The sequence below is a fragment of the Salvelinus fontinalis genome, chromosome 18 (genome assembly GCF_029448725.1).
Source record: "Salvelinus fontinalis isolate EN_2023a chromosome 18, ASM2944872v1, whole genome shotgun sequence".
Taxonomy (NCBI): Eukaryota; Metazoa; Chordata; class Actinopteri; order Salmoniformes; family Salmonidae; genus Salvelinus; species Salvelinus fontinalis.
The window spans coordinates 14,470,458-14,542,546 of record NC_074682.1 but is presented as its reverse complement, the minus strand read 5'-3'; the positions used below and the strand labels follow the sequence as shown (position 1 = coordinate 14,542,546).

Below are 72,089 nucleotides of genomic sequence, written 5' to 3'. Positions count from 1 at the left end.
TGATGAGCTGTCCGTCCTGTCTCCCTGTAGCGCTGTCTTAGGCATCTCACAGTACGGACATCGCAATTTATTGCCCTGGCCACATCTGCAGTCCTCAAGCCTCCTGGCAGCATGCCTAAGGCAAGTTCACGCAGATGAGCAGGGACCCTGGGCATCTTTCTTTTGGTGTTTTTCAGAGTCATTAGAAAGGCCTCTTTAGTGTCCTAAGTTTCATAACTGTGACCTTAATTGCCTACCGTCTTTAAGCTGTTAGTGTCGTAACGACCTTTCCACACGTGCATGTTCATGAATTGTTTGTGGTTCATTGAACAAGCATGGGAAACAGTGTTTAACCCTTTACAATGAAGATCTGTGAAGTTATTTGCATTTTACAAATTATCTTTGAAAGACAGGGACATTTCTTTTTCAGGACCTTGTTTCTTCTTCATTAGAAAGAATACTATATTTCCCTTGATTGAGTGATACTGATACTAATATGATAAAAAATACACTACACAAAAAGTATTTGGACACCTGCTCATCGAACATCTCATTCCTGAATCTTGGGCATTAATATGGAGTTGGTCCCCCCTTTGCTGCGATAACAGGCTCCTCTCTTCTGGGAAGGCTTTCCACTAGATGTTGAACCATTGCTGCGGGGACGTGCTTCCATTCAGTCACAAGAGCATTAGTGAGGTCGGGCACTGATGATGGGCGATTAGGCCTGGCTCGCATTTGGCGTTCCAATTCATCCCAAAGGTATTCGATGGGGTTGAGGTCAGGGCTCTGTGAAGGCCAGTCAAGTTCCTTCACACCAATCTCGTCAAACCATATATATGTTTTTACCCCCCTTTTTCTCCCCAATTTCATCATATCCATTTTTGATCTTGTCTCATCGCTGCAACTCCCCAATGGGAAAGAGGCGAAGGTCGAGTCATCCGTCCTCCAAAACATGACCCGCCAAACCGCGCTCCTTAACACCCGGAAGCCCGCAGCACCAATGTGTCAGAAGAAACACTGTTCAGCTGACGACCGAGATCAGCCTGCTGGCGCCCGGGCCGCCACAAAGAGTCGCTAGAGTGCTTTGAACCACTGCACCACTCAGGAGGCTCAACAAGCCATTTTAGGATGGACCTCGCTTTATACACGGGGTCATTGTTATGCTGAAACAGGAAAGGGCCTTCCCCAAACAGCTGCCACAAAGTTGGAAGCACAGAACTGTCTAGAATGTTATTGTATGCTCTAGCATTAAGATTTCCCCTCACTTGAAGTAAGGGGCCTAGCCCTAACCATGAAAAACTTTACAGTTGGCACTATGCATTGGGGCAGGTAGCATTCTCCTGGCATCCACCAAAACAAGACTAGTCCGTCGGACTGCCAGATGGGGAAGCGTGATTCATCACTCCAGAGAACGCGTTTCCACTGCTCCAGAGTCCAATGGCGGCGAGCTTTACACCACTCCAGCCAACACTTGGCATTGCGCATGGTGATCTTAGGCTTATGTGCAGCTGCTCAGCTTTGGAAACCCATTTCATGAAGCTCCCGACGAACAGTTCTTGTGCTGACGTTGCTTCCAGAGGCAGTGTGGAACTCGATAGTGAGTGTTGCAACCAATGACAGATGATTTTTACGAGCAACCCGTTTCAGCACTCGACGGTCTTGTTCTGTGAGCTTTTGTGGCCTATCACCCCTTCTGAAAAAACCTACACTCGATCCCTCTGATGTCAACAACTACAGACCAGTATCCCTTCTTTCTTTTCTATCCAAAACTCTTGAACGTGCCGTCCTTGGCCAGCTCTCCTGCTGTCTCTCTCAGAATGACCTTCTTGATCCAAGACTAGTCATTCAACTGAGACTGCTCTTCTCTGTGTCACGGAGGCGCTCCGCACTGCTAAAGCTAACTCTCTCTCCTCTGCTCTCATCCTTCTAGACCAGGGGTGTCAAAGTCAAATGGACGGAGGGCCAAATAAAAAATTTAGCTACAAGCCGAGGGCCGGACTGTTCGAATGTTCATTGAAATTTTTTTAAATGACGCATATAGTCTAGTGAACCTAATTGAACCTACTGAAAACCTAACAAATATATTCCAATATGATCAGATAAATAAAGCAATATTTTCTTATGGCTCTGTCAGTAATCTTTAATTTTCAACAGACACAAAAGACAAATTTCCTTTATATAAAAATCCCCATAACATGAACATTAAATGAAAGAAACCGGTATTCAAGGCACCATCAGTAGCCTATATTTTCTATTTTAGCAAAAGTGGGCTAAATTTACTTCAAAGAAAAAAACAATAATAGCAATTTTCTATCATCCACTCAACTGAAATATTTTTAAAATATAATTGGATTGAAATACAATAAAATAAAGTGCAAAAATCTATTAATCAAAAACAACACTTTGTTTAAGGAGAAGTAACATGCAGTGAAAACAAATATTAAACTTTAACTTTTAAACTTGAACTGAGTAAAAACTCTAAATATGTGATTGCACAGTAATGTTCACTTGTTTGAGGTTGAGGGTGATACTTGGTGGTGTCCCATCTTTTCCACAAGTTCATCAATGTTCGGGGTAAGGCTCTGAGCTGAGGAAATCCTCAGAATTGAGTGGAGGTGTTCAGCAGTAAGTCGACTTCTGTGTGATGTTTTGTTCAGGTTCATCAAAGAAAACAGTTGTTCACACAGGTATGTGCTGCCAAACATAGACAACGTTTGAGCAGCCTGGATGCGCAGCTGGGGCATTGTGTCGGGGAGGAAACGGGCGAACTCCGCAGCACCCACTGCCGCATATTTTGCCCTCAGTGCATCATTGCATTGGAGGTCAATCAACTCCATTTGGAGGTTTGGTGGTGAGCTTTCCACGTCAACAGCAAATGGGTTACCGAGCAGTTCCAACCTGCTTTTTTGTGCTTCAAAGTCAGCAAATCGGCGTCGAAAGTCAGCGGCAAGCATACCTATTTTATCAGCCAACTGTGCGCTCGGGAACGCACTGGTAGAGAGCTTCTCTTTCATGGTCTGGCAGCTGGGAAAGTGGCTCAAATTTTCTTTCCGCATCTGCGTCTCCCACAGAGTCAGTTTGGTTTTAAATGCCTTCACTGTACTGTACATATCAGAGATGACATGATCCCGACCCTGCAGCTGCAAGTTCATTGCATTCAGATGACTCGTAATGTCACACAGAAAAGCCATTTCACACAGAAACATTTCGTCTCGGAGTTGTGTTGTGTCTTTCCCTTTGCTGTCCAAGAACAGACAAATCTCCTCACGAAGCTCGAAACATCTTTGAAGCACCTTTCCCTGGCTTAGCCATCGCACCTCTGTGTGATAAGGCAAATCACCATGCTCCGTTTCTAACTCCGTCAGAAATGCCTTGAACTGGCGGTGATTCAAACCTTTGGCTCTGATAAAGTTAACTGTGCGCGTGATGATGCTCATTACATGCTCCATTTTCAAGGCTTTACCGCACAACGCTTCCTGGTGTATGATACAATGATAAGCTGTCAGCTCACCTGTCGCGTTTTCCTCTTGCATCTTTTCCCGTATCTTCGCCACCAGTCCGCTCCTGTGTCCACACATCGCAGGTGCTCCGTCGGTTGTCAAACCCACGAGTTTTTCCCAAGGCAGCTCCATCTCATTTACACATCTTGACACCTCTTCATACAAATCATGCCCCGTAGTTGTGCCATGCATAGGACGTAAAGCCAAAAACTCCTCTGTCACGCTTAGGCTGGAGTCCACTCCGCGGATGAAAATTGACAACTGGGCAATGTCAGAAATGTCGGTGCTCTCATCCACAGCCAAGGAATATGCAATGAAATCTTTTCCCTTTTTCACAAGCTGCTCTTTTAGATTGATGGACAACTGGTCTACTCTCTCGGCAATGGTGTTTCTGCTCAGACTCACATTTAAAAAGAGTTGCCTTTTTTCTGGGCAAACTTCGTCACAAACTTTAATCATGCAGTTTTTGATGAAATCCCCCTCCGTAAATGGCCGGGCTGATTTAGCGATCTCTTCTGCCAAAATAAAACTGGCCTTGACAGCAGCCTGGCCTTGTGATTTGGCTTTTTTGAACAGAGCCTGTCGAGATTTGAGGCCTCGTTTTAATTCCTCTGCCTTTTGTAGCCTTTGTTCCATGTCCATATTCTTGTTTTTGTCCGCGTGTTTCGTTTCATAATGTCGTCTCAGATTATACTCTTTCAGTACCGCCACACTTTCTCCACACAGAAGACACACAGGTTTTCCAGCTACCTCCGTGAACATATACTCCGACTCCCACCTTGTTTGAAACCCCCGGTTCTCAGTGTCCACCTTCTGTTTTGCCATTTTTGATGGGTATCTGAAAGTTAATTTTACTGTGATGCTGACGACTGCTGTGCCAATAAATATTGAAATGAAGCAGCCTACTGCTCGGTGCGTCACCGTTGCATTGTGGGAAATGTAGTATTGGTGCGTGTAAAAGATCTGCGGGCTGCCGGCTTGCTGCGGTCTGCGGGCCGGTTCTAATAATAAATCAAGATCATCCCAGGGGCCGTAAAAAACCTTCTCGCGGGCCGGATGTGGCCCGCGGGCCTTGACTCTGACATATGTGTTCTAGACCTATCGGCTGCCTTTGATACTGTGAACCATCAGATCCTCCTCTCCACCCTCTCCGAGTTGGGCATCTCCGGCGCGGCCCACGCTTGGATTGCGTCCTACCTGACAGGTCGCTCCTACCAGGTGGCGTGGCGAGAATCTGTCTCCTCACCACGTGCTCTCACCACTGGTGTCCCCCAGGGCTCTGTTCTAGGCCCTCTCCTATTCTCGCTATACACCAAGTCACTTGGCTCTGTCATAACCTCACATGGTCTCTCCTATCATTGCTATGCAGACGACACACAATTAATCTTCTCCTTTCCCCCTTCTGATAACCAGGTGGCGAATCGCATCTCTGCATGTCTGGCAGACATATCAGTGTGGATGACGGATCACCACCTCAAGCTGAACCTCGGCAAGACGGAGCTGCTCTTCCTCCCGGGGAAGGACTGCCCGTTCCATGATCTCGCCATCACGGTTGACAACTCCATTGTGTCCTCCTCCCAGAGCGCTAAGAACCTTGGCGTGATCCTGGACAACACCCTGTCGTTCTCAACTAACATCAAGGCGGTGGCCCGTTCCTGTAGGTTCATGCTCTACAACATCCGCAGAGTACGACCCTGCCTCACACAGGAAGCGGCGCAGGTCCTAATCCAGGCACTTGTCATCTCCCGTCTGGATTACTGCAACTCGCTGTTGGCTGGGCTCCCTGCCTGTGCCATTAAACCCCTACAACTCATCCAGAACGCCGCAGCCCGTCTGGTGTTCAACCTTACCAAGTTCTCTCACGTCACCCCGCTCCTCCGCTTTCTCCACTGGCTTCCAGTTGAAGCTCGCATCCGCTACAAGACCATGGTGCTTGCCTACGGAGCTGTGAGGGGAACGGCACCTCAGTACCTTCAGGCTCTGATCAGGCCCTACACCCAAACAAGGGCACTGCGTTCATCCACCTCTGGCCTGCTCGCCTCCCTACCTCTGAGGAAGTACAATTCACGCTCAGCCCAGTCAAAACTGTTCGCTGCTCTGGCACCCCAATGGTGGAACAAACTCCCTCACGACGCCAGGACAGCGGAGTCAATCACCACCTTCCGGAGACACCTGAAACCCCACCTCTTTAAGGAATACCTAGGATAGGATAAAGTAATCCTTCTGACCCCCCCCCCCCCCTTAAAAGATTTAGATGCACTATTGTAAAGTGGCTGTTCCACTGGATATCTTAAGGTGAATGCACCAATTTGTAAGTCGCTCTGGATAAGAGCGTCTGCTAGATGACTTAAATGTAATGTAAATGTACCACTTCGCGGCTGAGCCGATGTTGCTCCTAGATGTTTCCACATCACAATAAAATAAAATAACATTTTATTTGTCAAATACACATGGTTAGCAGATGTTAATGCGAGTGTAGCAAAATGCTTGTGCTTCTAGTTCCGACAATGCAGTAATAACCAACAAGTAATTTAACCTAACAATTCCACAACTACTACCTTATACATACAAGTGTAAAGGGATAAAGAATATGTACATAAAGATATATGAATGAGTGATGGTACAGAACGGCATAGGCACGATGCAGTAGATGGTATAGAGTACAGTATATACATATGAGATGAGTAATGTAGGGTATGTAAACATAAAGTGGCATAGTTTAAAGTGGCTAGTGATACATGTATTACATAAAGATGGCAAGATGCAGTAGATGAAATAGAGTACAGTATATACATATACATATGAGATGAGTAATGTAGGGTATGTAAACATTATATTAAGTGGCATTGTTTAAAGTGGCTATTGGTACATTTTACATAATTTCCATCAATTCCCATTATTAAAGTGGCTGGAGTTGAGTCAGTATGTTGGCAGCGCTTAGAGTTGACTGGAGAAGCTCTAGTAGAGCAGAAATTTGATGAACTGACTTGTTGGAAAGTTGGCAGTAAGGCCATTCTACGGCCAATGTTTGTTTGTGGAGATTGCATGGCTGTATGCTCAATTTTATACACCTGTCAGCAACGGGTGTGGCTGAAATAGTCAAATCCACTCATTTGAAGGTTGTCCACATTCTTTTATATATATAGTGTATGAAAATATGAAAAGTATGTTTTTTCTTATTCAACAAAGGTGGGGGAATAAGGCTTGAAATTATTTAAATGCTTTCTAAATATACTAACAATCAAATTATATACAACTTTTATAATATTTCACCTTTCTTATAACTGTAAAATATATATGACATATATATGATTATACTTAGTGACAGTGCAAAATTAGCAACATTTCATATAACTGATGACAGAGCATTTTCTGCCCAGCGTCCTCTGAGCGACGCACAGACGCCATTCAAATGCCTGCTGAATCGTTGCTTTTCCCCGGATTTTGTCCCTCTGTGATCAAGAGAAAGTGGTCTTGTTTAAATTCTATTAAATTATTTTATATATTTATTAACTCCCCTAAATAGGGGACTTAAAGTTTAAGAGGTACTGTACCACAAGATGTTCAAGGTAACTGCATATATACAACAAGCTCTCACTGTCTCACTGCAGAATTAAATCTTCATCTATGTTCAAACGTCAAATTTCTAAGCGTTTTTGTTGCTCCTGCTGCTCTGTATCATTCCATTTCTCAAAATGTCAAATTTACAGTACAGTACAGCACAGTACAGTACAGGAATGAAAAGTAAAGAAAAGTAGAGTAGAGTTGAGTACAGTACAGTAAAGTCCTGTACAGTAGAGTAGAATAGAGTGGAGTAGAGTTCAGTACAGTGCACAGTAGAGAAGACTAAATTGACTACACTATACTGTACTGAACTATAATTTACTTTATTGTACTGTACTGAGCTTTAATCTACTTGACTATACTATACAGAACTCTACTTGAATGCTTTCTTCTGTATTATACTGTACTGTACTGTGCTTCACTGTGCTGTACTTTGATGTCCAAACTTCTGAAACATTGACGTCTATGTTTGGTTCAGATTTGGTCCGGTTTGGACCAACCAAATGTGGTCTTGTTTGGTGGCAGAGCTCATTAAAATAATAGCCCGAGTGAGAACAATACCCTAATATGCAGCGGAGGATATTGCATATTTCTACCTTGTTGTTGTCACGTTCCTGACCTGTTTTCCCTTGTTTTTGTATTTGTTTAGTATGGTCAGGGCGTGAGTTGGGGTGGGCATTCTATGTTGTGTGTCTAGTTTGTCTGTTTCTGTGTTCAGCCTAATATGGTTCTCAATCAGAGGCAGCTGTCAATCATTGTCCCTGATTGAGAATCATATATAGGTGGCTTGTTTTGTGTTGGGGATTGTGGGTGGTTGTTTCCTGTCTCTGTGTTTGTGTTCTGCACCAGATAGGACTGTCTCGGTTTTCACGTTTGTTGTTTTGTATTGTTGTAAGTGTTCACAGTTTGTTATATTAAACATGTTGAACAGTAAATGCGCTGCATTTTGGTCCACTCCTTCATCCCAGGAAGAAAGCCGTTACAGTTGTACCAATTAGGATACATCACCATGAAGAGAATGACATTCATAATTATGCATTACTGTATAGTACAGATCAGGGACCCATGATGAAATTATTTTACCGCAATTCTGTTACTGTCTGTAAATCCACTTCACTTAATGTAGTTCAATAAACAAAACCACCTGGGGGCAGCCCGTCAAGAAATCCATGATCCAATTTCAGAGGAAGGTGTTTAATCCCAGGGTCCTTAGTTTAGTGATGAGCTTGGAGGGCACTATGGTGTGGAACGCTGAGCTGAAATCAATGAACAGTATTCTCACGTAGGCATTCCTTTTGTCCAGATGGGAAAGGGCAGTGTGGAGTGTAATAAAGATTGTGTCATCTGTGGATCAGTTGGGCCGGTATGCAAATTGGAGTGTGTCCAGGGTGTCTGTGATGATGGTGTTGATGTGAGCCATGACCAGCCTTTCAAAGCATTTAATGGCTTCAGATGTGAGTGCTACGGGGTGATTTAGACAGGTTACCTTGGCGTTCTTGGGCACAGGAACTATGGTTTTCTGCTTGAAACATATTCAGGACCAGTCAAAAGTTTGGACTCACCTACTCATTCAAGGGTTTTTCTTGACAGAATGCCAAGAGTGTGCAAAGCTGTCATCAAGGCAAAGGATGGCTACTTTGAAGAATCTCAAATATAAAATATATTTGGATTTGTTTCACACTTTTTTCGTAACTACATGATTCCATATGTGTTATTTAGAAAACAGTAAATATTATGAAAACCCTTGAATGAGTAGGTGAGTCTAAACTTTTTACTGGTACTGTATATGTATATATATATATGTATATATATTTGATAAATTATTGAATTTGGCCTTCACTGCTATAGCCCATAGAAACGCATTGAATAACACATTCATAAATGGCAAAACAGACAGTCAAAAAATAAATCATAAGAAATAAGGTTTTGAAGTGTCTCCTACAGTATACAATATATAGGAGATATAAGAAAGCTCACAAAATATTTTTGTTGTCAAGAAACTACCTCCATACTTCCATTTGTTTGTATGGGTTACCTTGAGACAAGTTTGTATGGGTTACCTTGACTTGTGGGGGTCATAGATCAAAACGAAGAACACCATCGAGTTTGTGACGCTACAAAAGTTTTTGTGGGAAAACCGAAATTCGGGACGTCTCATGATCTGACAAACACTGTTGTAGCTCGGCCACCTTCCACTGCAGATTACGGATTTTGATGAGGATTTTTTTATTATGTTACTTAGATTGAAGCATTGGTGCGTCAATAGACTCTTATGGATTAAAGTCACCGGCCCCTAGAAGTGCCGCCTCTGGGTAAGCATTTTCTTGTTTGCTTGTGGCCCTATACAGCTTGTTGAGTGCGGTCTTAGTGCCAGCATATGTTTGTGGTGGTAAATAGACAGGTACGAGAAATATCTTGGTAAACCACACTATTTACAGGTTATCATGAGTTATTCTAACTCAGGCTAGCACAACCTTGAGATTTCCCTAATATTAAAGATGCTGTTGTTAACAAACACAACACGCAACATCTCCCCTGACTTTCCCCGACGCCACCGTTCTGTCCTGCCAATGTATAGAAAAAACAGCTAGATTTATATTTACCATATCCTTGTTCAGCCACGACTCTGAGAAACATAGGATATTACAGTTCTTCAGATCACATTGATAGGACAGTCTTGAACGGAACTCATTCAGTTTATTCTCCAGTGATTGGCAATTTAACCTCTCTGCGACGTAGTCTCGTCAGGTAGCCTGTAGAGCGCTGTCTCCTCTTTATTTGACTGTCGAGGATTTGGGCCTGGTTTCGCCTCCGACTCATTGAAGTAGAAGTCCTCTTCCAAATCGAGGTTAGTGATAGCAGTTCTGATGTCCAGAAGCTCTTTTCAGTCATAGGAAATTATGGTGGAAACATAATGTAAAAAAATGCACAAAATAGCACAATTGGTCAGGAGCCTGTAAAACGGCCGCTATTCCCTTTATTAACATTCTTAGACTCAAGCAATAATTATTTTAATTAGTAAAAATATATGGTGGTAAAAGCTAGCTAGCATTTCCCCATCATTCACTAATGAGCTTCATTTCTGACAGGCTGGTCAGATTACATTTCAGCCTCAGAGGCTGATAAATCAGGATTCTGTTGTGTTAGCTGTTTCATAGGTAAAGCTACTTGTAGGCAGATTAGTAGTCAGTGATTTAAAGGCTGATGCAGGGCTACCGGAAAATGTGTGGCGAGGCGCCATTTGCCACAGCACTTTTTAATCAGGTGTGGCAGTGCCACATTTTTTATTTAGTCTAATAAAATATATTGACGCAAGGTGCTAAAAAGAGGGGCAAAAACACAGCCAGATGATACAAAATGTTAAGACAATGAAGGACTTGTAAAACATTGACAATAAAACACGATCAACATTAAAAGAGCTTAGTTTCCTTAAAAAGTAGAGCCTTTGCTGTCCTTTCTTAAACATCAGTGCTGTGTATTTTCCCCAAAGTAGCTTGTGGTGATGCACAGCTAGGGTTGGGTAGGTTACTTTCTAAATGTAATCCATTATAGTTACTAGTTACCTGTCCAAAATTGTAATCAGTAACATAACTTTTGGATTAGCCAAATTCAGCAACGTAATCTGATTACATTCCGTTAGTTTTAGATTACTTTCCCCTTAAGAGGCATTAGAAAAATACAAAAATGTATGTTACCAATTGAACGACATCTATCGCAGGATAAATCAATGGTAAAGTTTACATAGCTGGCCATATATGGATGTTACATTTTACTTTATGGGTTGGTTATGTAGGCTTCTTCTAACCCATCGCTTTCTACTACATAAAACAATACGATTCAGTTATATCTTTACATTAATATATATAATTTATAAGTCCAAAAATCGATGTAGCAACTACAGATTGCCCCTTTAAGTCTATCAACAGTGTGTGCATTTGAGCATGTCTCGATTAGGCCTATAGATTATACATTTTTTATCAGCATGAATTAGATCGAGCAATAAAAGCCCCACTTTTATTCTATAGGCTGGGATCGCACTATGCAGCTGGTGCAAGATCCCATTTTTCACTGGCTGTCCACTGGTTTCAAAAACAATGATTGACTTGCAGTTTAAACTTTGTGAATTCAACCATTATTGGGTTCAAATAAACTTTTTGATTTGTGAACAGCCATCTACAACCACAATCCGTAAGCGGCAAATAGCTAAATGAAAAAGCAGCAGTGTGATTCACATCAATGCGCTATGTAGATATAAATAATAAGTGATCCGTATCGCCATAGACTACACCACTGCTGTCATCCTTCCCTCCAAGCATTTATTCAAGTTGGATAATCGTTGGATGCCGACAGCAGTCTCACCATTGGAAGACCTAGCTTGGACTGTATCCTACAAAAGCCTATTCCTGCTCTTCTCCCTCGATCCATCAAACACATTTGGTGTGTCATCATAGTGGTCTCTGACTTGTGGTCAGACTCGCTCAGATGGAACACACTTAAATTTAAGCTATTTTTCATTGCTCATTTGAATGCCATTGAGAAAACAGAAATGTCAACAACAAAAAAATTTGTTCTGAATGTTTTTTCTGAATTTAAAAGTAATCCTCTAAGTAATCATCTAGTTTTTCAAAAGTATCTGTAATCTGATTACAATTGTTGCTGGTAATGTAACAGATTACAGTTACCGGTTTTTGTAATGCCTTTACAAATCCGTTACTCCCCAACCCTGTGTACAACACCCAAATCTTTATACTCCTACACTACCTCTATGTATTGCCCCTGAACAACAGTCAGTGGGGAGGGTGTTATGTTTTCCCTACAGTCAATATGCGTTTCTTTTCTCCTTTTTTGTGTTCAGCACTAAGTGAGAGTCATCACACCACTTAACAAAGTTCTCCAAGACTGGCCCGTGCTCCTTCTCCTCATCCTGGATTAGCCTGACCAGTGCTGTGCTGTCTGCAATCTTAATCAATTGTCTTCCAGGGTAGGAGCTTTTACAGTCATTGGTATAAAGCAGCGGAGAAAGCACACACCATTGAGGAGAGACCATGCTAGAGGTGCGCTTGTCCGACATCCACTGTCCCACCTTGACCTGCTGTGTCCTATTGCTCTGGAAATCCAGGATCCACAGCACCAGGCTTCCATCCAATGATAAATTGTTTGTCAGTCTCTGAGCCAAGGTGGAGGGATGGATTGTATTAAACGCCAAAGAGAAATCAACAAATAAGACCTTAGCATGGCATTTGACCCTCTCGGTGCTTGTAGATACAATAAGGTTCAGTAGCATAAGGATGGCATCAACAACCCCCAACCCCGCCTGACTTCTCTGCTACCAGTACGCACCCTCTACAGGTTGCCAGAATTTGTAAAATTCTTTAGAGCAACCAAGAATTGTAAATTCCTGCCTGAGGTTGCTAAATGACATTGGCGCTTGGATTGGAAACAGTGCTACGGTCAGATGACATGAAAATAGAGCTCTTTGGCCACACACACCAGTGGTTGGTTTGGTGTCGAAAGAAGGATATCACATGCAGAAAACAACCTCTTACCTACTGTAAAATATGGTTGTGGATCTTTGATGTGATGGGGCTATTTTGCTTCCACTGGCCCCGGGGTCCTTTTTAAGGTCAACGGCAATTTGAACTTTACCAAGTACCAACGCATTTTAGCCAAAAACCTTGTTGCCTCTGCTAGGAGGCTAAACCTGGGCCGCAAGTGGATCTTCCAGCAAGACAATAACATCTAGAACACATCAAAGTACACTACTAAATGCTTAATTGACCCCAAAATCAACATTTTGCAATGGCCAATGGTCTCCGGACTTGAACCCAATTTGAAAACCTGTGGTTTGAATTGAAGAGGGCAGTCCATAAGCGCACACGATGGATATAGGCCTGGTATAAGCCTCATAGCCTGGTTCCTCTCTAGGTTTCTTCCTAGGTTTTGGCCTTTCTAGGGAGTTTTTCCTAGCCGCCGTGCTTCTACACCTGCATTGCTTGCTGTTTGGGGTTTTAGGCTGGGTTTCTGTACAGCACTTTGAGATATTAGCTGATGTACGAAGGGCTATATAAAATAAACTTGATATAAAGGATCTGGAAAGAAACTCCATGGAGTAATTGTCTAAGATTCCTCCCAATGTGTTCTCCAATCTCATAAAACATTTTAGAAAAAGGCTCAGGGCCGTTATCCTCGCAAGCAAAGTTTTGTGGAGTACTGAAAATGGGGGTGCAAATAATCTTTACTTCTAACGGCTGCTCGCACCCTCCTGCCCGACTAGCATCACTACTCTGGACGGTTCTGACCTAGAATATGTGGACAACTACAAATACCTAGGCGTCTGGCTAGACTGTAAACTCTCCTTCCAGACTCACATGAAGCATATCCAATCCAAAATTAAATCTAGAATCGGCTTCCTATTTCGCAACAAAGCCTCCTTTACTCATGCCGCCAAACATACCCTCATTAAACTGAATATCCTACAGATCCTTGACTTCGGCGATGTCATTTACAAAATAGCCCCCAACACACTACTCAGCAAACTGGATGAAGTCTATCACAGTGCCATCCTTTTTTTCACCAAAGCCCCATATACTACCCACCACTGCGACCTCTATGCTCCTGTTGGCTGGCCCTCACTAAAAATCCGTCGCCAAACCCATTGGCTATAGATCATCCCATTGGCTATAGATCATCGTCTTTGCTAGGTAAAGCCCCGCCTTATCTCAGCTCACTGGTCACCATAGCAACACCCACCCGTAACACGGACTCCAGCAGGTATATTGCACTTGTCATCCCGAAAGCCAACACTTCCTTTGGGCCCCTTTCCTTCCAGTTCTCTGCTGCCAATGACTGAAACAAGTTGCAAAACTCACTGAAGCTGGAGTCTCCCTATCTAACTTTAAGCATCAGCTGTCAGAGCAGCTTACCGATCACTGTACCTGTACACAACCAATCTGTAAATAGACTACCTCATTCCCATATTATTACTTAACCTCTTGCTTTTTTTCACCCCAGTATCTCTACTTGCACATCATCATCTGCACATATATCACTCCAGTATTAATGCTAAATTGCAATTATTTTTTGCCTCTATGGCCTATTTATTGCCCTCCTCCCTAATCTTCTACATTTACACACACTGTACATAGATCTTTCTATTTTTATTTGATTTGTGTTATTGACTGAAAGTTTGTTTATGTGTAACTCTGTGTTGTTGTTTTTGTTGCACTGCTATGCTTTATCTTGGCCAGGTTGCAGTTGTAAATGAGAACTTGTTCTCAACTGGCCTACCTGGTTAACTAAAAGTTAAATTAAATAAATAAATAAAAAATATCTTTGAGAATTTTTGTATTACTTGTTCAACAAAATCTATTTACCTGAGCATTTGTATTAGTATAAAATAATATAATTTTCAAAGAAAATGTTGCATTTAATATAGCTCAGTATTTTATACAGTGTTTCTTGCTCCTCGAAATCAATGGTGCCAATAATGTTGGACCTGACTATATCTATCTATTATTTTTAATGCTAGAAAGTTAACAAAAATATTTGCTATATTGTATCAATAAAACCTTTTTTTTCATAAAATGAAAAGGAAAGTAGTACATCTTCCTATATCTGAGGGGGGGGGGGGTTAACCTTCCAGACTGGAAATTGTATCAACTCGCTACTCAAGGCTTTTACTTTTATATAGTTACGTAAATGCACTAAAGACGAACACGTGCATGTTCATCCCAGAATATATTTTTTTCTACTTTCAAAGGATGAAGCTAAGCACATTAACAACTTCATAGTTAAGAACACTATAACAACATGGAAGAAAATGAAACGTATTCTCAAAAACCAATATAACACCCTAAAAACAAAACCTTATGGAGCAATCCTTGGATAGCTTTTCAGAATTCATTGATAAATTGGTCTACATGGAAAACTAAAGGAATATAAACCGGTAACAGGAAATAAATGTGTTACCATGACAGAATTAAAAAGTAATTTTGGACTGACCAATGTAGATAGTTTCAAATACATGCAACTTAAAAGTTGCATTTCATGCAATTTTGATTTTAAATCTTTTGGACGTCAGAGCAACCTTGCGGGAATCTTATTTGAATCAGAAAAGGATACTCATATGATTGTGAAGATATATAAAACCATGCAAAGAGCATATCCAACTGACAATCTCTTAGAAAAAAATATAAACTATTTGGCACCAAGACTTAAAAAGAACTGATGTTGTCACAAGATGGAGAGAAAGTTGAAGCATAACTAACACAATTACAGTTAACTAAAATGTACACTTATTCCAGTTTAAACTAACGTATTGATTTATTATACCAGAGACAAAATTCACATAATCTACAGAACAACGGCAGAGTCATATCTTACTATAAGTGCAAAACTAATAAATACTCAATTATCAATGCTTTCTGTGAATGCAATAAAGTCCAGAAGTTATGGACGGAGCTAGAAAGTTAGAATGTAAACATACTTTTAACCCTCTTACTGTGTTCCGGTCGAATTGGACCGATTTCCAAGTTTTCTCTCTGAAAAACGTAGTTCCTGTAATCTGACTGTCATAAGGTTCCATGACTTTGTCCACACAGAGCATCTGAACACACAAAATACATTTTGATGATTTTCATTACATTTTGGGTGTTTTATTTAACTTTTGTACACCTGTGGTGTTCCCAGTCAAAATGACCGGTCATTAAAAATGAATGGGTGAGACTACAATTAGTGTATACAATTGAGTTCAGGCACATGCCCATTCATCAGATGGACACACTTCCTCTCCCAGACCCCCACATGCATGTGTGTTTGAGCACACACACACACACACCTCACTCCTCTTCTTGGCTTCCATGGCAACCCCCACGGGAACCTTTCCCCAATATTATCTTTCCCCCACGGGAACCACACCTGTTGACATTCTCACAAACAATCGCAATATTGTTTCAATAATATATGGACCTTTTCTCACTGCTCTAGTATATAAAGCTTTTTTGAGGCCTTGCTCACAATTCATTCTGTGGCAGCACAATTACCAAACGATATACTGTATGTGAGGCTCTTGATCATAGCTTTGATCATGACACTGGTGAGAAGGAGAGTCTTTGTTAAACTTTGACACAAAGTAGTCTGTGATAAATAGCACAATATGTTTCATCTGAGTATTTGTTATAGTCAAAATAATCCATACATTATGCTTTTTTAACTCAAAAGTGAGTTGTATGAGCTCAGGTCAATGAGGCCTACAGCAATATATGTATTATTATGTGTGTCTGTAAGTTGGTGTATTTGTTTGTATTTGGAGTAAAAACATAAAAAAGTACGTTTTCAAAAAACATTCGATTTTACTGTCTGTCCCTCAGGTGTATGTCACCATCTTGAAAATCACTCATTACATAGATATGCAAGGACCTTGAGCATTCCCCCCAGTGGCAAACTGTTATCGGGGGAGGGGTCCATATTAAATACAATTATTAGCTTCCTTTTAGTATGTCATTACTTTGACGATTCTATTGATACTTTGGTGTGTCTACATCCAAAGTGTCACTTCGTGTTAGCCTCCCGGGTGGCGCAGTGGTATAGGGCACTGCATCGCAGTGCTAGCTGCGCCACCAGAGTCTCTGGGTTCGCGCCCAGGCTCTGTCGCAACCGGGAGGTCCGTGGGACGACGCACAATTGGCATAGCGTCTTCCGGGTTAGGGAGGGTTTTGCCGGTAGGGATATCCTTGTCTCAGTATGTAAAATGTAATAAAAATGTGTGCACTCTACTGTAAGTCGCTCTGGATAAGAGCGTCTGCTAAAATGTAAAAAAAATGTGTTCCTCAATTTATAACAAGATGGTGCCAATAGACATGGTCACCCTATTTCTAGCTCCTAGCCAACTTTGCAGTATTCTTTTAAATGTTATTGTTATTTCTTACATTATTTGCTCAGAAAGTTCCTTGTATTATTACTTACAGCCAAAAAATACTTTTGGACATTAGATTGCGGTCACTCAGAAATTCAAGCAAAAATGTTGCTTCCCTGACCAGGGTCCTATGTTTGAACTTCCAGAGGCAGCTTTATTCATCACAGGGCCTGCACCAAAACGCTGATTCCAAAGACAGTGAAGAACAAGTGGGGCCATAGTCAAAATCAAGCGGTGTGCATACCATCCACCACTTCCGAATATATTACTCGCTAACGTTCAGTCCATGGACAATAAAGTAGATGAGCTGAGAGCGAGGTTCTCCTTCCGGAGACATATCAGGGACTGTAACATACTCTGGACTATGTGCAAACTGTAAACCACATATCTCATAAATCGTATTTATTGTATCTGGGGACTTTAATAAAGGAAATCTGAGGAAAACGCTACTGAAATTCTATCAACACATCTCCTGTGCTACACACACACATCACAAATTCTTGATCAGTGCTACTCTTCCTTCCAGGATGGCTACAAGCCCTCTTTATGCCCTCCATTCGGCAAATCAGATCATGCCTCCATTCTGCTCCTCCCCACCTATAGTCAGAAACTTAAACAGGCAGCACCCTTTGTAAGGACTGTTCAACGTTGTTCTAACCAGTCGGAATCTATGATTGCACCTGGTGTATTCTACTCTTCTTACTCTCAATAGTAAGTTGAGACCCCGATTGAGTGGCCAGGGCCCTAAGAGACCGCTTATGTCGCTTATGCCTAGAACAGGCTCTGCTCATACAGTATGAGGGTGCAGAGAATTGGGAGCTGCTAGCATCTTTCTGATTAAAGCCAGGTTGCTAACTGTAAGATAATGCAGCATTCTGTGCTGCTTAATAGTGCCCATTTACCATACTCACATCCTCCTTTGATCGAAGCTCAGCCACTTCATTCCTCCCGTCAATGCTGCCCACACCCATCTCATCACATCCTGGAGAGTGGGCATGGCAAGGGAGGACACTGTTGCCCTATATGTCATTAAATGGCAGTGTGAACACTGAAGATCTGTCCTCTGTGCCCGGTGGTCTTCATCACTTTGGGAGGCTTGTCTTGCCATTTACTCCCATATGTCCTCTTCCTGGTTTCCAAAATCTTTCATCTGTGGTTTTGGAGGGCTGCTTGCTCCTCGAAGGATTTTTGCAGCATTAATTGGAGACTAAAGGGGCAGATTTTAATTACGCTCTGATAATTGCTTTTGCAGCATCTCAGCCTCTGTAGTTAGTATCTCTCCACTCCATCTCTCTTTATCACAATCTACACTGTGCCTACACCTACAGTCAAACTGATATAATGCATCATTTACCATAATGTCATAATGTAAAACACATCTTTCCATCTCCCCCGCATTACAAGTTTTCATTTTAGTTATATGGAATTATGGTAAACACCTTTGTTGTCAAAGTAAATGCTTAAGGTTTGAAATGAATATATTTTTCCAGAGCCTGTTTTTACTATATATGATGTAACATACAAATAATGACACAAGGTCTGGAAATGGTATAAAAAAATATGAGGAAAAAAGTATTTTATTTTTGCTTGCTCCTCAATATACAACATACAGTATTTGCGTGTGTAAATCACAACAAAATCAGTGATCGTTGAATGATTCTAGCAAAATAAAATAAAATATTCTGAGAATTTAAAAAGCTTTATGTCTACTTACCTAGTTATTAAACATTCATATTTCTATTGCTGGTTTATGGTATTTTCTCTGCAAACTTAAGTTCTTAATAAAAAATTACTGTTTGTTAATGTCAAAAAAGTCATTCAAATTATAGTTGATACAACATTACAGAACAATTGCTAACATTATTCAATAGACAGTATATCAAGTCTAAACTTACTTTGTCAGCTTATATTGTAGTCCATAGACAAATTGGTTTATATATTGCATTGTACAACAGTTAACACCTAAACTGTTTTATGAGAAAAAAAAATTGTATTCGCTAAGAATACTTCCAGAGAAAGAAATCAAAATGGATCCAATTCCAGCTCCAGCAAGTTGATCCAGACTGAATCCATGACAATACCCATGCTATGATATCAAAACAAGTACTCAAAATAAAGCACAATGACTACCAAGTCCTGGGAGCTAAACAAAGCTGCCATATTGACTGTCAAAAAGGGGGCAAGAGGAGAAAGGCAATACACTATTCTAAAAAGTCTGAAATATCTGTCTGTTCTTCGCCTCAAATGAGCAAAGCAGAAAACTGCAAAAAATATATTTCATATTACTGTCACACAAAGAAGCAAAATAAGTGACTTTGTGCTCCTAAAATGTGTTATTTCTGGTTTACCCCACATGTAGTAGCTTTCACCACATGTAGTAGCTCCGTGTTGTGTCCACCTGGCCTGATTTGGTCTCTGATGAGGAGGAAACCTCTTTCTCCTTCTCACTGTCCGCCTCCCACAGGTTGATGAGGGGAGGGTAGAGCTCATTGAGGGGGATGGAGGATGTTTTCTGCATGTACTTTTTCAGGGAGTGATTGTAGTTTTTCCTCTTCCACCTCTTGGAAATGTACACAGCCATAGAGGCCAGGCTGATGATGCCGAACATGGTACCCATGACCGCTGCGAGAGCGGTGTTAGTGCCTTGGTCAGATATCTCCACAGCGAAGGTAGCGTGCTTCGTTGTGACATTGACACAGGACTTCTGTGTCTGCTGGTGGATGTTGGAGACGGTGAGACATACCTCATACTCGGTGGCGGGCTGTAGGTGTGTGAGGTTATACTCATGGACATCCACTGGGACCCTGGCTGTGTAGGTGATGTGAGGGTTGTCTATCTTCATGGTGGCAGATGACCACTTGAGGTTGGAGGTCATGACATTGGAGTTCACCTTCCAGGAAACCAGAATGGAGTGGGACTCAGTCTTCTTCACGTACACTTTCATCAACTGTGTGCTGTCTAAGAGAGTACCGTTCACCCTAATAGCAGTCACCCGAGTGTCCGCCCCCTCAGCATTCTGGGCCACACAGGTATACCTGCCAGAGTCCTCGACCTGGATCTGAGAGATACGCAGTGTTCCCTCGCTACTGAGGCTGTATTTATCAGACAGGGTTTCCACCATCACCTTGTTCCCTACAGGTGTGACCCAGTAGATATCTGGCTCAGGCTGGGACATTGCACGGCAGTCCAGGTCCACAGTCATGCCTATGTCCAGGTTCAGGTGGTTGGGAAAGCTGTCGTGGGAGATCATGGGCAGACACTGCTCTGCTGAGTCCTGCTGGAGCAACTCCCTCACATGCTGACCTCTGACCTCGATTGGAAGGGCACAGAACATGGAGAGGGGTTCCATGAAGCGGATGCTGGTCTTGTTGGAGCTCATCCACTGGATGACGCAGTCACATCGCAGGGGGTTGCTGTGGATGCTGATCTCACGCAAGTTGGGCAGGGAGTCCACAGTGGACTGGTAGAGGGCGTTAAGGGCATTGTTGTTCAACATGAGGCTCTCCAGGGCAGGGACGTCACGGAAAGCTTGGCGGTTCACGTAGGAAAATTTGGGGTTATTAGTAGCCTCCAGCTTGGTAAGCTCAGGGAGGTTATCGACAGCAAAGCGGTCAATGGAGACCAGCTCCCCCATGTTGTTTATGCCCAGCTCTTTCAGCCTCAGCATGTTCTTAAAGTCCCCCTCTTGGATTTTGTGCACAGGGTTTTTGTTCAAGTCCAAGAACTTGAGGTTAGGTAGTTTCTGAAGGGCGTTCTGAGGAACTCTAATTAGCTTATTGTCGTAGAAGGAGAGACTCTCTAGGTTGTCTAGTCCCACAAAGGCATTTCCAGGGATGTCTGTTAAATCCATTCCAGCCAGAACCAAGCTCCTCAGGTTTACAAGCGGCTTGAAGTTAAAGTCCAGGATGCCAACAACAGGATTTTCCCCGATCATGAGGATCTCAAGGTTGGGCGTTGACTCAAACCAGCGACTGTCAATGGCCTTGAGCCTGTTGGAGTTGAGATGGAGCCTGAGCAGATTGTGCAGACCAGAGAGGGCGTTTGGGGAGATTATGTTGATCTGGTTATGGTTGATGTAGAGCTCTTGCAGGTTGCTGAGGTCCTGTAGGCAGTAGTCAGGCAATTCAGTAATCTGGTTCTCTTCAAGGTGCAGTGTCGTGAGCTGGGACATGTTGGTGAGGCCCACATTGTGGATGCTGCTGAAGTTGTTCTGAGACAGGTCCAGCTCGGTCAGGTTGAAGAGCTGCTCCAGCTCCTCACTGGTTCTGGCGATGTAATTGCTCTGCAGGAGGAGCACCTGAGTGTCGCTGGACAGGTTGCCTGGGATGCGTGTGAGACGGAGGTCGTTACAATCCACCGTCGTGGCTTCTCTGTAGGTGGATTGGGGGGTGAACCAGGGTCGGATCTCACACACACACAGCTGGGGACACTCATTATCTCTCTGGATGGAGGATAGTCCAACGGACGCCAGAATCAAGCCAGCCAACAACTGCCCTAGTAGACAGTAGATGAACCTCCCTCTAGCCATGCTGTCTGTCTGTGTTCACCGGTCCAAACCCACAGAGGGTTGGACACCAGAAAAGGTTGATGACCTTGGAGAGAGCTGTGTTATTGTCATTAACCAGAGGATTTGCTGACTTGTAGTTGTATCCCTATAAAATGGTCCAGGTGGGAAAAGATGTGCAGGGGGTTCCAGTGAAACAGTTCCAGAGTTACAGTGAGCCTCCCACTGTTCAGAGTGTTTCTTTCATCAAAACCTCAGTACTGCACGGTGAGTCTGTAAAACAAAGACAAAAAAGACTATGAGTTACTGTACAGTTTAGTTTAATGCATGGACAACCAGGAACACATACAGTTGAAGTCGTAAAATTACATACACCTTCGCCAAATACATTAAAACTCAGTTTTTCACAATTCCTGACATTTAATCCTAGTAAAAATTCCCTGTCTTAGGTCAGTTAGGATCACCACTTTAATTTAAGAATGTGAAATGTCAGAATAATAGTGGAGAGAATGATTTATTTCAGCTTTTCTTTCTTTCATCACATACTCAGGGGGTCAGAAGTTTACATACACTCAATTAGTATTTGGTAGCATTGCCTTTATATTGTTTAACTTGGGTCAAATGTTTCAGGTAGCCTTCCACAAGCTTCCCACAATAAGTTGGGTGAATTTTGGCTCATTCGTCCTGATAGAGCTGGTGTAACTGAGTCAGGTTTGTTTGGCCTCCTTGCTCGCACACGCTTTTTCAGTATTGCCCACACATTTTCTATACGATTGAGGTCAGGGCTTTGTGATTACCACTCCAATACCTTGACTTTGTTGTCCTTAAGCAATGTTGCCACAATTTTGGAAGTATGCTTGGTCATTGGAAGACCCATTTGTGACGAGGCCTTAACTTCCTGACTGATGTCTTGAGATGTTGCTTCACTATATCCACATAATTTTCCTGCCTCATGATGCCATCTATTTTGTGAAGTGCACAAGTCCCTCTTGCAGCAAAGCAGCCCACAACATGATGCTGCCACCCCCATGCTTCATGGTTGGGATGGTGAGTTGCCCCTTTTTCCTCCAAACATAACGATGGTCATTATGGCCAAACAGTTCCATTTTTGTTTCATCAGACCAGAGGACATTTCTCCAAAAAGTACGATATTTGTCCCCATGTGCAGTTGCAAACCGTAGTCTGGATTTTTCTATGGCGGTTTTGGAGCAGTGGCTTCTTCCTTGCTTAGTGGCCTTTCAGGTTATGCTGATATAGGATTCGTTTTACTGTGGATATAGATACTTTTGTATCTGTTTCCTCCAGAATTTTCACAAGGTCCTTTGCTGTTGCTCTGGGATTGATTTGCACTTTTCGCACCAAAGTACATTCATCTCTAGGAGACAGAACGCGTCTCCTTCCTGAGCAGTTTGACGACTGCGTGGTCCCATGGTGTTTATGGTGTACTATTGTTTGTACAGATGAACATGGTACCTTCAGGCGTTTGGAAACTGCTCCCAAGGATAAACCAGACTTGTGCAGGTCTACAATTTTTATTGAGGTCTTGGCTGATTTTTTTTGTTTTCCCATGATGTCAAGCAAAGAGGCACTGAGTTTGAAGGTAGGCCTTGAAATACATCCACATGTAAACCTCCAATTGACTCAAATGATGTAATTTAGCCTATCAGAAGCTTCTAAAGCCATGACATCATTTTCTGGAATGTTCCAAGCTGTCAAAGTCAACTTAGTGTATGTAAACGTCTGATCCACTGGAATTGTGATACAGTGAATTATAAGTGAAATAATCTGTCTGTAAACAATTGTTGGAAATATTCCTTGTGTCATGCACAAAGTAGATGTCCTTACCGACTTGCCAAAACTATAGTTTCTTTACAAGAAATTTGTGGAGTGGTTGAAAAACAAGTTTCAATGACTCCAACCTAAGTGTATGTAAACTTCCGACTTCAACTGTATAGCATAAACAATTTGATTTATGAGACAGGGAGTTGGTGAAAAGTAGTGTCTGGGTTAAATGTAAGGGTATCATACGTCTAGTCATATCATGTTAACCAAAAGTTACATGTCAGCCATGTTAAATAGAACATGAATGTAGCACAGCTCATGATGATGTTGAGAGCAAACCTTCTGTTTGGCTGTCGTTTACATCTTCATCTCCCTGAGAGATTGTTAATGTGAATTATGCAGCATCATCAGTTGAGGAAAAATGCTAAATCAGATCATTATAACGCAGGCATAATTTAAAAAATAAAAAACTTGTATATACTTGGACACAGATCAAATTCACTTGAGTGCTTTCATCTATCCAACAGGCCCATCAGCAATAGATCATTAGCTTCTCCGCACATCATTAAATACTCTGAGATATGTCAGTATTCTCCATGCCTATGAAGAAAATAAATGATGGCAAAAATATGTTCCTAGATTATTAATGAAAGAGCCACTGTGTCCTGGTTTAGGTACAGAAATATGGTGGATTTCTTTAACATATGTTGTGTATTTCTGAGAGAAGCCTTCAGTGAGCATTGCAAGTACAGTATTTTGTAAAAAGCATACATCACACTTCTCCTCAGCCGCAACAGTCAGTTATTCATCCAGAACTACTTTTGTTCAAGGACAGGGATTTCAGGAGAAGGACTTGTAAATCCAGAATCTAGTCTTGTGAGGAGCATAACAGGGGCACTGGCATCTGCCATACCATACAGTGCTGACTAAAAAATAGGCCACGATACTATTAAACCTCAAGTTAATATGTGATATCAATTAACATTGACTTTAATTGTGGTAATGTTCTTGAACATAATGATTTCACTGACAATTGAGTTGGTTCCTAGGCTTTTGCTCCCATCACTAAAGAGTGTTAGTGATTTTGCAGAGGAGAGGCAGGCACATATGCACACTTGAGCAACTACAAGGTTCTGTAATTGACTTCTGAATGTGGCAAGTGGAAATCAATAAGGACTGATTCCTCCCTGTAACTACCGGAACATTCAGACCATTTGAAATAGTGCTTAACTCTTCGAGTACCAACCTGTTCTGTATGTGTAGTAAAAGTATAGAATGTAGATGGGCTAGCTGGCTCTACCATGGTGGAATCCTGTAGGGCATTATAATCTGAGCAACACTTAAGAAATCCCGTAACCTAATTAGGTGAATTTACTAAAGGAGGTATCAATCTCAGTGAGTGAGTACTGCATTGCCATAGGCCTTCTTAACCTAACAGAGTCTGTGGTCAACACTCGCTAATAGGCTTTGTAACTAAAGAGCTGACTAATTCATCGGAGTGCAAAACTGCTTGGCAACAGAGCAAGGGTGACATGAAACAAGTTTAAGCTCTTCCTGCACAGGGGATTGTTCTCCTGGGACAGGGTGAAATAAGGGTAATTCCTTAAGGGTGTTCCTTAAGATAAAGCAGAGTAAGTGAGTGGTTAGTTAGAGGTGGAGATCAATCCAAGGAAATGTAACAGTTGAAACCCTCGGGAGATATTTTTTATTTAACTACACAAGTCAGTTAAGAACAAGTTATTATTTACAGTGGGTTAACTGCCTTGTTCAGGTGCAGAATGACATATTTTTACCTTGTTAACCCGGGGATTCGATCTAGCAACCTTTCGGTTACTGACCCAACACTCTAACCACTAGGCTACCTGCCGCCCCGAGATACAGCTCACTGTGTAACAACTTTAATTAAAAACAACTGTAGCCTATCTCATGTTATTCACTGACTATTCACAGAAAAGCAACATATTCAAACCATTCTATTGAAATGTAAGAAAACTGCTTATTATTGGACCCTTATGTCATTGCACCAATGCATTTAATGCACTACAGCATGATAGTAGTGTATGTATTCTGAACACACCATTTGAGACAAAGGTTGAGCCTGAACAGAGAGTCCTCAGACAGCCATTACTGATAGGCTTAAATAGGCTTAGAAGTAGCCCACAATGCCTCAAAAACACATACAAGTGACAAAGTTATGCAAGTTCTTAAATCCTGAAGTTGAAGGCAATAAATATGGAGCCAGAAAGGTTTCACAAGCTAAAGGATTCCCATTGATACCATTGGTTTAAATCTGATATTTCAATTTACTCCTATTGTAGTTATGCACTCTCTCATAATGCCTCCATTTATCACAATGGGGTTAATCTGAGATTCTGTTCATGACTCTGAACGACCTTAGAGATGGGACCATTTCAGTGTGAGAGGTGACATTTAAGAGGCCATCATTTCATGTAAGACTTGGCATTCCAAACAAGGGCTTCAGTTTAAATATGATCTAAAAGGTCTGAGCCAAAGATTAAACACATACACATTTTTGTTTCTTTTACTCGTAGCTTCCCTGACAACAGTCGAAACCGATGAAAACAAAACAAATATTGTTGTGTCCAGTTTGAACTGTCCGACAGAGATAACAGTGTCATTAAACATTTACAAGTATCAAAATGGTTATATTGGAAACAGTTCAGTTTTATAAGGCAGGTGGGGCGGGTGGGGGGGGGGGGGGGGGGGGGGGGGGCCATTAAAGAAATGTATATGAACGTTTAAGTGGGGTGGGTGTATCATTACTACCTGGAACCTTGACAATACAGCTGAAGAGAGCTTGTGAACTTGGCCAATGCTGTGTTAATAAACAGCTGTAAAGCCACGTTGACACTACCCTGAAACAGCCTTGACCGTGTTCTCCTGACCCAGAGGGCTCGGAGCCAGAGGAAACTCAGCCTTGACCGTGTTCTCCTGACCCAGAGGGCTCGGAGCCAGAGGAAACTCAGCCTTGACCGTGTTCTCCTGACCCAGAGGGCTCGGAGCCAGAGGAAACTCAGCCTTGACCGTGTTCTCCTGACCCAGAGGGCTCGGAGCCAGAGGAAACTCAGCCTTGACCGTGTTCTCCTGACCCAGAGGGCTCGGAGCCAGAGGAAACTCAGCCTTGAAACCTGGCCTCCACAGCCACACAGCAGGGGGGAAGAAAACAAGACTACGTGGAAGGAAAGAAAAAGCTATTCAGTTTGAATCACGACAGCCTTTGTATCTTTCAATGGGGGTACTTAACCTAAAAACAGTAGTCACAGTTAATACTATGTGATCCTATGGGTAAGTGATTTGAAGATCACCATTTTCTGTGATATTGTAGTACAGCCTGAGATGTGTATGTGTATGAATTCATATGGGTACAAAGCTACTTTAGCACATGATATGTAAGTGCAAAACTCCTTGGTATACATGATTCTTGGGCATCAGTGGTTACTGGTATGGACAGTAGTCGTAGCTTGTCTGCTATGAGCCAAAATGGCATATGACAACCACGAAAAGGATTATTTATGAGCGATACACCTGCCATTGTCTATCCAGAAAACTCTCTGTCCTTTGTCAAGAACACATGCTACTTTTACCTCGGTGCACCTGCTATAACATGTAACATCTGCTAAACTGTGTACACGACCAATAAACTTTGATTTGATTTGAATGTCAAATTGCAAAAGAGTGTCAATCAAAAATATGTTTTTCAACACCAAGTTATTGCAGTCAATGTTACTACAGTATGCTATTCTGTTTCACGTGAACGTTTCCATGTTGGCTTTCATCTGATGTACTCCATTTTAAATATAAAGAGGCTGCGACAAAATAATGACGTTCATGGGCTGACTGTGTGTCCTTGAATGGATGGTCATGGAAATAAGAGTGTCCTTGAATGGATGGTAAACTAAACAAAAGTATGTATGGGAAAATTCAACATTTGCAGTATATACAATAGTTCAAACAAACCCCAAGAGGACAACCGCACAATAAATATCTGGTACACAGACACTCAGACTACACATTATAGACACACAACACAGAGCTTTAAAAAAATCTAATATTAGCTGTACTCTTGTTATATAGTTACACATTACAATACAAATCTGTGTAATCAAATAGAAGAGACTGTGCTGGAAAATCTAATGGTTCACTTCACTACAGTACCTCTAGTTGTCAGATAAAACTGAATCATGCGAAGAATACATGAATACAAATTGACAATTGAGAAATATTTGAGTTACAGGATTCTTTTTGAATGCTGATAGTTAAGGATTTGCTTGTTCCCAGGTCTTTGATATGTAATGAGGAGTGAAATCCATTTTTCCATGAGAAGGGTGTTTACTTTTCAATCCTGTGTACACAGTGCATATTACTCACAGAGATGTGAGCAATAGAAGATATGAAATCCCATCCCATAATTCTGACATCTAAATAAACAAGATAAGGCTTCCCTTAGGGACAATAACATTTAAGTCAATTCTCCACCATCACCAATCCCTCTAGAACTCCCTCTAAACCAAGTAAAAAAACGAATTCCACGGAGGGCCGAGTGTCTGCGGGTTTTCGCTGTCTTCCCTGTACTTGATGGATGAATTAAGGTCAATAATTAGTAAGGAACTCCCCACACCTGATTATCTAGGGCTTAATTGAAAGGAACAAATAAAAACCTGCAGACACAAGGCCCTCCATGGAATGAGTTTGACACCCTTGATCTAAATGGTCACTCACGCTCAAATAAATGTTATTAAATATTCAAATGTAACCTTTACTGAACTAGGCGAGTCAGTTATGAACAAATTCTTATTTACAATAATGGCCTACCCGGGCCAATTGTGCGCTGCCCAATGGGACCCCCAATCACGGCCGGATGTGATACTGCCTGGATACAAACCAGGGACTATAGTGACGCCTCTTACACCGAGATGCAGTGCCTTAGACCGCTGCGCCAGTCGGGAGTCCTATGCTAACTCTATTATTGAGTGACAATGAGCAATACAAAATGAGAAAGAAGATTTTCAACACACTCGTTCATTTGAGTAGTGTAAACATGAAGTCGAAGATAACGAAAACTGTTGATAAGCCCTGAGGCACTCGAAGGGGCAGGCTTGAAGGGTGCTCAGAATCCATTATTCTGATTCCTAAAAGCCCATGAACATTTACACCTCCGTAAGAGTCTGGTGGGCTGGGATTGGGAAAGGAAATTGGTAGCTAGCACAGAGAAGATTTTTAAGAACAGTAAGTATTAAAATAACTATATTCCCCTGAAAGGGTGGGAGAGGTGAAATAAGTTACATACAGGAGGGTTTGGGAGGGAAGTATGTTGTACAGTATGATGCGAGGAGCAGAATCAACTGGCCGGCTCAAGTTATGTCCTGCATTAAATGGTTCAGCCTCTTCATGTCCTGTCAACATGAGGAGATGCATGTTGATTGTAGGCTATTAATTATTGCTATTAACATTGTACATCTCTGTAGTCATAAGATATCTATGAGAGAGGTGTGTTGAGTCTTTCCGGTATTAAGAACACTGTAAAGTGAAGCGTTACCTGAAATGTATGCTTGTATTTGTAGCCTGTGCCCTACGCACTGAGAAAATAGAACAGTCCCACCACTAAGCCGGGGGTGTTTGGGCCCCTAAGCCCACTGTAAAAGTTCCATTCTGCACAGAATGATTTCTTCAGCTGATTATGAGGACAGAATTAGTTGAACAGCTGCTGAGCCTGTGCCATGCCTTATCTCTGAGATCCACACAAAGACTAATGTGTTGCCCCTTTTTACAAGAATAATGGGAGAAGCTTGAGCTGCAACACCCTCCACCCACCCCACCCCATCCCTCCCCAGCCCCCCTATCCCCAAGGGAACTCACTTCTCCATGGTGGAGGGCATTGTGGCTTTCTCACTGACTCCTAACAACCCTGCCTGATGGACTGTTCTCACAGTGTGTGTGTGTGTGTGTGTGTGTGTGTGTGTGTGTGTGTGCGTGCGTGCGTGCGTGCGTGCGTGCGTGCGTGCGTGCGTGCGTGTGTGTGTGTGCGCGTGTGTGTGTGTGTGGAGGGGGAGGGAAAGGGGGAGGGGTTATACCCCCGGGGTAGACAGAAGAAAAGGCCAGACCCCTCATCAGGCACCTTGCCACTCTTCTGCCCCTCCTCTAATACTTTGCTCTTTGAGTTTTGAGAAATGGATTTGCCTGCTGTTCACTGTCAGTTTGGTCACTGCCAATCTGGTCTTGGATTGTAACCTGACATATCACATAGGTCTCACAACAAGGTCAAGCGTTGTGTCTTTAGAATTACACATCTCTTTATTTGAACTGCTGTATGAAAAAAGTCATCCTCAACACTTTATTTTTCAGTCTAGACTCTGACAGCCCATGTCATACTGCCAACACTGACTGAGGCTCAGTAGGTAAAGTGATGACTTGACAATTCTAGCATAGGCAACTTGAAACCACAGCAATGAGTGACATCATATAAAACCATGAAAGTCTGTATCTAAGTGATAACAAATTACAACTTTAAAAGACTGACCGATAACAAAATTGATTCGGTTAAAACTATAATTTTGGATGGTCAGTCCTTGAATACATAGCTCTGTCTATGAATTTGAGAGTGGTTACATTTCTCCAACCCCATCCCTCAGCTTTTTACCGAAGTATGGGCGGGGATCATCTTTGTTATTGTTTCTACTGTTGATTACTGCTTTAAAACAGTGCCAAAGATACTGCTCCACTACCATAGCCTAGCCTTAGTGTTGACAAAAACTGTTGGTCATACAAAGGGGGAATAAGAAGCTTGTGAGACAATAGTCTTAAGTTAATAACCTCAGCATAGGAGCAACAGCTGCAAAACAGCAGACGCGTATATACAATGACAATAGGCTACCCCACTCCCTGCCCCCCTTTCACAACCTGTTCTCACTTAGATATTCTTGAAACATTGGACTTTTTTTTCTTACAGGCATTGTTGCCTGTTCGAATTCTGCCGATATAGACTAATGAAATAATCGAGGACATCTGCCCACATGCTTTCGCATCTATATGCAAATCACATTTTCCTAACGTTGCGTTAACCACGCGAGCCTACCTACATTTATGCGCAGCGGTGAGCCACACGAGGATCAAAGTTTGTTTCCCGAGCACGTTATCTGACGCATTGAGATGTTGAAATTTGTATAATTCTGACTGTGAATGCCCGGAATATAAATTACAAGAATAATAGATGTAGATATAAAACAACAGGCAGAGTAGTCTTAATCCTGATCAATTATATAGATAGCCTGATATTACGTTATTATAGACATCGGTTGCCTATTAGTTATTATTTCGTATAAAAGGCAATTGCCTTGGGTCCCTCCACCCCATGCACAGCAAGCCATGCCCTGGCAGTGATGCAGTAACGGTAGGTTGTTGGCAAACAAATACAATTTTGTTAAGGAAATGTCACCTTCACAGAAAAATTGATACTATGGCCCCTGTTTTCTCTGGCCACGTTTAACCTTATTGTGAAGGTAAGTGTCACACAATATGTGCACAGCCACGGAGTTCCAGTTTTCATAACATCCACGTCCACCTGTTCTCCTGCTACTGCAAAATACCTCGAAAGAGCATGGCAGGCTACGAAATAAGCAGCTCCCGTTTAATATATTCTGACTTTGTTCAAACATTAGCCTAATTAAAGCAATAATTGTAAGTATTGGCCTCACCTCGTTGACATGCAATCCCCTCTCTTCTCAGTTGCATCCAGTTTCTTTGGACATCAGTGAGGTTTATGCAAATAGCCTTCACTTCTATGCGTCAATAGCCTACATCCCCAACAAATGCATACAATAAATACATAGATAGCCTGAACGGATTCTTTAAATATGATCATGTACAATTATTCTTCCTCTATTCCATGTGATTCAAGCAGCAACTCAGGTAAGCTAACCTTCGAGCAGAGCATAGTGCAGATTGCAGAGACATCCAAACGCCAACTGAAGCCACAATGACTAGTTGCCTACCGATATTCTACTCTTCGCCCGTAGCCCACTGCTCCTTCAAGGAAAATATGAAAACAGCACCTGGCGCTGTCCAGACGAGTCAGCTGATTCCTGACTACGCGATTGGCTGCTGGCTGGTGCCTGTCATTCTCGCCCAAGCGTAGCACCATCTGTTCGATGATTGTTGTGATGGGGACAAAGGCAGGCGCTAGGGCTGCGCAGTTGGAGAACGAGGGGAGTGGACAGAGAAACGCAAAGGGGGGCACTTTTTCTTGATTTTCCTTGTGAGAAAGTCTTCTGCCTGCGGCCCCCTCCGTCATCCAGACTGCAATGCTACGTCTGTTGCCCCAGCTTGACAAGGAGACAATGTGCCTCTTTGTTTTGCTGTTGTTAAGTTGCTCTGATTAAAGTTGTTTAATATGCAACTCATTCTATTTGTTGCTCCACTTGAGCTTTGTAACATTGCATACTTTTAACAAATGTCAGCAATAACTGGAGGGGTCTTTTTGTTTGAATATAGATATATTGCAGACCTTCAGCAAAGTTAAATTGGCTGATTCATTATTGACAGTCTCACCTATTTTAGACCAGATAGACAGAACCCTAGGTTCATAGCAAGACCTGAACATGATTTAAATCCTAAACCAGATCTTTTCAGGTCTCCCTAGGCAGTGACTCAGATGTAATGGACCCAACACATCATTCAGTGTTGTAGTTTCAGCATTAAGATTTGCGCAATAGTGTATGATGGCATCACATTTATCACAGGGGACAGTTTTAGTATGCATCATTGCGTCCTGTATCAAAAGGTTGGCTGTTTCTCATTAATGTCCTGTATGTCACTGCATTACTCCCTCTTTGTTTACCAAGCTCTGCTAGGCCCTAACAAGCTTCAGACTTGCCTAACTTCGGTGTTGAAGTCTAAAAACACGAGTTACAAAACACGTTCACAGGGTTGGTTAACTGTTGAGGTTCCGCAGGTCTCCACTGAATTAGGTAAATCCACTTTTAGTTTTAATGCACCTCACTGCTGGAAGAATTCACAGATCTTATTCAAATAGGGTGTTCTGTTGCCACTTAGGCACCAGAACATGTCTCAGTGTTGACTCCTTGTTAAAATAAAGGTGAAATAAAAAATATAAAAAATGAATGATGCTGAGAATCCTTTTAGTGAGGGTTGAACCCACATGAAGCCACTCCAGGCACAGGAACACACGAGGCTGAGTGAACCTGCTCTTGCAACACAACCCTGTTGCCATGTCTCAAAGTACATGGCAACAAACCAGAGGGGAGCCAAGTGAAAGCTGAAAGGGTTGAAGTGGAAGACCTGCATGAATAATTGCTCCTCCACCTCTATTCTCCATCCATCTCCTGCTCTCTTCACATCCATGTGTTGCTGGAGAACTTTTCTTTATTAGAACAAGAACTATACACTCCAGGCAATCCATGTCATTTTGAATACAGTAGACCTAAATGTTTTTCTGGTAGACACCCCTTACCCTGCTCGGTAAATGTCAAAAAAAGTCAAATTTATTTTCAAGAAAGTGAGGCTTGATGTCACTTGGACTGCTCTCCTTGAGTGTTCTTCACTTTGAAGCACCTTGATCCCAATGCACTCCACAACATGAGATAGATAAGACATGCACACTCTTGAAATCTAAGGTTCATGACTGGCAAGATTAACTATTCCAAGTCTATGCTCAGTGATTCATTCCAGTTGAAAGTGAACACATCAGGTTGAGACTGAAATCATAACAGGTTTAAAGATTTAATCCTGAACCTAATCTATCCTCGATCTACGATCCCTAGGCATAAAAATACATATGTGCTTGTGAACTGATTGACTGGTCAAACATGATAAAAAAGGACTGATACCAAGCCTTTAAAAAATGACTGAGCTATCATCCTTTCTGGAAAGATAAACTAAACCGTTTTAGCTGTACACCAGGAGGTAGATCTTGCAGACTGTGCAAGACCCATGGCTTCAAAGCCTCCCTTGGTGAGGTGACAGGAGAGGTGGGCAGGGAGGAGGCAGGTAGGGAGGAAAGCTCTTATCGACTCCTCCCAGGGCCCTGTTTGTCCGTCCCTGTCCACGGAGAGAGATGAAGACAGATGGCCAGCTCTGACCCTGATAGAGAGAGGCTGCAGTGAAAACACAGGCTGTCTGGAGCTGAATGGGCAGATGGATTGACCAAATAAGGTAGGGAGGAATGTCAGGAAGAAGGCTCCATCTTGCACCGCTACCTCTTCCAGGTGTATTATGGTGGTATATGACAGTGGAGCAAATTTTTGGTGATTCATGTCTGTTCATATCAGAAAAATGCAACATTGGGGTGATCATAGGCATTGACTGCTTGTAATTCAAGCAAAATTATGATGTATTGTTACTCATGAGAACTTCACAGCCTTTTCATTGAGGAACTTCTCGAAGGGACATCTCCCACCGGTCATCACAGTAGATCTGAAGGTCTTGTTGTGTAGTTCTTGAAGGTCTTGATACAAGGTCCTTGGTGTAGTCAAATGGGCCTATCACACACAAGAGAATATAATGGCGATAAAGACTATATTGTCTCAGTAAGATCATGACACACAGATAGTTGCTCCAGTTGTGATAGACTCTTTGGAGAGCGTGTCCTGCTTTAATTCCAGTGATTTTGTATTCACAGTATCGATGCCTGGTATCGATTCCTCCCATTAACTTGTGCGGTAAACAGTGTGGTTTATCAGGCGTTGTCATCTGCTTCCAGGATGATTCTCTGTGAATACTAAAGTCCACATCACATAACAAGCGTTAAAGGGGAGCTCGGGAGCACAAACAACAAACACATTTGTGCTTGGTGTCTCAGTTTCGAATATCCCTTAATCTCACAAAGGGACAGTCTCTGGAATGGCCAAAAAGCTATCACTCACAGCTGCCTGCTGCAACTGAATGACTGTGATGTTTTATGTGAAATGTTAGGGGATGTGAGGAGAAAACGTAAACAGTTCAGAATATGGACCATGTAAGAAATACTTATTGGTAACTAATACTGTTTAGGATTGTGTTGATATAGATAGCTGTATCAAGTGAATTTGTTTCCATCGGCTAAACTTCACATGTCTGATGATGGACAGTGATAACAGAGTGTGATTAATGTGACTGATCGTTACTCATTTCCAGGATGATGTGTCAAGTCGAAGTGAGAGGTGCTGTGGGAGAGTCTGGTCAGACTGTGAGCATGATGCCTGGCCAGAGTGACATGGCATTTAGCTGTGAGTCAGCCAGGAGGTCAGCCTGTCAGGACCACTGACCGTCAGCCATGTACGGGCCTACTGACACTACTTTGAGGAGGCAGCACCAGATGGAGACATTCACTCAGCCTCATATAACTGTTCTACAGAAGTAACAACAGTATCTCTCTTCACCCTGCAGCCCTACTGACTGAATGTGATCCAGTGGGAAGGAGCTCAGACACTCCTCCTCTTAGACAAGTCAAACATCGTCCCACTGCAATACATCGTGACCTTTCTCTCTTTGAACACGATCGTCTCAACATTCAGCAAAGTTGCTTTGTTTCACAAATTCCACCACAGATCACACTTGTCTTTCTTGCAACAGAGCACAGCCCTGCTCTTCCCAGACTTGTCCAAAGCAAAGGTGGTGGATAAATGAAGATAGTTCACTAAGGTCTACCCAACTGGGTGTGTCTCCCATAGACACCAATGCAATTGCAGCTGGGCCTGGTCTACTTAATTCATTGACTTTCATTGAACCAAAAATAGAGAGAAAAAAAAACAGGGAGGGGGGTGTCTCGCTTCCTCTTTAGTTTCTGTTTAAAGGTCTTTTCTGCTCTGCATAGCTCTGAAGGCTCTTCCAGACCTTTTCCTACAACTGTCGAGCCTCACACCACACTGCTCTCCTCCACTGGCTGATTGAAGTTTGTTCATATTTCACTCTGAGATGAGAATAAGAGTGTAGGGCAGGCTTAAGACAGCGCCTCTGCAGGATATTGAAGCCAACTTGTCCTCTTAATCTGTTACCTGAGGCAGAGATAGTGCAAATTGCAGATACGTTACTGTAAGTTATTTAATTTCCATTCAACGTCCCATTCTTGCTTGTAATAAAGGAAGTAGGATTATGGCAGTTTAGACATAATAGTTTCAAAGTATGGCCAATAGAAAAGAAGGTTAGGCTATCATTTCATCTTTTGGAGGAGTCCACAGTTGTATACTTGTTACTTATTAACCAGCACATAAACAATCTGGTAACATTAGTTCCATTTAAAGTCACAGGACTTGAACATGACACATGCTAGATTCATGAGCTCTCATATTCCAGCTGAGCACCTATAACATTAGCATGACAAAAAAACACTTGACTTTTTCCACATTCCACATGTTCTGTTACAAAGTGGGATTAAAATTGATTTTACTGTTTTTTGTCAACAAACTACACAAAATAATCTGCAATGAAAAATAAAACACTAACATATCTTGGTAAGATAAGTATTCAACCCCCTGAGTCAATAAGTGTTAGAATCGCCTTTTGCAGCGATTACAGCTATTACAGAGTCTTTCTGGATAAGTCTCTAACGGCTTTGCACACCTAGATTGTATAATATTTGCCCATTATTCTGTCAAATTGGTTGGTGATCATCGCTAGACAACCGTTTTCAAGTCTTGCCATAGCTTTTCAAGCAGATTTAAGTCAAAACTGTAACTCGGCCACTAAGGAACATTCATTGTTGTCACGACTTCTACCGATGCCTCTCCTTGTTCGGGTGATGCTCGGCGGTCGACGTCACCGGTCTTCTAGCCATGATTGATCCATTTTTCATTTTCCACTGGTTTTGTCTCGTCTTCCTACACACCTGGTTCCAATCCCATTCATTACCTGTTGTGTATTTAACCCTCTGTTTCCCATCATGTCTTTGTCAGAGATTGTTTTATGTTCAGTGTCATGTTGTTTGTTTTTGGTGCGTGACGGGTCCTCGTACCCAATTTGTTTCATTTTTATTTATGGTTTTGGAGTTATGTTTTGTTTTATTAAATTACTCCATTTTACCAAGTTTAATTCTCCTGCGCCTGACTTCCCTGCCACCTATACACACGAATTGTGACAGAATCTCTGACCAACAATGAAGTCAGCAGGAGAAGGTACCCCGGCCATGGAGGTGGAGGAGCGCGTCATGGAACATACAGAGATGATTTACAAACTGAGCGCTGGAGTGGGCCAGCGCTGTGTGTGGAGGGGGTGATGCAGCGTTGGACGATTTTGAGGAGATCACTCGCTGTTTCCGGACAGTATTTGACCACCCACCTGAGGGCAGAGCGGCGAGTGAGCGCCTCTACCATCTAAGGCAGGAGATGAGGAGCGCCCAGGAGTTTGCACTGGAGTTTAGGACCCTGGCTGCCGGAGCTGGATGGAGTAACCGGGCCTTGATCGACCATTACTACTGTAGTCTATGTGAGGACGTCCATCGGGAGCTGGCTTGCAGAGACACCACCCTCACTTTCGACCAGCTGGTGGACCTATCCATCCAGCTGGACAACCTGCTGGCTACTCGTGGATGTCCAGATCGGGGTTTGGTTGTTCCATCCCCCCGCAAACCCTCTCCGATACCTATGGAGCTGGGAGGTGCAGTGCACAGGGAGAACGGAAGGGGTTCCCGCTCGTGCACCATATGTGGCCACAGAGGTCACACTGCTGTTCGGTCCCGGGTTGGTTCCTCTGGGTATCGAGGTGGCAGGCAGGGCACTCTGGCGTCACCCCAGGTGAGTAGGCACCATTCTCATCCAGAGCCCTCTGTTGCACATATATTTGTCTCTGTTACATTTCCTGAATTTTCCCCGCGTTCCCAGCATAAGGCGCTAGTAGATTCAGGCGCGGCTGGGAATTTCATTAACAAAGGATTAGCTCATAGTTTAGGGATCCCCATTGTTCCTGTGAATATGCCATTCCCCGTTCATGCTTTAGATAGTCGACCATTAGGGTCAGGGTTTATCAGGAAGGCTACCACTCCTTTGAGTATGGTAACGCAGGGGGGTCACAAGGAAAATATGTGTCTTTTTCTTATTGATTCTCCTGTGTTTTCCGTGGTGCTGGGCCTACCCTGGTTAGCTTGTCATAACCCTACTGTTTCGTGGCCACAGAGGGCTCTCACAGGGTGGTCGCGAGAGTGTTCAAGTAGGTATTTAGGGGTTTCCGTTGGTGCTACTACAGTGGAAAGTCCAGACCAGGTCTCCACCGTGCGCATTACCCCAGAATATGCCAATTAGGCTCTTGCCTTCTGTAAAAAGAAGGCGACTCAATTACCACCCCATCGACGGGGGGATTGTGCGATAGATCTCCTGGTAGACGCTGCACTTCCCAGGAGTCACGTGTATCCCCTGTCGCAAGCGGAGACGGTGGCTATGGAGACATATGTCTCTGAATCCCTGCGTCAGGGGTACATTCAGCCCTCCATTTCACCCGTCTCCTCGAGTTTCTTTTTTGTGAAGAACGGAGGTTTGCGCCCGTGCATTGATTATCGAGGTCTCCATAAAATCACAGTGAGGTATAGTTACCCGCTACCTCTTATCGCTACGGCGATTGAGTCAATGCACGGGGCGCGCTTCTTCACTTAACTGGATCTTAGGAGTGCGGTACGTACAGTATCTGGTACGTATTAAGAAGGGAGACGAGTGGAAGACGCCATTTACTACCACCTCAGGGCATTATGAGTACCTAGTCATGCCGTATGGGTTGATGAATGCTCCATCAGTTTTCCAATAATTTGTGGACGAGATTTTCAGAGACCTGCAGGGTGTAGTGGTGTATATCGATGACATTCTGATATACTCCGCTACACGCGCCGAGCATGTGTCCCTGGTGCGCAAAGTGCTTGGTCGCCTGTTGGAGCATGACCTGTACGTCAAGGCTGAGAAATGCTTGTTCTTCCAACAATGCGTCTCCTTCCTAGGTCATCGGATTTCCACGTCAGGGGTGGAGATGGAGAGTGATCTCATTGCAGCCGTGCGTAATCGGCCGACTCCCACCATGGTAAAGGAGGTGCAGTGATTCTTAGGGTTTGCCAACTACTACCGGAGATTTATCCGGGGTTTTGGTCAGGTTGCTGCTCCCATTACCTCACTGCTAAAGGGGGGCCCGGTGCGCTTGCAGTGGTCAGTTGAGGCGAACAGGGCTTTTAGGCACCTGAAGGCTCTGTTTACCTCGGTTCCTGTGTTGGCTCATCCGGATCCGTCTTTGCCGTTCATAGTGGAGGTGGACGCATCCGAAGCTGGGATAGGAGCAGTGCTCGGGTATGCCACTGAAGCTCCGCCCCTGTGCTTTCTTTTCGAAGAAGCTCAGCCCTGTGGAGCGAAACTATGATGTGGGGGACCGGAAGCTGTTGGCTGTCGTCAAGGCTTTGAAGGCGTGGAGACATTTGCTTGAGGGGGCTAAACACCCTTTTTTTCATCTGGTCTGACGATCGCAATCTGGAGTACATCCGGGAAGCGAGGAGACTGAATCCTGGTCATGCAAGGTCGGCCATGTTTTTCACCCCTTTTGTGTTTACCCTCTCTTACAGACCAGGCTCCCAGAATGTGAAGGCAGACACACTGTCCCAGCTGTATGACACAGAGGAGTGGTCCATGGATCCCACTCCCATACTCCCAGCCTCTTGTTTGGTGGCGCCGGTAGTGTGGGAGCTGGACGCGGACATTGAGCGGGCGTCACGTGCAGAGCCCTCTCCCACTCAGTGTCCAGCTGGGCGTCTGTACGTTCCGTCTGCTGTTCGTGACCGACTGATCTATTGGGCCCACACGTCACCCTCCTCTGGTCATCCTGGGATAGGTCGGACGGTGCGCTGTCTTGATGGGAGGTACTGGTGGCCCACTTTAGCTAAGGACATGAAGATTTATGTTTCCTCCTGTTCAGTGTGCTCCCAGAGCAAGGCTCCTAGACACCTGCCCAGAGGTAAGTTACAATCCTTACCCGTTCCACAACGACCGTGGTCACACCTGTTGGTGGATTTCTTAACCTGTTGAGGATGGGGGCGCTGTTGTGACTATTTATGCTAATCGTGTAATTTTTGAAACGGCTTCCCACAAAATCCTTGATCGTACAATATGCATATTATTATTATTATTGGATAGAAAACAGTCTATAGTTTCTATAGGAGTTGAAATTTTGTCTCTAAGTGGAACAGAGCCCATTCTACAGCAATTTCCCTGACATGGAGTCAGATTTCAGAAATTTTGGCCCCTGATCTCAAGTCAGTTAAAAGGTCACAGTTATTGCTATGAGTATACGGACACTGCTTACGTCTTCCCCTGGATGCCTTTACGTGATGACGATTTGAATGGGGTCGATTGCGCGTTCACAGGCACTACAAATTAAAAAACCCTGTAGGTAGGAGCTCCTTTGCAGCTGCGTAATGCGCGTGGAGGACATCGACCTGCTATTTTTCCAAGCGTTAGTTTAGCCTGTTATATTTCTCCGGTCATGTTTTTACTCGTTATAGGAGTTAAAAACATCATAAGGTAGTTAATTTAAAGCGTTTTATAGCAATTTATATCCGTTTAGTGCGATTTTGGGACATTTATTTCTGAAACGCTGTGAATAGCTGGGCACGCTTCCAGTTCATCCCGAACGCAGTTGGCATTTCCACATGGCAAGAGGACAGCTTTCCACCAAAAGACGATTACTCCCAAGAAAGGATCCTTTGCCCAAGATACTGATGGAAAAACAGCTCAAAGTAGGACATTTTTATTATGATAAATCGTGTTTCTGTCGAAAAATGTTAGTGGCTTAGGACGCCATGTTTTTTGACGTAGCTTCGCTTGGCGCAAACTGTATTGAAAAGTAAGGATAAATTAAAAAATGTAATTCCGCGATTGTATTAAGAATTAAATTGTCTATCAATCCCTGTCCACCCTATATTTTTTAGTCACGTTTATGAGTATTTATGTATAAGAGTAGATCACTGTCTAAGTGGCGCAAGGACATTTTCTGACCAGCTGAGCTACATTTCACATTGTCTAACCATGATTTTGGTGGCTAAATATAAACATTTTCGATCAAACTCTATATGGATTGTGTAATATGATGTTACAGGAGTGTCATCTGAAAAATTCTGAGAAGGTTAGTGAAAAAATTAATATATTTTGGCGATGTTGACTTTTATCGCTCACTTTGGCTAGAATCAATGCTGGGCTGCTATGTGCTATGTGCTATGCTAATATAACGATTTATTGTGTTTTCGCTGTAAAACACTTAGAAAATCTGAAATATTGTCTGTATTCACAGGATCTGTGTCTTTCGATTCGTGTATGCTGTGTATTTTTACGAAATGTTTGATGATTAGTAAGTAGGTAAACACGTTGCTCTAAGTAGTTTTTCTATTCCATTTGTGACGGTGGGTGCAATTGTAACCTATGCCATCTACCTGAAATATGCACTTTTTTCTAACAAAACCTATCCCATACCATAAATATGTTATCAGACTGTCATCTGATGAGTTTTTTTCTTGGTTAGGGGCTATAAATATCTTAGTTTAGCCGAATTGGTGATAGCTACTGGTGTTGGTGGACAAATAAAAGATGGTGGATTATGCTAATGTGTTTTTAGGTAATAGATGTACATCTTTACATATTGTGTCTTCCCTGTAAAACATTTTAAAAATCGGACATGTTGGCTGGATTTACAAGATCTGTGTCTTTCATTAGCTGTACTGGACTTTAATGTGTGAAAGTTAAATATTTAAAAAAAAAAAAAAAAATTGAATTTCGCGGCTCTGCCTTTTCAGTGGGGGGGGGGGGGGAGTGCCGCTAGCGGCACCCTCATCCTAGACAGGTTAACTGATCTTCCACCTTCACAGGGTAACACCACGATCCTGGATGTTGTGGATCGTTTTTCTGTCGTCTCCTCCCTTTGCCCGGTATCCCTACGGCCTTACAAACGGTGGAGGCTCTGTTTACACAAGTCTTCCGGCACTGTGGGGTGCCTGAGGATATAGTGTCTGATCTGGGTCCCCAGTTCACATCAAGGGTCTGGAAGGCGTTCATGGAACGTCTGGGTGTCTTGGTCAGTCTTACCTCAGGTTTTCACCCCGAGAGTAATGGGCAGGTGGAGAGTTAACCAGGATGTTGGTAGGTTTCTGCTGTCTTATTGCCAGGACCGGCCGGAGGAGTGGGCAAAATTCGTGCCCTGGGCAGAGATGGCCCAGAATTCACTACGCCACTCCTCCAATAACCTTTCTCCATTTCATTGTGTATTGGGGTATCAGCCGGTTCTCTCTCCATGGCATCAGAATCAGACCGAAGCTCCTGCGGTGGACAATTGGTTCCGGCGCGCGGAGGAAACCTGGGAGGCCGCCCACGTTCACCTCCAGCGCGCCATACTGCGCCAGAAAGTTGGCGCAAACCGTCCCCGCAGTGAGGCCCCGGTGTTCGCACCAGGGGACAGGGTCTGGCTCTCGACCCGAAACCTGCCCCTCCGCCTGCCCTGCCGGAAACTGGGTCCGCGGTTTGTGGGGCCGTTTAAAGTCCTGAGGAGAGTGAACGAGGTATGTTATAGGTTACAGCTACCCACTAATTACTGTATTAACCCCTCGTTCCATGTGTCTCTCCTCAGGCCGGTGGTGGCTGGCCCACTCCAGGAGGCTGAAGTGCGGGATGTTCCTCTGCCCCCTCTGGACATCGAGGGGGTCCCGGCGTACTCCGTTCGATCCATTTTGGATTCGACACGTCGGGCAGTACCTCGTGGACTGGGAGGGGTACGGTCCGGAGGAGAGAAGCTTGGTTCTGGTGGAGGACGTGTTAGATCCTTCCATGCTGTGAGAATTCCACCCTCTCCATCCGGATCGTCCTGCGCCGGTGTCGACGCACTGCTGGAGCCACGCGCCAGGGGGCGGGGGGTTACTGTCACGACTTCTGCCGAAGTCGATGCCTCTCCTTGTTCGGGTGGTGCTCGGCGGTCGACGTCACCGGTCTTCTAGCCATCATTGATCAATTTTTCATTTTCCACTAGTTTTGTCTCGTCTTCCTACACACCTGGTTTTAATCCCATTCTTTACCTGTTGTGTATTTAACCCTCTGTTTCCCATTATGTCTTTGTCAGAGATTGTTCTATGTTCAGTGTTGTGTTTGTTTGGTGCGCGACGGGTCCTCGTACCCAATTTGTTTCATTTTTATTTATGGTTTTGGAGTTATGTTTTATTAAAATACTCCATTTTAACAAGTTTAATTCTCCTGCGCCTGACTTCCCTGCCACCTATACACACAAATTGTGACAATTGTCTTCTTGGTAAGCAACTCTGCTGTCTTGTGTTTTAGGTTATTGTCCTGCAAAAAGGTGAATTCATCTCCCAGTGTCTGGTGGAAAGCAGCCTAACCCAAATTTTCATCTAGGATTTTGCCTGTGCTTAGGTCCAATTTGTTTATTTTTTATCCTGAGAAACTCCTCAGTCCTTAACTATTACACGAATACCCATAAAATGATGTATCCACCACTACTTGAACATATGGAGAGTGGAACTCATTTCTTATTCAGGACAAAAAGTGAGTTGCTTTGCCAATTTTATTGCAATATTACTTTGGTGCCTCGTTGCAAACAGGATGCATATTTTGGAATAGTTATATTTTGTACAGGCTTCCTTCTTGACACTTTTTCAATTAGGTTAATATTTTAGAGTAACTACAATACTGTTGATCCATCCTCAGGTTTCTCCTATCACAGCCATTAAACTCTGTAACTGTCTTAAAGTTGACATTGGCCTCATGGTGAAATCCCTGAGCAGTTTCCTTCCTCTACAGCAACTGAGTTAGGAAGGACGCCAGTATCATTGTAGTGACTGGGCGTATTGATACACCATCCAAAGTGTAATTAATAACTTCACTATGCTCAAAGGGATATTCAATGTATGCTTTTCAGATTTTGACCCATCGACCAATAGGTGCTGTTCTTGAATGAGACCTCTCTGGTCTTTGTGGTTGAATCTTTGTTTGAAATTCACTGCTTGACTTAGAGACCTTACAGATAATTGTAAGTACAGAGATGAGGTTGTCATTCATAAATCATGTTAATTGCACACAGAACGAGTCCATGCAACGTATGTGACTTATTAAACACATGTTTACTCCTGAACTTATCTAGGCTTGCCATAACAAAGGGGTTGAATACTTAATGACTCAAGACATTTTAGATTTTCATTTTTAATTAATATCTAAAAATCTTGAAACAATTCCACTAACATTTTGGGGTTATTGTGTGTAGGCCAGTGATACAAAAATCTCTATTTAATTTTAAATTCTGGGTTTAACACAATGTGGAAAAAGTCAGTGTGTGAATACTTTCTGAAGGCACTGTACAGTATGTGTACATCTGAGTGTCTGCCTCTAGGTATGAGATTCCTCACTGCCCCCCCCCCCCCCCACCCCTCCTCACTCCTCTCACTTTCAGTAAATACCCACCCAGGTGGCGTTGAGGAGAAAATACCAAATGTTAGTGTTTCTGAGTTCAGAATGGCTCTGTCCTCAGGCAATGTGGTGGCTAGTGACTGTGGGTCAAAAGTGAGATTCACGAAGTGGATGTCTGGGGATAACAAGGTCAGGGGTAGTGTAGTGATAGGGATGGATGGGAGGAGACAGGCAGGGAGAGGAGATATCCCAGATAGACTGATAATGCGTGCGTTGCTACAGCTGCCAGGCAGATTTGATAGCTTGACGTTGGCTATGCAGCCTGTCCTTTCCCTGACTGGGGGAATCTCATCTCTTCTGCTGCCTACGCTCTCTCTTTCTCCCTCAGGTCTAAAAGGTTTTTATCCTTCTGTCTTACACACACACACACACACAATACATAGCTAACAGAAATGTTCAGGTTAGATAAATTCAGAAAAATGGAGAAGCTGGAAATGAACCATCCACCTCAGTACCTGAGTATTTCAATAAATAAACATCCAGTAAGAGAGTTTTGCTGTAAGCTGTCACGCATAAGAGATGGTGGTAGTGTAGTCATCAGTTAAACATCCACAGGAATCCCCCAGCATTTCTCCTGGGGAAGGTCCACTGCCTCTGCATCACTGGAGATGGCAGAAATTAATTTACTCAGCACATGCACAGGACCATGCCTTTTAAATACTGAATAACCTCTATCTAGTAACCAAACATGTGCCTTTTATGGCCTGCTATACTGTATGGCCATCTCCCACAGAATAGTGAGACAATAAAGTAGACGAGCTCAGGGCGAAGATCTCCTCCCAGAGAGACATCAGGGACTGTAACATACTCTGTTTTACGGAATCATGGCACTCTACGAATATATTGTCCCCGTCCATTCAGCCAACAGGGTTCTCCGTCCATAATTTTCTTCGGGTCATCTTCGCTGCCATGTATATCCCCCCCCCCCCCAAGCCGACACAGCAACGGCTCTGAAGGGACTATGTGCAAACTGTAAACTGCATATAATGAGGCCGCATTTATGGTATTGGGGGACTTTAATAAAGGAAATCTAAGGAAAACGCTATCGAAATTCTATCCACACATCTCCTGTGCTACATGCGTAACACAGACCGTGGATCATTGCTATCATTGCTAATTTCCCAGTCTGGGAAATGTTCTCGGTTGCTTCTGAGAATAGTGTCGATGTATAGACTGACGCAGCGACTGGGTTCATCAGAAAGTGCATAGAGGATGTTGTTCCCACTGTGATGATGAGAACAAGACAAAAAACATGGATAGATGGTAGCATTTGTGAAGATGGAAAGCGCAAACCATTACATTTGGCAAGGGGACTGGGAATATGGACATGTACAAAAATACCAGCTATGACCTCTGTAAGGCAATCAGAGGCAAAACGACAGTACAGGGACAAGGTGGAGTTGCAATTCAACGGTTCAGACACGAGACGTATGTGGCAAGGACTCCACCTCCACTCCAGACAATGGACGAGCTAAACACCTTCTTCGCTCCCTTTGAGGAAAACATCATCAAGCCCCGACGCTGACGAGGGTTGTGTGCTCTCATTTTCCGTGGCCAACACGAGTAAATCATTTAAGCTTTTTAACCCTCACAAGGCTGCCATTATCCTAATTTATGTCCCTTTTACTGCCCGGAAGGCCTCGGCTGATCCTGCAGCTATTGTATGCAGTTACTACTAAGGTGGTGTGCCCTAGTAGGAAGTCCACCATGTGCAGCTCACCCTGCACTAATAAAATAACCTGAATATGTCTACCTCTGCTAAACTTCCCAGTAAAGCAAGAAACAAAATTAAGCATCCCAGAAAAGTGTTATAAATACCCCACGTTAACATTTGTAGCTGAAGAAACAGATAACAGATGACATTCATATTCTCTGAAAAACTTTAAAAATACCTTTGATTATAAAGTCGTGCCAAAGGTGGAGGTGTGGCTGTTTATATTCAGAACCACATTCCTGTAAAGCTTAGAGAGGATATCATGTTAAATACTGTTGAAGTAATATGGCTACAGGTTAATCTGCCTCACCTAAAGCCCATTCTGGTGAGAAGCTGCTATAGACCATCAATTGCTTACAGTCAGTATCTAAATAATATGTGTGAAATGCTTGATAATGTATGTGATATCAATAGAGAGGTATATTTTCTGGGTGATTTAAATATTGACTGGTTTTCATCAACCTGCCCACTCAAGAGAAAGCTTCAAACTGTAACTAGTGCTACAACCTGGTTCAGGTTATCAATCAACGTAGCATGGTAATTACAAACAGTACCGAAATGAAATCATCAACATGTATTGATCATATGTTACTAATGCCGCAGAAATGAGTTTAAAAGCAGTATCCAAATCCATCGGATGTAGTGATCACAATATACACTCAGCAAAAGAAGAAACGTCCTCTCAATGTCAACTGCGTTTATTTTCAGCAAACTCAACATGTGTAAATATTTGTGTGAACATAACAAGATTCAACAACTGAGACATAAACTGAACAAGTTCCACAGATATGTGACTAACAGAAATGGAATAATGTGTCCCTGAACAAAGGGGAGGGGTCAAAATAAAAAATAACAGTCAGTATCTGGTGTGGCCACCAGCTGCATTAAGTACTGCAGTGCATCTCCTCCTCATGAACTGCACCAGATTTTCCAGTTCATGCTGTGAGATGTTACCCCACTCTTCCACCAAGGCACCTGCAAGTTCCCGGACATTTCTGGGGGGAATGGCCCTAGCCCTCACCCTCCGATCCAACAGGTCCCAGACGTGCTCAATGGGATTGAGATCCGGGCTCTTCGCTGGCCATGGCAGAACACTGACATTCCTGTCTTGCAGGAAATCACGCACAAAATGAGCAGTATGGCTGGTGGCATTGTCATGCTGGAGGGTCATGTCAGGATGAGCCTGCAGGAAGTGTACCACATGAGGGAGGAAGATGTTGTCACGTTCCTGACCTGTTTTCTGTTGTTTTGTATGTGTGTGATGGTCAGGGCGTGAGTTTTGGGTGGGCAGTCTATGTTTTCTGTTTCTATGTTGGTTTTGGGTTGCCTGGTATGGCTCTTAATTAGAGGCAGGTGTTTTGCGTTTTCCTCTAATTGAGAGTCATATTAAGGTAGGTTGTTCTCACTGTTTGTTTGTGGGTGATTGTTGCTGTGTCTGTATTTATTGCACCACACGGTACTGTCTCGTCTCGTTCGTTCGGTCGTTCCTGTTCATGTGTTCTTCGTTTCATGTAAGTTCGTAGTTTAGGTCTGTCTAGTTCGTTTTGTTATTTTGTAAATTAGTCAAGTGTATTTCGTGTCTGTTCTTCGTCTTGCAATAAAGTCATTATGTATTCACAACCCGCTGCGCCTTGGTCTACTAACTCACCAAAAGACAGCCGTTACAGATGTCTTCCCTGTAACGCACAACGTTGAGTTTGCCTGCATTGACAACAAGCTCAGTCCAATGATGCTGTGACACACCGCCCTAGACCATAACGGACCCTCCGCCTCCAAATCGATCCCGCTCCAGAGTACAGGCCTCGGTGTAACGCTCATTCTTTTGACGATAAACGCGAATCCGACCATTATTGCCCTGGCCACATCTGCAGTCCTCATGCCTCCTTGCAGCATGCCCAAGGCACGTTCACGCTGATGAGCAGGGACCCTGGGCATCTTTCTTTTTGTGTTTTTCAGAGTCAGTAGAAAGTCCTCTTTAGTGTCCTAAGTTTTCATAACTGTGACCTTAATTGCCTACCGTCTGTAAGCTGTTAGTGTCTTAATGACTGCTCCACAGGTGCATGTTCATTAATTGTTTATGGTTCATTGAACAAGCATGGGAAACAGTGTTAAAACCTTTTACAATGAAGATCTGCGAAGCTATTTGGATTTTTACGGATTATCTTTGAAAGACAGGGTCCTGAAAAATGGATGTTTCTTTTTTGGCTGAGTTTAGTAGTCATATCTAGGAAAACCAAAGTATCAAAGGCTGGGCCTTGTGTATAAGTGGTCATACAAAACATTTTGTAGTGATTCCTATGTTGTTGATGTGAATAATATTTGTTGATCCGTGGTGTGTAATGACGAGCAACCAGACACTGCACTTGACACATGAAATATGCATTATGAAATTGCTTATCCCAGTTACTAATAAGCATGCACCCATTAAGAAAATGATTGTAAAAACTGTTAAAACGCCATGGATTGATGAGGAATTGAACAATTGTATGGTTGAGAGGGATGAGGCAAAAAGATGGCAAATAGGTCTGGCTGTACAACCGATTGGCGAACGTACTGCAAATTGAGAAATGATTTGACTAAACTGAATAAAAAGAAGAAACTACACAATGAAGCTAAGATAAATTACATAAAGAATGATGCTACCACAGCATGGTAGCAACATAACATGACAACATGGTAGAAACACAACATGGCAGCAGAACAATATGGTAGCAGCACAAAAAATGGTAAGAACATTATTGGCCACAGACCACAGCACAAAGGGCAAGAAGGTAGAGAAAGCAATACATCATGCGAAGCAAAATAACTGCCTTAATTTTGCTGGTCCCAGGAAGAGTAGCTGATGCCTTGGCAGCAGCTAATACGAATACAAAGTACAGGTGCATCAAAGCTGGGACCAAGAGTGTAATGACGTAAAGCAAGTTCAGGGAGTAAATGTTTTCGTAAAATAAAAGAATATAATACAAAACAAGAAACACTAACATCACACAGACAAGAAACAGAAACAATGACGCCTGGGGAAGGACCCAAAGGCAGTGACATATATAGGGAAGGGAATCAGGGTGAGTCTGACGACACGCAGGTGCGCATAACGATGGTGACAGGTGTGTGCCATAACGAGCAGCCTGGTAACCTAGAGGCCGGAGAGGGAGCACATGTGACAGAGAAACTAAGAAAGAGCTTCTATCTACAGACCATCAGACTGTTAAACAGCCACTGCTAGTCGGCCTCCACCCAGTACCATGCCCTGAACCTTAGTCACTGTTCTAGCAGGCTACCACACGGTACTCTACCCGGTACCTTCAAATTCAGCCCTATGTACATAGAGTCATTGAACACTGGCCACTTTAATAATGTTTACATACTGTTTCCCCCACATTAAATGTACATACTGTATTCTAGTCACAGTTCATCCTATTTAACTACTGCGGTACACACCTTTTATTGTCATCTACTTTCCATACTGTCTATATACACCATTATACAGTGGGGCCAAAAAGTATTTAGTCAGCCACCAATTGTCAAGTTCTCCCACCTAAAAAGATGAGAGAGGCCTGTAATTTTCATCATAGGTACACTTCAACTATGACAGACAAAATTAGAAAAAAAATCCAGAAAATCACATTGTAGGATTTTTTCTGAATTTATTTGCATATTATGGTGGAAAATAAGTATTTGGTCAATAACAAAAGTTTATCTCAATACTTTGTTATATACCTTTTGTTGGCAATGACAGAGGTCAAATGTTTTCTGTAAGTCTTCACAAGGTTTTAACACACTGTTGCTGGTATTTTGGCACATTCCTCCATGCAGATCTCCTCTAGAGCAGTGATGTTTTGGGGCTGTTGCTGGGCAACACGGATTTTCAACTCCCTCCAAAGATTTTATATGGGGTTGAGATCTGGAGACTGGCTAGGCCACTCCAGGACCTTGAAATGCTTCTTACGAAGCCACTCCTTCGTTGCCCGGGCGGTGTGTTTGGGATCATTGTCATGCTGAAAGACCCAGCCACGTTTCATCTTCAATGCCCTTGCTGATGGAAGGAGGTTTTCACTCAAAATCTCACGATACATGGCCCCATTCATTCTTTCCTTTACACGGATCAGTCGTCCTGGTCCCTTTGCAGAAAAACAGCCCCAAAGCATGATGTTTCCACCCCCATGCTTCACAGTAGGTATGGTGTTCTTTGGATGCAACTCAGCATTCTTTGTCCTCCAAACACGACGAGTTGAGTTTTTACCAAAAAGTTATATTTTGGTTTCATCTGACCATATGACATTCTCCCAATCTTCTTCTGCATCATCCAAATGCTCTCTAGCAAACCTCAGACGGGCCTGGACATGTACTGGCTTAAGCAGGGGGACACGTCTTTCACTGCAGGATTTGAGTCCCTGGCGGCGTAGTGTGTTACTGATGGTAGGCTTTGTTACTTTGGTCCCAGCTCTCTGCAGGTCATTCACTAGGTCCCCCCGTGTGGTTCTGGGATTTATGCTCACCGTTCTTGTGATCATTTTGACCCCACGGGGTGAGATCTTGCGTGGAGCCCCAGATCGAGGGAGATTATCAGTGGTCTTGTATGTCTTCCATTTCCTAATAATTGCTCCCACGTTGATTTCTTCAAACCAAGCTGCTTACCTATTGCAGATTCAGTCTTCCCAGCCTGGTGCAGGTCTACAATTTTGTTTCTGGTGTCCTTTGACAGCTCTTTGGTCTTGGCCATAGTGGAGTTTGGAGTGTGACTGTTTGAGGTTGTGGACAGGTGTCTTTTATACTGATAACAAGTTCAAACAGGTGCCATTAATACAGGTAACGAGTGGAGGACAGAGGAGCCTCTTAAAGAAGAAGTTACAGGTCTGTGAGAGCCAGAAATCTTGCTTGTTTGTAGGTGACCAAATACTTATTTTCCACCATAATTTGCAAATAAATTCATAAAAAATCCTACAATGTGATTTTCAGGATTTTTTTTCTCATTTTGTCTGTCATAGTTGAAGTGTACCTATGATGAAAATTACAGGCCTCTCTCATCTTTTTAGGTGGGAGAACTTGACAATTGGTGGCTGACTAAATACTTTTTTGCCCCACTGTATGTATATATACAGTAGCAGTCAAAAGTTTGGACATACCTACTCATTCAAAGTTTTTTATTTTTTTAAACTATTTTCTACATTGTGGAATAACAGTGAAGAATATAAAAACTATGAAATAACACATATGGAATCATGTAGTAACCAAAAAAGTGTTAAACAAATCAAAATATATTTTATATTTGACATTCTTCAAAATAGTCACTCTTTGCCTTGATGACAGCTTTGTACACTCTTGGCATTCTCTCAACCAGCTTCATGAGGTAGTCATCTGGAATGCATTTCAATTAGCAGGTGTTCCTTGTTAAAAGTTAATGAACCGCTAGCGGGACACCTATGACAACATCCAGTGAAATTGCAGAGAACGAAATTCAAAATACAAAAATCGTAATATTAAACATTCATGAAAATACATGTGTCATCCATCATTTAAAAGCTTAACCTCTTGTTAATCAAACCATGTTGTCAGATTTCAAAAAGGCTTTACGGAGAAAGCATACCATGCGATTATCTGAGGACAGCGCCCCACATTAAAATACTTTTTCAACCAGTACAGGATTCACAAAATCATAAATAGCAATTAAATAAATTACTTACCTTTGAAGATCTCCCTCTGTTTGCAATCCCAAGGGTCCCAGCTACACAATGAATGGTTGTTTTGTTCGATAAAGTCAGTTTAGTTGGCGCCAATGATCTCAGTAATCCACTCGCTCAACATGCATACAAACTAATCCAAAAAGTTACCGGTAAAGTTCGTCCAAACAAGTCAAACGATGTTTCTAATTAATCCTACTCTAATATCTAAATAAATGATCATATTTAAGACGGAGAATAGTATATTCAATAGGGAAGATAAATAACGAAGAGCGCGCACCTCATTCACGCTCCAACAAGACTACTTTCTAATGAGAGACACCTTGGAAAAACTACAACTACTTGCTCATTTAAAAAAAAAACATGCCTGAAACCCTTTATAAAGACTGTTGACATCTAGTGGAAGCCATAGAAACTGCAATCTGGGTCCTATCTATTTGTATTTCCCATAGGCTAGCATTGAAATGGCCTGTGACCTAAAAAATCAATTCAAAATGGATTTTCCTCTGGTTTTGCCTGCCATATCAGTTCTGTTATACTCACAGACATTATGTTAACATTTTTAGAAACTTCAGAGGGTTTTCTATCCAATGGTTTTCTATCCAAGTATATGCATATCATAGCTTCTGGGCCTGAGTAACAGGCAGTTTACTTTGGGCATGTCAGTCATCCAAAATTCCGAACAATAACCAGTATGCTAATGAAGTTAATCAGTTTGAGCCCAATCAATTGTGTTGTGACAAGGTAGGAGTGGTATACAGAAGATAGAACAATAGCGAGACTATATACCAGTACCAGTACAGATTCAATGTGGGGGTGCACTGGTTGGGCAAGGTAATTGAGGTAATATGTACATGTAGGTAGAGTTATTAAAGTGACTATGCATAGAAAATAACAGAGAGTAGCAGCAGCGTAAAAGGGGGGTGGCAATGCAAATAGTCTGGGTAGCCATTTGATTAGATGTTCAGGAGTCTTATGGCTTGCGGGTAGAAGCTGTTTAGAAGCCTTTTGGTCCTAGACTTGGCGCTCCGGTACCACTTGCCGTGCAGTAGCAGAGAGAACAGTCTATGACTAGGGTCCAGTCCATCATTGCTTTAAGACAAGAAGGTCAATCAATGCGGAACATTTCAAGAACTTTGAAAGTTTCTTCAAGTGCATTCGCAAAAACCATCAAGCGCTATGATGAAACTGTCTCTCATGATTACCACCACAGGAAAGGAAGACCCAGAGTTACCTCTGCTGCAGAGAATACGTTCATTAGAGTTAACTGCACCTCAGAAATTGCAGCCCAAATAAATGCTTCACAGAGTTCAAGTAACAGACACATCTCATGGTCGAATTGCTGCAATGAAACCTCTACTAAAGGACACCAATAAGAAGAAGAGACTTGCTTGGCCAAGAAACACGAGCAATGGACAATAGACCGGTGGAAATCTGTCCTTTGGTCTGATGAGTCCAAATTTGCGATTTTTGGTTCCAATTATTGTGCCTTTGGGTGATGCGGAGTAGGTGAACGGATGATCTGAAAAACATCCCCACAGCATGATGATGCCACCACCATGCGTAGGGTGGTAGGGATGGTGTAGGGATGGTGCCAGGTTTCCTCCAGACGTGACGCTTGGCATTCTGGAGAAAGAGTTCAATCTTGGTTTCATCAAACCAGAGAATCCTGTTTCTCATGGTCTGAGAGGCCTTTAGATACCTTTTGGCAAACTCCAAGGGGGCTGTCATGTGGCTTCCGTCTGGCCACTCTACCATAAAGGCCTGATTGGTGGAATGCTGCAGAGATGGTTGTCCTTCTGGAAGGTTCTCCCGTCTCCACAGATGAACTCTAGAGCTCCGTCAGAGTGACCATCGGGTCCTTGGTCACCTTCGTGACCACGGCCCTTCTCCCCCGATTGCTCAGTTTGGCCGGGCGGCCAGCTCTAGGAAGAATCTTCGTGGTTCCAGACTTCTTCCATTTAAAAGAATGATGGAGGCCATTGTGTTCTTGGGGACCTTCAATGCTGCAAACATTGTTTGGTACCCTTCCTCAGATCTGTGCCTCGACACAATCCTGTCTCGGAGCTCTAATGACAATTCCTTCGACCTTATGGCTTGGTTTTTGCTCTGACATGCACTGTCAACTGTGGGACCTTATATAGACAGGCGTGTGCCTTTCCAACTCATGTCCAATCAATTGAATTTACCACAAGTGGATTCCAGTCAAGTTGAAGAAACATCTCAAGGATGATCAACGGAAACAGGATGTTCAATTTGGAGTCTCATAGTAATGGGTCTACTTATATAAACACGTTTTATTTATTTTTATTTAATTTGCAAAAATTCCTAAAAACCTGTTTTCACTTTGTCATTATGGGGTATTGTGTGTAGATTTATGAGGAAATAAATACATTTAATCCATTTTAGAATAAGGCGTAACAAAATTTGGAAAAAGGGAAGGGGTCTGAATACTTTCCAAATGCACTGTATATACACTGCTCAAAAAAATAAAGAACACAATGTAACTCCAAGTCAATCACACTTCTGTGAAATCAAACTGTCCACTTAGGAAGAAACACTGATTGAAAATAAATTTCACATGCTGTTGTGCAAATGGAATAGACAAAAGGTGGAAATTATAGGCAATTAGCAAGACACCCCCAATAAAGGAGGGGTTCTGCAGGTGGTGACCACAGACCACTTCTCAGTTCCTATGCTTCCTGGCTGATGTTTTGGTCACTTTTGAATGCTGGCGGTGCTTTCACTCTCGTGGTAGCATGAGACGGAGTCTACAACCCACACAAGTGGCTCAGGTAGTGCAGCTCATCCAGGATGGCACATCAATGCGAGCTGTGGCAAGAAGGTTTGCTGTGTCTGTCAGCGTAGTGTCCAGAGCATGGATGCGCTACCAGGAGACAAGCCAGTACATCAGGAGACGTGGAGGAGGCCGTAGGAGGGCAACAACCCAGCAGCAGGACCGCTACCTCCGCCTTTGTGCAAGGAGGAGCACTGCCAGAGCCCTGCAAAATGACCTCCAGCAGGCCACAAATGTGCATGTGTCTGCTCAAACGGTCAGAAACAGACTCCATGAGGGTGGTATGAGGGCCCGACGTCCACAGGTGGGGGTTGTGCTTACAGCCCAACACCGTGCAGGACGTTTGGCATTTACCAGAGAACACCAAGATTGGCAAATTCGCCACTGGCGCCCTGTGCTCTTCACAGATGAAAGCAGGTTCACATACACACGTGACAGACGTGACAGAGTCTGCAGACGCCGTGGAGAACGTTCTGCTGCCTGCAACATCCTCCAGCATGACCGATTTGGCGGTGGGTCAGTCATGGTGTAGGGTGGCATTTCTTTGGGGGGCCGCACAGCCCTCCATGTGCTCGCCAGAGGTAGCCTGACTGCCATTAGGTACCTAGATGAGATCCTCAGACCCTTTGTGAGACGATATGCTGGTGCGGTTGGCCCTGGGTTCCTCCTAATGCAAGATAATGCTAGACCTCATGTGGCTGGAGTGTGTCAGCAGTCAGCATTGATGCTATGGACTGGCCCGCCCGTTCCCCAGACCTGAATCCAATTGAGCACATCTGGGACATCATGTCTCGCTCCATCCACCAAAGTCACGTTGCACCACAGACTGTCCAGGAGTTGGCGGATGCTTTAGTCCAGGTCTTGGAGGAGATCCCTCAGGAGACCATCCGCCACCTCATCAGGAGCATGCCCAGGCGTTGTAGGGAGGTCATATAGGCACGTGGAGGCCACACACACTACTGAGCCTCATTTTGACTTGTTCTAAGGACATTACATCAAAGTTGGATCAGCCTGTAGTGTGGTTTTCCACTTTAATTTTGAGTGTGACTCCAAATCCAGACCTCCATGGGTTGATAAATTTGATTTCCATTGATAATGTTTGTGTGATTTTGTTGTCAGCACATTCAACTATGTAAAGAAAAAAGTATTTAATAAGAATATTTCATTCATTCAGATCTAGGATGTGTTATTTTAGTGTTCCCTTTATTTTTTTGAGCAGTGTATATATATCATTATTATAATATATTTTTTAATTGATTATGTGTGTATTTTTTATTGGTATTTATTGCTAGGTTTTACTGCACTGTTGGAGCTAGAAACACAAGCATTTCGCTGCACCTGCGATAACGTCTGCAAATCTGTGGACGCGACCAATAAACTTTGATTAGATTTTATTTGATTTGAGAGATGTCTAGCCTGAGAGGGGTTTATTTCCTGCTTAATGGTTTAGAGAGAGAGAGAGAGAGAGAGAGAGAGAGATGTTTTTTTTTTTAAACGAATATGCTCCCACTGGATCCATGAGACATATCATGATCCTACCAGTTTTGTTTTCTGGCTTTGACTTCTCCTGTCCAGACCCATTTTTTGTATTAATGTGTATAGACGTAATAACCCTGGGCCTGTAGGGTAAAATATAGACTGCAGCTGTGAGGTTGTTATACTCCCAGTGTGTATTTGTTGTAACCTCTTCCAGAAATTGCTGCACAGCACTCACACAATTATGGATCCCAGCATGAGTCTCTCATGGTGATATCAGCACCACGGACACAGGTAGACAAGTACTGTAGGGCAAATTTAATAGAAGTTCACCTCTGAAAGTATTGGAGTGGCCATCACAAGGCCCTGACCTCAATCCCATAGAAGATTTGCGGGGAGAACTGAAAAAGCGTGTGCGAGCAAGGAGGCCAAACAAACCTGACTCAGTTACACCAGCTCTGTCAGGAAGAATGGGCCAAAATTCACCCAACTTATTGTGGGAAGCTTGTGGAAGGCTACCCGAAGCGCTTGACCCAAGTTAAACAATTTAAAGGCAATGCTACCAAATACTAATTGAGTGTATGTAAACTTCTGATCCACTGGGAATGTGATGGAAGAAATAAAAGCTGAAATAAATAATTCTCTACTATTATTCTGACATTTCACATTCTTAAAATGAAGTGGTGATCCTAACTGACCTAAAACAAGGAATTTTTACACAATGTCAGGAATTGTGAAAAACTGAGTTTAAATGTATTTGGCTAAGGTGTATGTAAACTTCAGACTTCAACTGTACCTCAACCATCCCCATGAATATTCCTTTGGGAGTACGAGAGAATCTGTATGAATGTTCAATATGCACACATGAAAACACATATTGTACACACAGGATTTTTTTCCACACTCCTAGCACTAATCCCGAAGGTAATGCGTTTTAAATACTAAATGATATTACTATCATAGCATTCCATTCCATAAACCCTATAGTATGTATTATGATATTTCTATTAATACCCCAACGTCTGTCAGAGATTATGGAGAATGTATTTTTTCCAAAATACAGTATACCAACTAGAAAACCTCTTAAAAGACTTAATGTTGTCTAAACAACATACTGTAATGCTTATAATCTGATCATTGAAAGATTATGTCTGCTGGGAGTCTGGCACTGAAAACTTTTAGTTTTGTTTCATTTGATTGTTTCTTTTGTTCTTTTGTTTTTACGCTGTTTCCATCACATATCCAGTGGAATGATTGCTACAGAGGATCAACCAGGATGTCTATACTCTGCAGTGTCTGCTTGCCATTGTCAAATTGTTAATACAGCAAAATGTATCTGTACCAGCTCTCATTTATAGATGTCATCCACATAGGCCATACATTTTATTGAATGTACAGTAATATACATTGAAAGGTTAGAATTGTTCAGTCACAGCCAGTATTAAGGATCTTTTTGTCATTTATTCATCATTATGAACAATATCCAGTGATCCCCATCGCTGCTGTTAGGCTGAAATTAAACCCTGAGTTGGATATGCGTTTTAAACGTGTTCTTCAAAGAACATCAAGTGTAAGCCCCAGGGAACACCATGCAGGAACTCTCTTTATTTGAGCAGCACTCAGGTTAAGAGAAGTTTCTCCCTATTTGAAATATCATACTACAAAGGTTCAGGAAAATGTGGTAAGCTTTTTAACTAATTTCATCATGAAAACACAACAAACCAAAACCATATTTAGCTATTCCCTTTGGTAATAAAAATATGAAGTGTGTCAATTGTGAACTTCTAACTACTACAACCACAGGGATTTCAACATAGAAAAGTGTTATTCACCTCCTACTTGTCGCACAGTGTAGTGTTGATCATTAGAGACTGAGATGCCCAAATAATAAGTCTGTTCAATTGAACAGTGAGTGGGTCATCTTTCTAGATTTGGCCATACCTCAGGGGTTTGACTAGATGTAATATAGCTTTTGCCAGATTTGAATTTACATCAGGTTTGACAAAAGTTGTATCCCTTCTAGCCATGACCATACTTCATGGGTTGTTATTTGTCCTCCAGTGGGACTGATTACCAAGTGCTACAGAGGACTGCAGTAGAAGCCCAAATTATTGTGGCTATTATAATGTCCAAACCCCAGATTATTACTCTAGTTTGGGATTTCAGTCAACATCTTATTATCTGTTCTTCTCTTTTTCAATGCTTATCTTAGATTGAAGTAGGTAAGTTTGGGCATTGTATGTTTCCGAATGAATATAAGCTTTAATGAACACAAACACCCAAGCAAAGAAAGAACAGCTACTCCAAAAGAGCTCAACAAAGACATAAGCTAGCAGTGGGCCTATAAAATATAGAGACTAAAAATAATAATTATAATTGGGACTGTGTCCTCTGACATTTCTGTTGGGGTTGACCAACATTTGAGCTTGAAAGTTGAACAAAAGAAAGAAACAACAAAAAACATCAATTGAAATTGACGTTGCACTTACTGGTGGAAAATGCGCTTTGGAATAATGCCCAGACATTTGGGGTATAAGAAAGCTGTTGAAGGAAGTCTGAGGATTGCCATTGTACTGTATGAATAGCAAAACCCTGCTACCACTAAGCTGCTTGAAAACGCTGTACAAAGCAGATTATTGTTACACCTGCTGCTCCTCGGCAGGGAGAACACAATGCTGCTCTTTTAAACACATCGTGGTGACATTTGCAAAGGGGGTTGCATATGTATTCAGTCCCCTCCCCTGACTGGCACTTCAGAAAGAAAGAGCTTAGAGCCCTGCCCCATGGGGATCACACATAGAGAGCCCAACTAACAACCAACATTAAACCCCATGGAAAACAGCTTGAAATCTTATCAAGATCGCCAGACAGTGCTGGTCTGATTGGCTTCCTCGCCCACCAAGCCTCAAAACCAGTTCTCTTTAATTAAGTACTATCTCTAAAATCCTTTATTATAAGCATCATGATCTCTCTCCTCTTCCCTCTCTGTCTCTGTGTCTCTCTCTCTCTCTCTACACACCCCCATGTGTACTGCAAACTATTTATGCTCGACAGAGCTCCCTTTATTACACTTTAAAAAACACAGATGATCTTCCGTTGTTTATACTGCCATCAAGTACCTCCCACATCATTATCAGGTGACTAAACCCGAGCTGGATAGAAAAGGACTGAAAGTTAGGCTGACTTAGACACAGGCTGATAAGTCCCTGGGGGACTGTTATCGAAGAAACAAATCTCCCCAGCAATTACATGAACAATCTCCCACATTCTTAACACCCACTCAATGTGAAGCAGTGAACAACATGAAGAGGCCTAGATGAGGCATACATCAAAATATGTCACATTATAAACTATCATAGCTTTTTATTTAACATTTTCACGGTAAAAGTTTTTGCTTTGAGTACTGTAGGGATTTATTTATTATCTTACATTGTTGTGTAATCACATATTCATATGTCTGTTCATTGCACTTTTGCTAAACATTTATTGAATAGCCAAACTCCCAGGCCAACATGTTGAACCAATGCCATGTTGGCCTGGCAGTGCTACCCATTGAGCCTCAGACGCCAGCCAGTGCTGTCTGTTTGTTTACAGACTGCCGTGGAGCAGATGGAGAGGCTCCATCCATATTCATGATCCAGCACCTGTCACGTTGACCCTGCCGTGGGACTCTGATCTTGGGCTCTATGGGGAGTGAATGGGGATGGGCTAGTCCACGGTAGAGCCCTGTGTGAGGCGCTTTATCCCAGGCATGCATGGGGAAAAAATGCCTGAGCTTCATTCTCCAGTGAGACTCGGTATTCAGAGTGTGGTGGAGTGCAGGCCTCTTATAGTTTAGAACATCTGCCTGCCTGGTCACCTTTTCAATAAGCCATGTTGGTTGGTGATGGATGAAGACACAAACAGAGAGGAGTAAAGCCCACAATGCTGACCATTCAAGCTGAAGCCTGAAGTCTCAGCTAAGAGAACAAAGCTGATCAAGTAGTCTTGAGTGGTGAGGGGACATGGACCAGCATGACCATTCGTTTCCCACAGAGCCTGGTCCCAGTCTGATTCCAACAGGGAAAAGCCTGAACCAGGACTAACAGTGATATGAGTAGGTTTATTGAGGGATGGGGAACAGTCCAATGATACTGAATAATCTGTACTCTGGTGCCTTGTGCACTGGAAAACAAAAGCAGCAATGGCCACTTCATAATGCAATTAACCTTTATACCTATGCCAGGCAGAGAAAAACAATCACAGTGAAAAATGGAAAGGAAATGGCTGCCATCCATAATTCAAATGGCTATTTATGCTCTGCCTATGATCTGTTCTGCACAGCATGGTATTTCGTGGGGAAGTGATTTTTTATACTATGATGGGAATTTAATTTTCAGTCTTGAAAGGCCCTACTGTCTCCAAATGGCAATTGATTACAGTGACCTTTGCATACAAAAGGGCTGGAGGCACAGTGACATACTACTTACTAATGACATCAGAGTGATATGCATCACAATACAGCTCTACACTCCTAGAAAAAAGGGTTCCAAAAGAGTTCTTCAACTGTCCCCATAAGAGGGCCCTTTTTGGTTCTGGCTAGAACCCTTTTTTGGTTTCAGGTAGAATCCTTTTGGGTTCCACGTAGAACCCTCTGTGGAAAGGGTTCTACCTGGAACCAAAAAGGGTACTTTAAATGGTTCTCCTATGGGGACAGCCAAAGAACCCTTTTAGGTTCTAGATAGGAAATATTAAAAAAAGGTGCTAATCACTCAGTCATTCATAAACAGCCAACAAATTGTAAGGCCAGTGCAACTCAAAAGTTCAAAGGCAAATGTAGTGAGGTCCAACCCCTCAAGAAGGTAAGAAAGAGATAGAATCAGCAATATAGTATGGAGCTCATCAGCTCTCTGCAGTACAGTTTCCCCTAAAACCAACTATGATTAATTACAATCAACGTGTAAACCAGACCCCTGAGGACATAAGCATACAGAAACTACATCACTGCATAAACTGTATTAATCTTCTGCAGTATATCTAATCTCTGACGGCACCATGCGTCTGTATTCCCCATCCATAGGCCACTACAGCAACACATTACTCACTGTGACTATGGGAGCCCCATGTGGGGAGTATCATCTCAGACACACGGGAGAATGCTTCTCCGAGATCCAGATTTATCTCGCACTATTCTGCAGTGCCTGTACCTGAGTGGTGTCTGAGGTAGGAGGGCAGGGTGCAATTGTGATACACAGCAGAAAAAAGAGGAGGTTGCCTCAAAGCAGTGGGCAAAAGTCCTCCATGGACAGAGGAAGTGTGTCTGTTTCTCCTTCAGACCTCACTGTGCTGAGGCAGCAGAACTATGTGAGCGCAAAATACAAATATAGTGTCTCTTCTGCATTAGACAGGCCACCTTTCGTGTCCATTTTTATTCCTAAGAGGCCATTTTCTCCACTGAGCTGTTCTAACTTTAACCTTATGAATTTTGTTGAACAATTCAGCGCCAGATTCTGATGACACCATGTGAAGGATCTGATCAGGGAGGGTAGGAAAGACCTTATTACAGGTTGTCACGTTCGTCGTAATGTGGAAGAGAGGAGGACCAAGGCGCAGTGTGAAGTGAATACATTCTTCTATTTATTAAAGAAGAAACGAAGAACACTTGACAAACTTACCAAACAACAAACGAACGTGACGCTATATATAAACAGTGCAGACACAAGCAACTAACATATAGACAATAACCCACAACCCACAATACAAAACAGGCTACCTAAATGTGGTTCCCAATCAGAGACAACGCAAAACACCTGTCTCTGATTGAGAACCATATCAGGCCAAACACATAGAAATAGACAAACCAGACATACAACATAGAATGCCCACTCAGATCACACCCTGACCAAACAAAACATAAAACATACAAAGCAAACTATGGTCAGGGCGTGACACAGGTAAATCGTCACATTTCTCTATGATTGCTTTTGGTGCTAAACTAAGTTCAATTCCCATATTCTCTTTCTCATTGTTTATTCTAATAATGTAATTCAATGTCCTACTACCAGAAGGCTTCTTAATTAAACTAATTCAGCCCCACACAAAGTCCTGTGACAAATAGGATTTCCAATGTCTGTAAGCAGTAGGAGTCCCATGTATCTCTGTCTAGCATCAATTCAGGGGGCGGCACGGGGCGCCTGCACAAAAAAACTTGGAATGGTGACATTTGCGCGATCGGTTTTCTATCGCTCATTTGCACATCACGTCAATGATATCATGTCACCGTGTAGGATTGTGGGTCAATTAACCTTGGAGTGGGTGGACTGATTCTAGTTTGTGAGCCAGGCAGGCTACTGCCTGGGAAGGTCTCCCACTCAGAAGTACGAGATGGGGAGGGGGCGGGGGTAGGTTGACCTCAGGTCTCCCCACTGGAAGTCCGAGGTAGGGGGAGCGGAGGAATCTATCAAATAGGGGACCTCTAACTTTGTACAGTGCTAATGCACTTAGTAAAATCAGTCACACTACGAAATGCTACCAAATAAAGCCCAATTCATTCATAATACTGTGAATATATAGTTTCACAGACATATTGTTGCATACAAGCTAGAACCGGGAGTGTGCTATTGTTCCTGGGGGGCACACAAAAAACATAAAACCCAAGCAATAACCAAAAACTGATACACTGATAGACAAGAACAGTCAGTGTGTGTGTCATTTCACAGCCCCTATTGTGCCATGAGATGTTGTTTGATACATTTTTTAAATGTCATTATTTGCTGTTTGCTTCAATTATTGGAGATGGAAGGGAGTTCCATGCGATCATGGCTCTGTATAATATTGTGCGTTGCCATTATTTCGTTTTGGACTTGGGGACTGTGAAGTATGTATGGGGTATGTCTTGTGGGGTATGTATGGGTGTGCGAGCTGTATGTTATGTGATTATGCAGACAATCTGGAATTTTCAATAATATTACAACAATATTTCTCATAAAATCTAGAAGAGAAGCTGTTAATCTCTCATCAACCCTCAACCAGGAAAGACAGGCGTGCATATTGTTGATGTTAGTTCTGTATGTGCAGTTAAGGGCAAGGCGTGCTTCTCCGTTTTGAGCCAGCTGCAGATTTCCTGGGTCTTTATTTGTTGCACTTGACCATATTACCAGACAGTAGTAAAGATAGGACAAGACCAGAGCCTGAACAATTGGTACAATTGATTTTTGTGTCAAAATATTTTTAGAACAGACATACCCCTCCCCATCTTCACAAAAACTTTGTCAATATGACTTGACCATGATAATTGACCATTCAATGTTTTACCTAGGAGTTCAGCTTCCTCAACTTGCTCAATGGTCACACCCTTTATGCACAACTCCAGTTGAGGTTAAGGTCTTAGAGAATGTTTTGAACCAAATTGTGGTAAACTGTGGGGTGTTGGGTTGCACGTGCAGAGATTGACACAGAGACAGAGAGGCTTTAGTCCGCAAAAAAATTTACTAAGACAGAAAATAAATATATCAAAGAATTAACTTTGGTTTTGCTCGGTCTTCCTTCTCTCTCTTAACTGGTGTCCGTCTCTCTCCCTTCTCTCCCACGGTGTGCCATCGTGCTCCTTTTATTTAGCCTCCACGGCTGGTTGGCACTGTCCTCTAATTACCTCCACTTAGCTGTCCGTGGCGGGCGCCCAGCTCCCGTATTCCTAGCAGAGGGAGCCAACATCGCCTCACGTACATCCCCTCTATTACCATCCCCCGGGGTAGACCTCCTGGGATACCACAAAATACAATGCTTCTAGTTTTAGATGATTTAAAACCAGTTTATTATTTATCAACCATTCTGATACTGACTGTAACTCCTTATTTAGAATAGACTTGTGGAGTCATCTACATACATAGCCATTCTAGCTTTGTGTAAGACCAGTGGCAAATCAATTGTAAAAATAGAGAAGAGTAACGGCCCAAGATAACTGCCCTGAGGGACACTATGCTATACATATCTGATGTTAGAGAAGCTTCCATTGAAAAACACTCTCTTGGTTATATTGGATAAATAATTTTCCGACCATGTGATGGCAGGTGATGTAAAGCCATGGCAAGTGAGTTTTTTTTATAACAATTTATGATCAATAATATCAAAGGATGCAGTGAAATCTAACAATACAGCTCCAACTATCATCTTATTATCCATTTATTTTAACCAATTATCAGTCATCTGAGTCAGTACAGTACAAGTTGGGTGCCCTTCTTCATATGCATGCTGAAAGTCAATAGTTAACTTTTTATCTGAATTTTTTAAAATTGAATTTGGTCAATGTAACGCACTTCTATGAGTAGTGGGTGCGGAGTCAGGCGCAGGGAACAGAGGGTAAAGGACAATTGTTTTTATTCCGGCACAGGAAAACGGTCACGCCAAAACACCAGGCGCATAACAAAGACCGGCCCAAAACAGGACCCAACCAGTCCGGAGAAAAACAAGAACATCGCACAAACACGAACAGAGGAAATAAACTCGCACAAAAGCTAGCGGGCATCATCGGCATAAATAGCCCAACTAAAACCTAAACAAGAAACAGGTGTAACCAATAAGACAAAACCAACAGAAAAGGGAGAAGGGATTGGTGGCAGCTAGTAGGCCGGTGACAACGACCGCCGAGCGTCGCCCAAACAGGAAGAGGAGCCACCTTCGGTGGGAGTCGTGACAGTCAAACACAATTTTCTCCATCAATTTACCAAATACAGTCAGCAAACTGATTGGGTGTCTGTTAGACTTTACTAAAGGGTGCTTTACTATTTTTAGGCAGTGGAATTACTTTAGCTTCCTTCCACACCTGTGTACACATACACTCCTTTAGGCTTTGGTTAAAGATATACCAAACAGCGGTGGTAATACAGTCTGCTACCATTCTCAATAGTTCCCCATTAAGGTTGTCTATCCCTGGTGGTTTATCATTATTGATGGATAACAATAGTTTTTCCACCTCCCCGACACTAACTTGACCAAATTTAAAACAGCAATCCTTCTCTTTCCTTATTAGAGATTTTATGCAAAAATTTGTTTTTTCACTCTTGTCATTTCACTTCTGAGTTTTTTCACTTTACTAGTGAAATAGTTATTGAAATGATAGGAAAAATCAAAAAGTTTTATTGTAAATGACCCATCAACTTTAATTAATGATTTAGACAGCTGTCTTTCCACATGTCACGCCCTGACCATAGAGAGCTTTTTATTCTCTATGTTGGTTAGGTCGGGGTGTGACTAGGGCGGGTCATCTAGGTGATTTATATTTCTATGTTGGCCTGGTATGGTTACCAATCAGAGGCAGCTGTTTATCGTTGTCTCTGATTGGGAGTCATATTTAGGCAGCCATTTCCCCTTTGTGGGATCTTGACTATGTATAGTTGCCTGTGAGCACAATAGTAGCTTCACGTTTCGTTTTTGAGATTTATTGTTTTCTTTGAGTTTCACTAACTAATAAAGAGGATGGAACCATATCACGCTGCATCTTGGTCCACTCATTCTAACGATCATGACACCACATCCCTACAGGGGAAGTATTTGTTTTTCATTTGAACAACGATACAACCACTGAAAACCTTAAGCGTAAAAGTGACCTGAGATTAAAAATGTTGACTCTTTGTGATAGTTCTTCAGCTGCATACGACCCGGACTTGAAGCTGAAATGTTCCCTGGAGACATAAACCTACCGTACCTCCCTCTGGGACTCCATCTCCTCTGCTCCTCCAATAAGAGGCTTTCCCTCCAGCTACCCAACACAAAAACGTCTCTGACACTAATGCAGAAATACCAAATCCCCTTCAAACATACATTTTCTTCTCTATGGTCTATACAAACTAGCAGTTCACTGCTTAGAGCTCAAGACATGGCTAAAATTGTAATTAAAAAGGGTAGACATTTTTTTAACCTAACGTAAAGGCAATTCTCAGATACTGTGTAGTAGGCACTCTTAAAATCCTAGAAGAAAATATGTATGAGAAGAATAGACAGTGATCCTCTTTAAAACAGGACATACGGTGCTTTATACAGCGTTAATTATATGGTTTCTTAAAGTTACATTATGCATTGTTTTGACACAATCTTCTACAGCTGGACTTTAGGGTTGGATGAGGGAAGCTGATGCACCTGTCCTTTTTCTGCACTCAAATGACCTAGTGGCCTCATGGGTGGAATGTTATTAATATTTTTCATAATTTCATAATTAATAAACATATATTAAACTTTTATACATCGGTAATCTGATGTTTCTATGTCAAACGGTTTTGTTATATTTCAATCTTCTGTGATGTACTGTATATAAAGTGTAATATTGGGATGCAAACTCAAAATGTAATACATTTCAACTCTATATCCGACATGGTACAGGTGTCTTCTTGTTTTAAAGCCTATAACCATGTGTGTCAGGTGTATTTGTTTAAGACTACCAAGAAACTCTCTGTGTGACCCTGATTTAGCCCACGGCAGTAAAAGGTTATTTATGGTACCATAAAAGAAAATCAGACTCACCTTTGTGATGTGTGTATGCACGTGTGTACGCACGCACACAAAAGTATGTTTGCTTTTTTGAATCCCTGGCACACACTGTAGCAGGCTCCTCGGCCCTCTGATGTGTCTTTGATTCCTGGAGAGATGGATCGCTGTCCAAGCCAATAAACCACAGGTGCCAGTTTGTGACGGAGTGTGGTTGACATGGTTACGCTCTCGTCGCCGTCTCTGGGTGGATGTAATACAGAGTAAGGGCCTCTGAGGTTAGTTCCTTGATTAGAGAGGCATATTGGGCTCCCTCGAACACTATGGTCTGACAGCCAACTCTACAACATCTGCAATACTGTCCATATACAGAATGACATGTAGCATATTCATTAGTTGAGGTAACTTCCTGCTCTCTGTTATTGACAACAGGAGGGCCTAAGTGGAAGCGTGCTGAACAGATATTCCACAGTGCATTGGGTTATGGACAGAGCCGATTCCACATTATTTCTAATAAATATGCATTTATATTTTGACCTGAATGAAGGAGTCTATATTGAAGATACTCGATATTGAAGTTACATTCCTTATAACCAACCATCATGAACTTCATTCGACATGAGAGAGGTCAAAGATTGGATAGAGAATATGTCTAACAGATCGTCAGAGAGTACACAGTGACAGTAGCTGTATACTATACAGCATGTTCAATGGAATATATAACTATTTTCTTCTCCAAAAATGAAGATGTACCTGGTAGACTTTGATTAAGAGCATATTTTGAGCAGTGTTCATCTTTGCTCTATTTTTGCCTTAGAATAATGTTAGAGAGACGTCAGGGAAAATCTAGAGAGATAAAATGGTGTTTCAAAAATATTTATCTAATCTCCCCAGATGGGCCGAGAATGCTGTGCACACCAGATGAGTTATCATTTTGATTGAATAAAAAAGGTCATTTAAATTAACAGCAAATGAGATTTGGTGATCATGCGATTAGCGAGCGCTGCGATGCGGCAGGCAGGCAGGAGACAGTGTTTCATTCCAGGTTGACTGTATCAGCAGCAACTGATTTCCTCCCACAAGGAGATCTTCACAAGGCCGTTCACGTTTATCAGCACTGAATGAACCACTTTCTCATTAACAGCCAAGGATGGATGTCTGCAAAGAGAGAGAGAATTTAAACAGGCAGCAACCAAAATAATATCCATCTATGTCACAACCATAACTCAAGATAGAGATGGAAATTAAAACAAATATAGTAAGACATAGATCGCTGTGTTACTAATGTGAGTTTCTATTCTATTGCAGTATGCACATTTTGGTTTGGTTTCATACTGGAGAAAATCATTTGGCCCTCTTCTAAGCTAAAATTACATTTGAACCGGACTGATCTCCCACCTCTTATCACTCAGCAAGGGACCAGGAAATGGGAATTGGTGAGAGGCAGTTTGCGAAATTCTTTTTGGGGACTTAAAGTCGAATAGGAAAGTGCTCTAGAGACAAGCATTGACAGAGCCTCTGCTGGAGAGCCCCCATCACTCCTCCTTGGCTTTCCCTGTCACACTCCACCCATCATCCCACAGCTTAATTTCACGACCAGAGCAGGGCGGTATGTGAGCGATGGGGCCTGTGTCAGTCCCTCGCCTGCAGATTGATACCATTTACTGGACCCCCGCATGGTCGGTGCCTCTCAAGGAGAGAGAGAGAGAGAGAGAGAGAGAGAGAGAGAGAGAGAGAGAGAGAGAGAGAGAGAGAGAGAGAGAGAGAGAGAGAGAGAGAGAGAGAGAGAGAGAGAGAGAGAGAGAGAGAGAGAGAGAGAGAGAGAGAGAGAGAGAGAGAGAGAGAGAGAGAGGAGAGAGAGAGAGAGAGAGAGAGAGAGAGAGAGAGAGAGAGAGAGAGAGAGAGAGAGAGAGAGAGAGGAGAGAGAGAGAGAGAGAGAGAGAGAGAGAGAGAGAGAGAGAGAGAGAGAGAGAGAGAGAGGCAAGCATGAGTGTAAATCACTCCTTTAAAACAGACCATTGATATTACTGCAGCAGATGAGCTGTAGGGTCAGGCTGTCAGGGTCGCAGAGAGAACTCCATCATGTAGATCACAAACACCAGGAAGGCTTGATGGAGATTGGACACAGATCATCTCCTCTTCTAAAAAAGCCTTGAGAAAACCTAATGTTTTACAGGTGGTGGTAAGCAAACAGACAACCCAACAGGCTTTGTAGACATGATGAAGAGGCCTTGGTCCCAATAATAAAATATATTAACTTTGTATGGTCGTCATCTGGATCGGTTCTGACGAGCATCTGGGGGCTAATGAGGAGGCTGCATATAAAGTGGTACTGTACATATGAAAGCTGTCCTATGAGAGGCGCCTGACTGGTACTAAGCAGTTATAAAAGCTATTTTATAGCACCATTTACTGCATGAGCGCCAGAGACGGTCTATAAAAATGTGCATTGTCAACATGGAGATGTAATGTGGAAAGGCCAGTAAATCAAAGTGAGTATAAATGGAAGCAGGTCCACATTAATGATGGCTAATTAGCTCATAATGATGGTGACTGGAGGGCTTCTGTTGGTTCAGAGTAGTGTTCTATGTGACAGACCGCCTCAATTCGGTCTTATGTAGCAACATTTGAAATAGTGTTTTTTACATTGGATAAAAGTAGAGACTCAGAGCTATAAAATTGCATATCATACACTGCAGTTGAGGAACAACGGCAAAATAATTCTGCTTTGAAAGTTGATAAATGTGTAACCCTTCAGAGAAAATCGCCCTTGAATGTTTTCGTACACCTACTGGAGAGCTCTTCTTTGTCTACACCCATTCAGCATCGTTCACACCCTCTTAAGCCTTAGCCCCACCCATCTCTTTAACTTCTCTAGGGTACGTGAGACGTTAGCGTCCCACCTCTTCAACAGCCAGTGAAACTGCTGGGTGCCAAATTCAAATACAGAATTACTCATTATAAAAATTCAGAAAACAAAACATATTTTACATAGGTTTAAAGATGAACTTCTTGTGAATCCAACCATGGTGTCAGATTTAAGAAATGCTTTACGGCGAAAGCATACCTTACGATTGTTTGAGAACATAGCCCAGCAGACAAATCATTACAAACAGTAACCAGCCAAGTAAAAGAGTTACACAAGTCCGCACTCAACAACCCGGTCGCATTCCGCTTCGCTCCACAGGTAGTATCACATTTTCATTTCATTTCATTACAGTACAACGGTTTGATTTTTTTGATCGTAGCTAGCTACATAGCTAGCTACATAGCCGTCTTTGTATCAAAGATAATTGTGTAGTCTAGAGCGATTTTCTAGGTTAGCTAGCCAGCTATTGTCGTTCTTTTAACCTGTTGGGGATGGGGGCGCTGTTTAGACTATTTATGCTAATTTGGCTAATTTTTTAAACGGCTTCCCACAAAATCCTTGATCGTACAATATGCATATTATTATTATTATTGGATAGAAAACAGTCTATAGTTTCTATAGGAGTTGAAATTTTGTCTCTAAGTGGAACAGAGCCCATTCTACAGCAATTTCCCTGACATGGAGTCAGATTTGAGAAATGTTGGCCACTCTTCTGAAGTCAGTTAAAGGGGCACTGTCGTTGCTATGACTATACGGACACTTCTTACGTCTTCCCCTGGATGCCTTTACGTGATGACGATTCCAACGGGGTCGATTGCGCGTTCACAGGCCCTACAAATGAAAAAACTCTGAAGCTAGTCATTCTTTGGGAGCTGCGTCATGAGCCTAGAGGACACCGGCGCGCACCTGTTCCAAGCGTTAGTTTAGCCTGTTATATTTCTCCGGTCATCTTTTCACTCGTTATAGGAGTTAAAAACATCATAAGGTAGTTAATTTAAAGCGTTTTATAGCAATTTATATCCGTTTAGTGCGATTTTGGGACATTTATTTTTGCAACGATGTGAAAAGTTGGGCACGCTTTTCAGTTCATCCCGAACGCAGTTGACATTTCCACATGGCAAGAGGACAGCTTTCCACCAAAAGACGATTTCTCCCAAGAAAGGATCCTTTGCCCAAGATACTGATGGAAGAACAGCTCAAGGTAGGACATTTTTATTATGATAAATCGTGTTTCTGTCGAAACATTTTAGTGGCTTAGGACGCCATGTTTTTTGACGTAGCTTCGCTTGGCGCAAACTGTATTGAAAAGTAAGGATAAATTAAAAAATGTAATAACGCAATTGTATTAAGAATTAAATTGTCTATCAATCCCTGTCCACCCTGTATTTTTTAGTCACGTTTATGAGTATTTATGTATAAGAGTAGATCACTGTCTAAGTGGCGCAAGGACATTTTCTTTACCAGCTTGTCTACATTTCACATTGTCTAACCATGATTTTGGTGGCTAAATATAAACATTTTCGATCAAACTGTATATGCATGTTGTAATGTGATGTTACAGGAGTGTCATCGGAAGAATTCTGAGAAGGTTAGTGAAAAAATTAATATCTTTTGGCGATGTTGACTTTTATTGCTCACTTTGGCTAGAATCAATGCTGGGCTGCTAATTGCTATGTGCTAAGCTAATATAACGATTTATTGTGTTTTCGCTGTAAGACACTTAGAAAATCTGAAATATTGTCTGTATTCACAGGATCTGTGTCTTTCGATTCGTGTATGCTGTGTATTTTTACGAAATGTTTGATGATTAGTAGTTAGGTAAACACGTTGCTCATTGTAATTATTCTAGTCCATTTGTGATGGTGGGTGCAATTGTAAACTATGAAGTCTACCTGAAATATGCACTTTTTTCTAACAAAACCTATCCCATACCATAAATATGTTATCAGACTGTCATCTAATGAGTTTTTTTGTTGGTTAGGGGCTATAAATATCTTAGTTTAGCCGAATTGGTGATGGCTACTGGTGTTGGTGGACAAATAAAAGATGGTGGATTATGCTAATGTGTTTTTAGGTAATAGATGTACATCTTTACATATTGTGTCTTCCCTGTAAAACATTTTAAAAATCGGAAATGTTGACTGGATTCACAAGATCTGTGTCTTTCATTAGCTGTATTGGACTTTAATGTGTGAAAGTTAAATATTTTAAAAAAATATTTTTTTTGAATTTCGCGGCACTGGTTTTTCAGTGGGGGGGGGGGGGTGTGCCGCTAGCGCCACGCTGATCCTAGACAGGTTAACGCAACGTAACGTAATCAGCACTGCTAGCTAGCCAGCTAGCCACCGAATAGCAGCACTGTAGCAGCACTGTAGAAACTATTACACTCAACGGAACGACTTGATTAGTGTAGTGTCAACAACGCAGCCACTGCCAACTAGCCTACTTCAGCAGTACTGTATCATTTTAATAATTTTAGTCAATAAGATTCTTGCTACGTAAGCTTAACTTTCTGAACATTCGAGACGTGTAGTCCACTTGTCATTCCAATCTCCTTTGCATTAGCGTAGCCTCTCCTGTAGCCTGTCAACTATGTGTCTGTCTATCCCTGTTCTCTCCTCTCTGCACAGACCATACAAACGCTTCACACCGCGTGGCCGCGGCCACCCTAATCTGGTGGTCCCAGCGCGCACGACCCACGTGGAGTTCCAGGTCTCCGGTAGCCTCTGGAACTGCCGATCTGCGGCCAACAAGGCAGAGTTCATCTCAGCCTATGCCTCCCTCCAGTCCCTCGACTTCTTGGCACTGACGGAAACATGGATCACCACAGATAACACTGCTACTCCTACTGCTCTCTCTTCGTCCGCCCACGTGTTCTCGCACACCCCGAGAGCAGCTGGTCAGCGGGGTGGTGGCACCGGGATCCTCATCTCTCCCAAGTGGTCATTCTCTCTTTCTCCCCTTACCCATCTGTCTATCGCCTCCTTTGAATTCCATGCTGTCACAGTTACCAGCCCTTTCAAGCTTAACATCCTTATCATTTATCGCCCTCCAGGTCCCCTCGGAGAGTTCATCAATGAGCTTGATGCCTTGATAAGCTCCTTTCCTGAGGACGGCTCACCTCTCACAGTTCTGGGCGACTTTAACCTCCCCACGTCTACCTTTGACTCATTCCTCTCTGCCTCCTTCTTTCCACTCCTCTCCTCTTTTGACCTCACCCTCTCACCTTCCCCCCCTACTCACAAGGCAGGCAATACGCTTGACCTCATCTTTACTAGATGCTGGTCTTCCACTAACCACATTGCAACTCCCCTCCAAGTCTCCGACCACTACCTTGTATCCTTTTCCCTCTCGCTCTCATCCAACACTTCCCACACTGCCCCTACTCGGATGGCATCGCGCCGTCCCAACCTTCGCTCTCTCTCC

General features: G+C 42.6%; 2 protein-coding genes across 3 annotated transcripts; both read right to left on the bottom strand.

Moving 5' to 3' along the window:
• Positions 1–1,828: 1,828 nt before the first annotated feature.
• On the bottom strand, positions 1,829–4,938 carry LOC129815960 (general transcription factor II-I repeat domain-containing protein 2-like). The gene has a single exon (XM_055870169.1). The coding sequence runs from the start codon at positions 4,302–4,304 to the stop codon at positions 2,484–2,486; it is 1,821 nt and encodes a 606-aa protein (XP_055726144.1). The 5' UTR covers positions 4,305–4,938; the 3' UTR covers positions 1,829–2,483.
• A 13,564-nt stretch (positions 4,939–18,502) lies between these two features.
• Positions 18,503–31,425, bottom strand: LOC129815023 (leucine-rich repeat neuronal protein 1-like). Of its 2 annotated transcripts, none has more exons than XM_055868287.1 (2): positions 30,955–31,425; positions 18,503–21,733 (listed from the first exon to the last, which is right to left on the bottom strand). In XM_055868287.1, exon 2 carries the CDS (start codon positions 21,482–21,484, stop codon positions 19,322–19,324), a length of 2,163 nt encoding a protein of 720 aa, XP_055724262.1. In that variant the 5' UTR covers positions 21,485–21,733; positions 30,955–31,425; the 3' UTR covers positions 18,503–19,321. The 2 variants fall into 2 exon arrangements, with proteins under 2 accessions (XP_055724262.1, XP_055724264.1); XM_055868289.1 differs by having other exon boundaries at positions 31,252–31,425.
• Between the last annotated feature and the right edge of the window lie 40,664 nt (positions 31,426–72,089).

Bases quoted from the DNA above. Each gene is read 5' to 3' on its own strand.
- LOC129815960 (XM_055870169.1), bottom strand. From the start codon at position 4,304: ATGGCAAAACAGAAGGTGGACACTGAGAACCGGGGGTTTCAAACAAGG.
- LOC129815023 (XM_055868287.1), bottom strand. From the start codon at position 21,484: ATGGCTAGAGGGAGGTTCATCTACTGTCTACTAGGGCAGTTGTTGGCT.